Here is a 60,948-nt window from a genome sequence, read left to right as displayed (position 1 = left end):
AGTTGGGCTGTTAGGGTTAGGGCTGAGAGAGCTTAATGGAAGTCACTGGGGTAGGCTGCTGGAGCTGGGGTGTTGGAAGGCTATTAGGGGTAGGGCTTCTGAGGAGCTGGAAGTTTGGCTCGCTAGTGCTGGGGTAGGGCTTCTGAAGACCATGTTTTCGTTAGGGCTGGTTGCAAAGGTTGTTGCGCTTAGTTTTTTCGAAGAGATTTGAAGTGTTTTTTATAAAAGATTTGTTGGTGTTTTGCTAGTCTGTAGATACTGGTAAATTTGAAAGATTTTTGCACTTACTTTGTTAAGGGAATGTATTTTGAAGCGTGTAAGAATAGTCGTAACAATTTCCGAGCTCCTCTCTAGACGGAAAAAAATCTCATTTGCGATTTTCTGCGATTTTCAATTTTATGAGCATTACGCATGTAAGAAATGGTTGCAATGATTTCGCAGCATATCTGCGGCCCTCTGAAGGTAAAAAAAAAAACGCATTTGCAATTTTCCTGCGATTTAGATTTTGTTGTTGCATTGCGCATGTAAGCAAAGATCAGAATGATTTCCCTGCTGATCTGCTGCCTTCTACAGGTACAAAAAAAGCGTATTTGCGATTTTCCTGCGATTTCCAATTTTTTTAGCATTACGCATGTAAGAAATGGTTGTAATGATTTCGCAGCATGTCTGCGGCCCTCTGAAGGTAAAAAAAAAAACGCATTTGCAATTTTCCTGCGATTTAATTTTTGTTGTTGCATTGCGCATGTAAGCAAAGATCGGAATGATTTCCCTGCTGATCTGCTGCCCTCTACAGGTACAAAAAAAGCGTATTTGCGATTTTCCTGAGATTTCCAATTTTTTTAGCATTACGCATGTAAGAAATGGTTGTAAAGATTTCGCAGCATGTCTGCGGCCCTCTGAAGGTAAAAAAAAAAACGCATTTGCAATTTTCCTGCGATTTAATTTTTGTTGTTGCATTACGCATGTAAGTAAAGATCGGAATGATTTCCCTGCTGATCTGCTGCCCTCTACAGGTACAAAAAAAGCGTATTTGCGATTTTCCTGCGATTTCCAATTTTTTTAGCATTACGCATGTAAGAAATGGTTGTAATAATTTCGCAGCTTGTCTGCGGCCCTCGGAAGGTAAAAAAAAACGCATTTGCAATTTTCCTGCGATTAAATTTTTGTTGTTGCATTGCGCATGTAAGCAATGATTGGAGTGATTTACCTGCTGATCTGTTGCCCTCTACAGGTATAAAAAAAACGCATTTGCGATTTTTCTTGCGATTTAATTTTTTTTGCACTAAGCATGTAAAGCAAGGGTCGGTAAGATTTCCCAGCTGATGTGCTGCCCTCTACAGGTAAAAAAAACGCATTTGCGTTTTTTCCTGCAATTTTCAATTCTTTTAGCATTACGCATGTACGAAATGGTTGTAGTGATTTTGCAGCTTGTCTGCGGCCCTCTGAAGGTAGAAAAAAGCGCAGATTCAATTTTTCTGCGATTTAATTATTTTTGTTGCATTGCGCATGTAAGCAATGATCGGAATGATTCCCCTGCTGATCTGCTGCCCTCTACAAGTACAAAAAAAGCGTATTTGCGATTTTACTGCGATTTTTTAATTTCAAGCATGAAGCATGTAAGAAATTGTCGTAATGATATCCCAGCTTGTTTGCTGCCCTCTGGAGGTAAAAAAAAACCGCATTTGCGATTTTCCTGCGATTTAAACTTTTTGTTGTATATACATGTGCGAGTATTTGCGATTTTACAAATTTGTGTATGCAATTCCGATGTTGATTTGCGTGTGTACTTTTGCGTATGTATGCATTTGGTTTTTGCGAATATTTTTGTTCTCGAAAATTTGCACAATTAAGCAAAATACAATCTTTCTTTTTTCATTTTATAAATTGTTTATTTATTATGCAAAACAACCATAATTAACAACTTAATAAATTGAAGACATTATTATTCATTACGCTTTTTGAAATACACCTCTAAATGAAAACTCCCCTCAATCATCAGAAAGCTCATGATTACCCATAACTTACTGTTAATTACTTTATAAGTATTACTCTTTTTAAGAAAGAGTTGAACAGCTATATGACTAAGCCAGGTGCTAACCCTAACCCCTGTTCCTAACCATAACCCCAATAATCCTCATAACCCTAACTCTGTCCCTAGCCCTAAAGCAATAACCCTAAAACTAAAACCATGATAACCCAATAACCTTGTCCCTAAAACCATAAAACCTTATGTTTAACGACTATGGGCCAAAAGCCAGGCACTCCACCAATGATCTCACAGTACTGATAATTGTTGTAAACTGTAAACATACAATAATAGTCATTATATACCATAGCATCCTCTAATCTGATTGGTTAAACATGGAGTCATGAAAATAGCTATGCCCCCTTTTTCTACCAAGATGACGTCATAGTGACTATGCCCGGGCCATAGTCAATTTGCCCGCTCTGAAAATAACGCAACTATGCTAGTATTATGTACGACTAGCGTTCCGTATCTTTCTTCGCAGACGACCTTTCACCGTACAGTCAGTTGTTGATTGTAAGAAACTTTATTCAGTATACAAAAGAAATATTGACTGCTTAATAATTGGGGAACAGTTTAAAATTATAGGCCCTCGGTGATGTCCAAACCATGGCTATGCCCGAAGTGAAGCTTTGCTTCGGGCATAGCCATGGTTTTGACATCACCTTTTGCCTATAATTTTAACTGTGCCCCTAATAGCAGTCAATATTTCCATACTAATCACACACAATAAAAGGTACTGGGCACGTTTTTGTAACTGTCAACCTACAGTATCTCATTTCATGTATCCCAACATATAAATAACAAACCTGTGAAAATCTGGGCTTAATTGGTCATCGAAGTTGCAAGAAAATAATGAAAGAAGAAACACCCTTTTTGCACAAATTTGTGTGTTGTCAGATAGCTGAGAAAGGTTTCAGGTCTGAACTTTTTCTCAGATTCAAAATAGTAAAAAATTAGCTCTTTTTTCAAAAACTACATTACTTCAGAGTGAGTCATTAATCACTTTATACACCAATAGCTCTCTGTTTCTTAATAACAAGTAAGTTTTTATGCAAACTTATATGTTCGACTTATTACCAACTGTGTTCAGTGCCTTTAAGCAATTTATTATACTTTGATTAAGACATAAGGGCTAAAGAAAACAAATACCACCACTGCAGTGGTTATAAAGTTATCGTAATGGTGAGTTTTCTTGACAATAGGATTATGTAAACTGGCAACATGAAAGATTTATTTACATTGATGCACAAAGTGCCAGGAGCCGATTTCACAAAGCGATAAAATTCATCGCTAGACAAATTGTCAATATTACCATAGTGATTTGCATTGTGACATCACACTTTTTTGAGCAACTACGATTGATTGCAGTTACGATCAATCTTAGCTCTTTGTGAAAGCGGCCCCTGGTTTACCTCATATTGAACCAACAGTATATCACTACAATTTTCAACAGCGCCCTCTATATAAATTGACGACATGACTTTTACTGTATGACCTTTTTGGTATATACGTAAACAATTGGATTTTAAGAACAGGCATTTTCTGGCAAGACTGAAGGTATTTCTTCATTGATTACAAAAATGCCAAGCAAGGACCTCTTTGGCATGGTGCGTGGTGTAGGGATGGCTTGGTGATGGCCACTTGAATCCGCAGGTATAAGAAAAACCAAAATATTGTGCATGATATACTCTTGGTTAAAGGGCCCTCTGTACACTATTGGTAACTGTCACAGACCAGTGTATTCTCACTGGGTGTATCCCAACATATGCATAAAATAACAACCCTGTGAAGATTTTTACTCAATTGGCAATCCAAGTTGCATGAGAAGAATGATGGAAAAAACGTCTTTATAAATTTGTCTGCTTTCAGATGCTTGAAAAGCTTCAGGCCTAGAGAATTTTAATATTTGAGTGAGATAACATCTTTCAAAAAAACTACATTACACTACAAAAAACTACTTCAGAGGGAGTTTTTTCTCACATTGTTTTATACTAACAACAGCGCTCCATTGCTCATTTCCAAGTATTTTTTATGCTACGTTTATTTTGAGTAGTTACCAATAGTGTCCAGTGCCTTTAAATGTTATAACTTCATGCGAGAAACTTAAGAGAAGAAAAGCTCACGTCAAACTATGATGTCTTCTTTATGGGGGAACCTTCTTGACAGCTTTTGGTCGATCAAAAATATCAACGTGTAGATCCTGTGAGGTAAAAGAACACATCAAAATGGTAAAAGTATGCTAAAGAAGGAAGGGAGAATTAGAAAAAGTGTTCTCATTGATAACTAATTGGAATGTATTTTGGGTGGGGAAAAGCAGCATCCACACGATTAATTTGACAAATACAGTCGGGTTCAGCCTTTATGAGGTTGTGTCTGTCTCCCAATACTGCGGAAAGAGATGCGGTTGGTACCCGCCATGTCCTTGCTGAATTATGATGATTCAACATTCTTGTGAAAAAAATTTGAATTTTTTATTTTTTTTTCCCTACAAGTAGACATTGTTTTCTGAAGTTGTATCTCTTGTGATAGTCTTGCCTTTAAAATCAGCATTGCATTGACAAAACCACATATTGTTAAACCCACGTGGAGAGTCTTATTTTTTGTCAAATTATTGGTCTTGTTTTTAGAACGTGTCTAGTAGAAAGAAGTACATGTATACTGATATGGGAAGTTGTAAATTTACGTCATACTATGACCTTTTTGAGTCGGTAAAACATGAGGCGTTTGAAGCCAGTATGGGCTTGTTGGGCCTCGCTGATCACTGCTCAGGGTCCAATTTCATGACTCAACTTACCGTAAGCAAAGAATCCACGCTTACGGAAGCAGGGAATTCTGTGCTTAGGTCAAGGGTATTTCACGGGTTAGCAGGGAAATTTGGATTGTGTTTGTACTACACGTTACTGTATAGGCATTCTACCCTTACACAGCTAGCGCAGAAATTTGCGCTTGTCGGCGCAAGCGGAGAATGGTGATCAGAAGCACAGAATTCGGCGGTAGGCAGAGCCATGAAAATTGGGCCGTGATTATGTTCTTTATAAAGGATTAAACATTCTCATGTGAGAAATAAAGGGGTTTATACAGATCACTATTGTCTTATAACTAACATACCTCAATCAGCAGACAGTTTTCTGATGTTTCCAGGCATAACAGACGATAGAAACCCGTGAAATCTAGCCTTTCACGAGACACCACGGCAATGACCAGGGGCATAGAGACAATTGCTTCCATTACCTGCATGAAATTAAACCAAAGATGAAACCATTGAATGGTTATGCAGGGTTTAAATAAGTCTGAAATGGAAGGGTGGAATGTCAGAAAAAAATTATGTAGTTGCAGCCCACATGTGTTTGATGCCCTGCATGTTTTCCTAGGTCAGTATTTGGGTAACCATAATTTCTTCTCTTCACACGGGAGTGAATCAGCATGCATACTTCAACAAGAGATGAACCGGACATTACTCTTGCCAAATAAAAGTGTATATAACTAAGAGTCCGGCATGATGGCTGCACCTTATGGCAAATGCAAATGCTTTATTTTATATTTTGTTTATATTTGATAAAGTAACTTCTTACAGCAACTACATACCTCAGAATGCTGAGCCAAAACTTGAAAGATGTCCAAACACAGCAAAGGAGTAAATCATCATAACACCGAGAGGTACTTGATCTGTAATACATTAAAAAGACAATACATTGTACGTTTAACATTTCAGATATTAAACATTGTGTGTGTTTTATTTAGGACTCATGACACACGGTACATGGTATGACAAGGGCGCCACCTCTTGGCGGTTGCTATACATAAGAAAGTACTGGTTATGTTATAGACTTGTCCCCTGTCTTTATCCGCAAGAATAAAGACAGGTACTTGTCTTTTAGAACCATTGATTTAATGGGATACAATCATTTCATCGGATAAAAGTGCAGTGACATAAGCTTTCTATATCTGTGTTTTGGTTGGTCCGAGGTGACGTTTGGCAGACACAATAACTTGGCTAGTTTTCAAATCTTGGCTAGTTTTAAAACCATTAATTAAAAATTCAACAATAGTTTCAAATGGGTAAATTCTTTACAGGTAAATCATGTTATCATCTCTATAGTAAAGGTGTTGGCTGTCTTCAAAGCCAATAATTTCTCATTACTTCATTCTGAGAACAAGTCTTAAAAAGATTCCATTCATCATCAGAAGACTTTCTATATAACAACAATAGTACCTTTGTAATCTTGAATCTCCATCTGGTCCTGTGTGTACCATCCTGTTTACAATCTTGGAACAAGTCCAAGGTATTAATCACCCTCAAAAATAAAAAGATAAAAGAGAGACACACACCATCAGAAAAGTTTGAATCAGTTTGGTTAATACAGTTACAATAGTATGAAAAGACTGGATGTAAGGAAATGTGGTGTTACAAACAGATGCTGAGGATTACATGAATTGAAAATACTTAAACATTGGATACGGTAGGTGTAATGTATTAGCTTTAATAAAGCATCACTCATGATACTGGCAAGTAATGTCACCTCATGTTTCACTTTATTTAGTGTCCAGAACATTGGAGTACGAATCTGGTAAAACAACCAGAAAACAACCACCAATTCTTGTTGGGCATGTTTTCTGGAAGAAGGTTGGGAAGACTTGTCATTGAAAGCTGATTTGAGGGTATCAGACCATCGGGCTATGAAGATTGAGGTTCATGGAATAATACGTCCGGCACTACGGACGTTCAATCTACTGTAAGGCACATGGGCATTAAGCGCAGAATTCTGTGGTAAGCAGAACCATGAAAGAGGGCCCTGCACACAGTCTGTACAAAGGATACTCTTTCAAGAAAGTTAGCAACATGAATATTCAGATGTTATTAACAAATCAACAAACATAGAAACAAGCGTCTGCATACCTGAAATGCATCCAACTAATTGCATGTCTTCATCTGGTCCCAGCACGGGTAGCTCAACTGCAAACTTAAAGAAGTATACACAAGAAAGTTTTTGAAAATAGCATGACATTTACACTGCCAACACTGTCGATTTTAGATAAATTATCCTCAGCACTAGATATGCATATCAAAGACTATGATTTCCTGGGGTTATTTCCCCACTATACAGGCAGTTATACGAGTCAAATTATGAAATTCCTCCTCGATTGATCTTTGGTAAATCTGATTAGCAAGACTTGAAGAAAGAAACTGAAACCATTCAAATATAAGTATACTTGTGTTGATGACTTACCTGTTGCACACTGAATGCAGAATCAAACTTTAAAATAAAAAGCACTTTACCTTTACATCATGATTGGAGTGCAAGTACAGGTGCCTTTAAGTTCTGCAGCAGAAGACATACATAGGTGATAGGAAAAGATTGAAGCGTCGAACTCGTGCAGCAGTCAACCAGATTCAAGTTTATAAAGACATAGTTATTGGGTAAGGATTCAAACCACAGACGTGCAGCAACCAAGAAGACCTTTGGTGGGACTTGAACAACAGCTGCATACGTGGCTCTTGATGAGTTGGATCAAACCACTGCTATTGATGGAGGCAGCCAACCCTTAAAGCTGGCAAAGAGATGAATCCGATGACACCTCAGGCAGGACTCAAACAGAGACTCTCAATGCAGCAGCCAGGAAGGTATTGGGTAGGACTGGGACCACAGCTGCAGCTACAAAGCCTTTGATGAGGTGGGTCAAGATGGAGGCAGCCAACCCTTAAAGCTGGCAAAGAGATGAATCCAAGGACAACTCAGGCAGGACTCAAACAGAGACTCTCACTGCAGCAGCCAGTTGGGTAGGACTGGAACAACAGCTGCAGCTACAAAATCTTTGATGAGGTGGGTCAAACCACTGCTAGTATTGATGGAGGCAAAGAGATGAATCCAAGGGCACCTCAGGCAGGACACAAACCACAGACTCTCAATGTAGCAGCCATGAAGGTATTGGGTAGGACTGGAACCACAGCTGCAGCTACAAAGCCCTTGATGAGGTGGGTCAAACCACTGCTATTGATAGAGGCAGCCAACCCTTAAAGCTGGCAAAGAGATGAATCCAATGACACCTCAGGCAGGACTCAAACAGAGACTCTCAATGCAGCAGCCAGGAAGGTATTGGGTAGGACTGGGACCACAGCTGCAGCTACAAAGCCTTTGATGAGGTGGGTCAAGATGGAGGCAGCCAACCCTTAATGCTGGCAAAGAGATGAATCCAAGGACACCTCAGGCAGGACTCAAACCACCGACTCTCAATGCAGTAGCCATGCCAGAAGATTTCGGGTGTGACTGGAACCAAAGCTGCAGCTACATGGCTCTTGATGAATTGGCTCTAGCAACTGCTATCGATGGAGACAGCCAACTCTTAATGCTGGCAAAGAGAAGACTCCAAGGATACCTTTGACAGAAGTCGAACCACAGTCACAATTGTTTTCAGTACGCAAGCATTTAAAACATTTCAGATTGTTTTGTATTAATGCAGGCTTGAAACTCTAAAGAAGCTCAAAACTTAATAACTAACCAAAGGATAAAAACAAGCCTTGTTTTAAAAATATCACGCCCACTAAGGGACCATTTTAATAAGATTTTCAGTAAAACGCCAACCGAGAAACATAAGGCTACCGCACCTCCAGAATGGCACTACTATTTACACAATGTACATTTACAATCAAACTATTACATTTCATCAAGTCATTTAGACAACCAGTACTTACTTCAGTCAAATGCCAAGCAAGAAATGACCGAAGAGCGACGTGGCTCATGTCAATTTGGTTTCTGTTCTCAAATGTGGACGTCACAAATTGCTTTAGTTATGCATTTGCATTGTTAGCCCTTCTACCGATAGTTTTATAAAACAAAAACACATAGCAAGACAGTTCTCTAAAAAACAAACTCCACCTGTCAAGTAGATACACACATGGTGTTACGCAAACCAAATATATAATACAAAAACGGTTGTTTTGTTGTTTGTTCTAAAGAAACATGAAATAAGACACAAATTTGAATATGGAAGGAATGCCATAAATGAAAGAAATGGAACAAAAACACTGACTGGAACCGAAAAACGTGTTTTCAACCTGCTGTTTGTGTACAAGGTTTGTTTATATATTTACATATTTTTTTTTAAACCTGATACCCAGAAGAAAAGGAAGAAAAGTAGAATTAAACAGAAAACCACCAAATGCAACAACTACAACAAATTGCAATCTTCCAAAACATTTTTCCCATGCATAAGTGTGCTTATTTTTTCAGTTAAAAACCCTCTTGATATTAAATTTTTGAGCAAGATACGCTCTTTCGAAAGAGAATAAATTATAGTAATGTGCAGAGTGAAAAAAACAGTCTTCTTTTTCTTTAATAATCTTAAATAACAAGAACTTTGATCCAAAGTGTCCATTGATTTAAGCAACATGACTATTAGTTAATCAATTGAAAAACATTGAGAGAGTGTGCATGTACCCTCATCATGCCCAGCTTGTACATCCTTCCCTCAACTAAACTGAGGGAAATGGCTGCTACTGGGTATAAAGGGCTAGAAGCTACGCTACTCCCCCCCCCCCCCCAATATCCATTGGGTTAAGGGCATAATCTACCCTCTAACCCCATGTCTTTGGGTAGAGACTGGGGTCTGTTAAATACTTCAATATACTTCACTTAAATGGTAACACATCATCTGAATGTTAGAGCTTGGATAATATTGGCATACCTTGGGGTTTCCAATTCTCTGCAAACACCCTGCATGAAATTCAGTTCTAACTCTTGAAGCTTAAAATCATTTTGATCAAAGCTTGGGTAAACTTAAACATGACTAACAGTATAAGGTCATTACAGGTGGAATAAAAAGTTGCTCTAAACAAATCAGTTCAACTTCAGACTGGTATCCTTCAGACTGGTATAACTTCTCTGGCCCACTCATGACATCACCAAGCAACTAGGCCTACAGCATGCTTAGCAAGATTAAGGGACCAGTCACAGGGTAATGTACATTGCATAATATTTGGCTGTTGATGTTGTTTTTTTAAGCAGTTTTTTAAAGCTAATAAGCAAACTTGTAGGAAGTAGCTGTAATTAAATTCGGAGCTGATGAGCTGTGCATGTTTATGTGGTTCTGTAGATTTAAAAAACAAAACCTCTTGGATTTGGAAACAAAATGTACAAAATAAATTTTATATTTAAATGAAATTCAGGAAGGAAAATTGTTACTATTTAAACAATTAATAAATAGACTTGCCATAGAGTAGTTAATATTTAATAAATAGGCAAAAGTTCAATGCTAGATAAATAACACATTAATAAATAATTCTGTGATGTATTATGCAATAAGAGTTTTTGCCACCAAAAACAAAAACAAAATTTGGGTTTGCATAATTTAATTATTAATGATATTCTCTCAATTTCGGGACTTGACACTCTAGGTGGGTGCAGAGATACATGTAGCATGTAACTTTCCATGTTTTACATGATTAATAAGCATTTGCACAATCTTGAGAATGGAGGATTTACAAAAAGAAGAAGTGCCCTGAAAAGTTTCCCATTCCCATTCCTGGATAAATTATATTAAATTAATTTTTTGTAATTTTGTTTAAACATCAATATGTTTTCCTTCAAACATATAAATTAAAAAGGCCGGGGCAACCCAAAAAAATTTTGGCTAGGTTATCAAACTGAACAACTTATTAATATAGCAACTGATTAAAAATAACCTCTTTATGTTGGTCTTTGTTTTTGTACACTGTCAAATTTACAGAGCGGCAAAAAGTCGCAGCAGAATTAGTGATCATTTTATTTAGCAAAAGTCTTTCATAAAAACATGAGCACCAATTGTAAAAAAAAAAAATATTTGGAATTCGGAGACTCAAGGTTGTAGGTAAATTAAAAAACAAATTCTTTAACCCAAAACTTGTTTTCAAAGATTCCTTCCATGTTTCATTAAGCAAGCAAAAAAGAGCTCAACCTACTTTATAATCATCAACAAGATAAAATCCAATTTAGAAATAAACATTTCTCAAGATGGTTAGTACTTGAACAAACACCAAAGTGATAAGTATAACTTTAAAATCACACTCTCGTTAAAGGGGACAGTACATTGTAAGAGTAACTGAATTCCCTTCCCCTAGTTTGCAAAAAAAAACACCAGAGTACTAAATGTGAGAATCTCATCTAAATAGTGGTCATGTGTCTGTGGAAACGACACAAATATCGCAAAAGATTGTCAGATTTTGTACTCCCTCGCTCATGTTAGCTTTTGCTGATATTGAAATGAGCAATGGTGAATCTGCATCTTTGAAAGTCAGATGGCTTCGTTCCTTTTCTTTCGAGGATTGTGACCGAAATTTACTTTGTATTCAATGGACTTTCAGATTCAAACTGATTTTTTATTTGTTTCCCCTTTTTTGTGGGGGGTGATAATTACCAATTCTGTACTCTGTCTATCAACGATGTACCGTCCCTTTACAGAGCTAACATTGTAAAGCAATAAACTTGGCCCATTTTCATGGCTTTGCTTACCGAGTAAATCTACACTTAGTCACAGTTCTCCATATTCAAAATTAATACCACAGTTTTACAGTAGCCGCTTAAATATGTTAAACATGCTAAGCAACATGGGCAACTGAGAGTCCCTTGTTTATTTGTGATGTCAGCCTATGCTTAACATTCATGTGGATTTTTTTCTTCAATCGTACCAGCCAATTTATGTGTTTACGGTAAGCAGAGCCTGAAATTGGGCACTGATTTTACATTGTCCTGCGTACTCTCAGAGTCAACATGTTATTATTAGGCAACTGATTATAAATCAGCCTGTCTCAATCCTACACCATGATTACCGAATTAAAGAGAATTATAATTATTTCAATATCTTACAACTTTGCTCCTCTTATTGCATAGAAATTTTCTGTGTTTCAAACAATTTCTTTCTTTAAATGCGTACATGTATGCTCTCTAAAAAACAACAGTAATAATAATTAAATTGAGAAGGAGCAAAAAAATGTTGTAGTTGAAATGCAGCACTCAAAATAAGCTTATTTAACAAAAAAGGGCCGATAGTGGAAACTATTTTATTTACACTAATAAAACGATAGCAGGATTTATGCATCTTTATCAGCAGCCATTTTGTTCATCTTCCACTGAAATGAATGTGACCAAAGTGAGACTGGAAGGGTATAGATAGACTGGTGCATTTCCTTTTTTGAGAAAAGGCTGCTCAAAATCATATGCAAACAGGGAACAATACAACAAGATAAACTATTTTGGTCTTTCAAGCTGACAGAAAAAGTAAAGAGCGCCCTCTTGTGATCATTATGTTTGTACTTTTATACAGTTCTGTACTAAGAAGACTTTTTTGGCCAAACAAGTACAACTCACTTAATCAAATTGAAACTAAGATAAAAAATAAAATTGGAAAAATTAAAAGGAGTCAATAAAGTGTTTGCACAAATAATTTTTGTGAACTCTTGGAGGAAATTAAAAGCTGAAAAGTTGAAAATTAAGTTATGGTTGACAAAAATTATTAACGTTAAAAAAGTTCAAACCAAGAACAACCAAAAAATAAACAATATTTTAAAACAACAAAAGAAAACACAAACATGTTGTAAAAACATTCGATCGTCACAACAATTCGTCAAAAACTAAAACCCAATGTTGACGATTGTGTTGATAAAAAATGTGGCCTTTGATACAACTTTTTTAACAGAAACTCACACCCAAATATGGTGCAGACAAAAAGATCATCAAAATTTACTTGGTTTCCTTTTGGCAGTTTCTTCTTTCTTGAACTGGAAGACAATTGATATGCTGTTAGGCTAGCAACTGGAGTTACAAGCCATTTCTGTTGTCTGAAGTTTCTCTTTGGCAAAATTGTTGAAATCAGGGCGGTCCAAGGTTGCATTCCATGTTACTGCAAATGAAGAAAAAAAGTACATCTTCGTTATTTCAAATTATAGTAGGACTTAAAAGAGGTAATATGAGTAAAGTCTAGTTCATAATTCCTGCGAATGCAAGAGTTCAGGTATACTCAACTGCTGCGAAACATTCACAGCGAAAAAAAGAGCTGCGACGTCAAGATTGCTTCGTACGAAGCATTTGCAGGAAGTAAGAACCAGGCTTAAGGTTTGCAGTGCACTATATGTGACTCTTGAGTATAAATATTGACTCTGAGAAGAGCATGTGTTACCTTTTTATATTGTTGGTTTCCCCCTACACTTATGTGACAAGAACTTTCCCAAGTGCTTTCCCAAGTCCTATGGAAACAAATCAAAAGGTATGCTACTTGGATCGGAACGAACCAGCAGTCTCCGGTCCCATCCTATACCAGGTGTATCACAACTAAGAGCTAGTTGTAACTATACGTTTTGACCAGTGTACTCTGATTGCCTTCTGGAAAGGATATTGGGAGCTCTCTAACCAAATCTATGTTTGAAAACTGTAACTTCAAAAACTTGTGAAAAACCACTTCAACTGGGTCATGGATTGTAAACACCTTGGGAATGGGTTGACAGGTTTAGTGGCACTAAATATCTATCGGAGGAACTTTCTAGATTTCACCTCGACTCATCATGATCTATTATATTTCCCGTAAACCAAACTCCCACCTGCGTGCCAAAGAAAAAACAAACAACACATACCAGTGAATAAAACTGACAAAACACCCTACTAGATACAACCTTCTTTCACACCCATTTGGTAAAATGAGACAAATTGAGCAACAGGTGGAACTAAACTACGGAACTGCCAGACTGTTGAGAACCGTTCGAGCATAGAGAAAGTGGAGTTCGAAGGAGAAAAGGGGGGGCTTAATCATGCCAAACCCATTGTCGCAACCCAAGCAAAATCAGTCATTTCCGTAAACAATATGGAGTGCATTCCTGTGCTAGCTTTAGCATTATGAATGAGTCCCCCCTGGTGTGATATCTGGATGCATGTTCCACCACAAGGGCATCCTATCTAGATTTTCCTATATATTAAATTGATACATTATAGGTAACGATCAATATAGTTTTAAAATTATGAAACACACGAATAAGGTTTCCGTGAACACCACAAACATGGATCTCTCAAAATTTGTTGTAGCTAGCTCTGTAAGAACCCATGGAGTGTTTTCTTTTTCAAAACCACTACAACTCATAATATGAGATTAATAGAGCTCTGGTCGCCCAAATTGCACCTTGTGGTACTACACAATCTTTGCTCTATTAGCATTTACCCTTTTAGAAGATCATGCACTACAGTTTTGTTACATCATTTGTCTTCGGAAGAAGAAATTACTTAATAATACTACAATTTACAGAAAACACCATCAAACCAAGGACTGAGGACCTTAGTCTTTCCTTTATGATCCAACCAAGCTGTGAAAATGTCCTCAAATTGCTCATGGTCGGGTGCTTTTAAACTAAGTCATAGAAAAGCAAACTTCAAACAATAAAAGGCTGTAGCTTTGGCTCCATTCCTCAATAAAATGTCTTTCCTGTCTCGGATAATCTGAGAACTGACTTGCCCACAGAGCATACTGAAAAAGGTGGGAACAGTTTTGTTTGATTATTTATCCATTCTTCTCAATGAAATCTTAGAAATGAGCACAGGAAGTATTTACTCAACCACAAGAAAACAGATCCACTTCCCACACAATTGAGACGTTGGAATGCGTGCTCCACGCTGCATCACCCGTTTTGTTCAGGAGTCTTCCGTTGGATTGATGGAGAACAATGACCAGTCTACTCATCCTGATAAACTAGCTCTAAGGTCATCCAAACATATCAAACACACAGTCATTTAGGGCTTCCTGCAACAACAAAAAACACCTATTCAAGAGGAACCTGGATCTCCCAGATCTGTAGAATGAGCTCCTCTTCTCAAAGCACAAAAGCTCCTCCAAAATCTACTGGATCTCGATCTGGATAAATATTCTCAATGTCTAATCAGAGCCCAATGAGAAGAGAAGATGATAAAGAAATTGCAGTTTTAGAGATGTATTCCAGGGAAAACCCACCCAGTCAAGTAGGGACTGAAAACCCAATCCACATAGTACCCCTGGTGGGATTCGAACCAGGGTCCCAGTGGAAGGCGAGTCAAGACATCACTACACCAACCTGATCAGTCTCATTTGTTTCATTCTTTTTCTTTCTAGTGACTCATTGACTCTTCAGACGTAGATTTTATGACTCAAGACTTGGACTTGACAATGAAGATTCTGCCCCAGCAGGTTTTAATTTCACAAACACAACGTTTGCCACTTGGGTAATCACCCTTTACTCTATGGCGTTGTACTCTATGAACAATACGCATGCGACACAACACATGCGTCTGAAGTATGTCTGATCTACACATCTGTTTTGACTTTAGCTTCATGATGCTGCATTCACCAGACAGACTGACACACAAAGCTCTAGGAGTACACTCTAGATGATCGACTAGCATGATGTGATGGTCATCCACACTCTGTTGGGATTTTGTGTAAAACAGACATCCGGGACATTGTTCTTGTAAAGACATTTAAATTCATGTCCCAACAGTAATTTGTTCTCCACAACGTCTATTGCACATGAGTCAACATGGCACATCAACTGTGGGGGCTATCAGCCAAAGCAAAGGATTTTTCAAAACAAATCGGGACACTATTCTTGAGGGGAAACTTCTCTGTTGCAACCACAGTAATTTGTGTCCCCTTGCAAGGTCATGTTTACAACAAACTGTCTACAAAAAAAAAAGACAGATGAGATAAATCTTCTCTTAGACGTCTTATATTTTATAGTGCAATTACTATAAAAAGTAAAACAGTTAAATTCCTGTTGTCAGGACTCAGAATTTATTTTTTCATTCAGATTTCAATCTTGTACAAAAGTGCCTGGTCCAGCAGACATCAGCAGCCGATTTTACGAAACTTTACGCAACTGCACCAAAAACGTTGCGCAAGTGGACTAACGCAGTTGCGTAAAGTTTCGTGAAATCGGCTGCAGAGCTGCAAGCCCTTCTTTCCTGTGAATTTATCTCCCGAATTCGAGCCAAGAATTTAGTACACAAACTAGTGAAATACATGTGTCCCTGTTCGATGCTTTTACTCCTGACACATCTTCAAAATTGATGCAGCATTGAACAGGTGAAGGGGGGCACTGGACTCAACTAACAGCTACCAAAGTAATTCTGACAGTTATTGCACATGCAGGTCCCAAACAATGTAAAAGAACACACAAAATGCAGAAAGCTGTTTTTTATTAAGGAAACTGGGTTCCCCTACTTCAGGTGCAGTTAAATTTCCAAAGGAAGTGTAAGTATTTGTGAATGTGTTTACCTGTTGACAACAAGGACTTAACCAAAATTGACTCCAGTGGCTTCAGAGACTATAAGGATGTGCTCAGTTTGATTTGATTTTGTGTATAAAACCAATTGGAACGTCAATAAAAAAGTCAAAATAATTTGAGATTAAAGACTAGTCCTGATTTATGGGAGGTCGATAAACATGTGGACATACGTGTATGTGCATGGGTAGGGTGGTGGTTACTCTTAAAATAGGAACAATACTAGTCCACATGAGAAAGAACAAAGCAGCGGCACAAATGGGGATGAGGTACCCTACTGTCATCAATGTTAAAGGCGTGTTTGTTTTTGCTTTTAAGTATTTATTTCCTAATTTTTTTAAGGGGGTGGAGGGCCAGGGGGGTTTTGGGCTCAGGAAAGCAAGGGTTTTATTGAGACTTTTGAAAATGCTACATTCCTGACTTTTTTTTGCATCTCGATGGGCCCTGCCCCCCCTGTTCAATATTGGCTCTCATTGCGCGGTCTGTGCCCTAGCTGAGGTTTCTGTTCGATGAGCGGGCTGGAAAGGGTGGCCCAAGCATTTTGGCCAGGATTTCAGTAGCAGCTTTACTTTCCATTTTTATAAGGAATGAGCTTAAAACTTTGTGGGCTATTCACAGACCAAATTAACGCAGTTGCATGAGCCAAGTTCACGCATGGATCATTTGTCAACTTGAGGCAGATATTGCCTGATACCAACACATGTTTCTCAGCACAGCCACTAGTGTTACTTGGCTGTAGGTTTAAGCAGACAATGATAGCATTGAGTTAATTACATTGTACTACATCATCCTTCACTCTTGACTGTCTGACAAATTACCCCCAATGTAGCTTTGCATGTTTCCGCTACTAGCTCAATTAATACTGGTAAATCTCGAACACTTTCAAGGTCCATATAAGAGTTGCTGCCAAGAAGACAGTGGGTGTAAGAAAGCTGCTGATCTGCTCATTGTGAGTCATAAATTAAGGAGGATTCTAGTTTCATTGTCTCATGTCGGCCTCATTCATCTCATGGCAGACTATAAAAAGAGATGGATATGTCAGGGGTAGGGGAGGAGGGAAAAGAAAAAGAGAATTGTGCAATAAGCAATGGGACTCGGGTTAGGGGGCGGGGGTGGAGTTTCCGGGATACATGCTGCAGGGATAGAAACAAGTTCAAAGAGTTTGCATAACTGTCCCTGTGGGTAACAAATGACAACCATGAGCAAATCGAGTGTGCACCATAACTAAAGGTTGACTAATTTGACTCAAACCAAGGCTGGTGGACGATTGGGTTGACTAAGTATACTGTGGTCGACCATTTGGAACTAGCCTCGAGATCGCAGTTCCTTCTGTGGTCCCGATAGCCTGTTCCATTCCAACAGTGTAAAGCGCAGAAGGGAACGTCGTTTCAGTGAGTGCGTCACTGTGCATAATCGTTGCTGGTCAGTGGTGGTCAATCACAGGTCGTCTAAATGTGGGCACTTAAACCTGATCCATATTTCAGGAACACTAGCCTATTACCCATAATGGCTACCTTACAACCCACTCATACACAACGTGCTCCGCTATGTTTCCATTCATTCACATACATCTGGGAAGGTGTTGTAACATAAGGTGTTGGAAGACAACCAAGGGACTACAATTAAGAGTCTATGAAGAAAAAAAGAAGAAGAGATGTAGTGCATAAATGGTGCTTACCTACCTAAGGATGTCGTACTCTTGCTTCAGCATAGCAATGCTATCTTCCATGGTGCTGTTTTTAGACTTGAGGGTCTCAATGTCTTCCATACACTGTAAAATCAAACAAGGAATGATTGTATGTCAACCCTACAATTATCCTCATTAGTAAAATTACTGTATCTTACTAAAAAAAAATCTATACAGGCAACAAGTTTATCAATAAAATTATACTGTCACAGAAAAATGAAAATGCTTGGAGGTTTATGAATATTCATCCTTTCCTTCAAAAATATTGCCTAAATTTATTCAAGTTCTTTTTAACTTTGTGTAAATATTCATGAAGGGCTTGGTGCCAGGACCCAATTGGCCATGGTTGTGTGGGGTCAATATTAATTATTCATTATGCGCACTTTTGACCCAGAGGGGATACCCCAACATGAGGAGCAGTGAACCTCAAGTTTAACCTTACAGCTTATTTGCATAATCTTGGGGGTAAGTGTATCATAACAAAGGATCAGGGTGTCGGCTGATAGATTGTACATAGAAGTGTGTGTGAAGTATATGAGAAAGGATAGTGGGAAGAATTCAGTTGAGTCTCCAGTGGTGAAGAGTGCATGCCATTTGTTCTGCTGCTCTGCTGCTAAATTATTTGTACAGATACAGGTAGAAGCTGTTCCTTAGAACCAATAAATTTGAGAGAACATTTTCTGCAAGCCACCATCGTGGAAGCAGGATTCGATGGATGGGCAAGTTTGGAGTATACAGCACAAGAGTGGGTGGGAAAAGTTTCCGTATGGCGCCACCACTTTTTCATTCAAAATAAAATAATATAGTATCTAATTTACCTGATTGATATATCCCTTTTTGTAAAAATGAGTGAAAAAGTGGTGGCGCCATACGGAAAGTTATCCCAAGAGTGAACTGTGAACAATATTAATATAATTCCCCTCGGCCAAGTATTTTATTGTGAGTTAAGTGGAGTGCATCCCAAGGTGGGGACAGACGACGAAAGGAAGTCAACGAGAAGTAACTTTAGTTTTGGGAAGTGACGAAAAACATGTATTGAAGAACAGTGGTGGGGGACATTAATCCTCAGTTTGTAATTTATTTAACTTTCTAAAGTTTGAGAATACTGCTGTGTAACCCATTTCCCTATTTTGCCGTTATTTGTAGAGCCTAAGTGGGGCTAAGGATATTCATTTGGTTTTACTCGAACTCGAGGGAGATTTGGGGGTTAGAATGAGTAAATACGCAGGTGTACATATAGATTGATTGGTGCTGGAGTTGTTTTGTGTTATTATAAAGTAGTACCAATGCAAGAAGTTGTCTGTCACGTATTATTTATTGTAGTTTGAATTCGGGAGGCGAATCAGTTACCCTTTGTTCTGACATATACCAACATCACCAGTGATGTACTTTATCTTTGTTCAAAGAGACTACACAAGAGAAGCTTAACTTTTGCCAACATTCACAAACCTACCACAGTTGTGCCTACTTGTGCATATAGTTTGACTCAAAATGTACTCCCGAAATGGCACAGAATGTGCGCGTATAGGTGCATTGCGCAATGGTTCTGTACCTAATGTTTTACCGCATATTGATGCATAGAGAGAAATGCGCATCAGATGCTGCTCTCTATGCATCAAATAAAAATGCTGTGCCTTTTCTTGATTCACAAAGAAAAAAATACCAGAGGTTGCTTCTTTGAAACAACTGATGCTTTACAATGTTTTCAAAGTTAAATTGCTCCAAACACAAGATGTTGTTGGTGTTTTTTTGGTTCATGAAACATTAGCATCAACAGACTCCATTGTGATCACCCAATGTATCAATCATACTTCACATAGGACTAGAGTTTAATTGGTTTAGACATGGGTGGTTGTGTACAGATGTTTTGCAGCAACATCAGATACCAGCAGGCATATGGGGCTTTTAATTATATTCACAGGCATTGGTGTAACTAACAGCAGCTTTGTTGAACCTGAAACGTTTTCTCCCCACCCAAAAATGATAAACATTGCTAAAAACAACTTATCTGCCATTGTATCAGTCCTGAGCAATACACTGTATATGCTTTTCAGTTGGATTTAAAGAGGTTTACAAAATGTTAACAGGCCTTTTATTTGTAAAGATAGACAAGTTGTAAAATGTTTGTCGCTATGATAGCGTTCCGACTCTCTCTGCGATTCTCGCAACACTGACGATTTTTTTGCGAGACTACTGGCCACTGCGAGACTACTGCTCTCAGGACAATGGTCTTATTTAATAAGCGAATAAAAGTGTGGCGACAAGTTCTTAAATGTTTAAAAACCGGCAGGGTCATGGCCAGCTAGCAGTAAAGTCCCCAGCTGGAGGCGAGTGCCTTTTTCGCACGGCCATGACACACCACAAATCTCATTTTTGAAGTTGAAATTTCTGAACTTTTAGGAGGAGTTTTGGAATTAAAAAGCTTATTTTTTTCAGGGGAGGGGTACACACAGTGCATGACTTGTTCACTTGTGGGGTTACTGGCCCTCTAGCCAGTGGTTTTGGTGGTTATTTCGAGCCATGCAGAGTGATTCGGTTTTTGACAGTTACAGGAAATTATACCATGTAAGTATGTCACAACTTATTTGTAAAAAAGTCACCGAGCCTGGGCTTCCTGCAGCCACAATTGGTATTGATCCCACTAGAACAACGTTGACCGCACTTACACACACCTATCCTGTCCGTCAATTTGGGAGTCAAAAAGTGCAACAAATTGACTCCTAAAATGGTGAAAATGGCAGGCGTGCAATCTGCTCTATGTTATGAGTCATGATACTGCTCGGTGGAAGAAACCATGAAATCCTAGAGAACAGTTATATTTCAAATGTTTTGCACACCGTTTCATAATCGATGCAATCCAAAATCATGTGAGTGAATCAATGTAGAGTATTTTTTCTTTCCAATTGTGATTGGTATAGCACTGGGCCCTTTCCCAAAATGGCCCCATCTCCAAAGATTTTCACCATTTTTTTGGTATGCAAATTAGCACTCATGCAGGATGTTCATTTATGATGGACACAGTTCAAAGTGCCTACGAGCAAAACAATATTTATCAAAAATTTCACATCATTATTTTTTTGTTTGAGAGAGAGAGAGTATTTTTTAACATACAATAAGTGTTAAAACACTTTAACATGTGTTACTAGCGGACTTATATTTAGAAGGGTTGCACCCTCTTGTGTACCCAGCTCTAGTCATGGTTCATTATCACAGTTTCACAGTTGGCCTAGCGGTGTGCATAACACATTTGTAAAGTATCCATGCATTGGGTCGCCACTAACTTCATCCATGAACGACGCATTAGATCCAGTTGCACATGAAATGATACTGGGATATTCTCTTAGGCTAAAGTCAAGGAGAAATATCTCACGTTTCCTGCTATTCACACTCACGTTGCCTCAAACCTGTTCATCTTCATTAACAAATTATTTGATAAAATGACACGCTGCTATTTAATACCAAGCTAGAGAATTAGCTTTCATACAAAAAGAAAGAAGAATCAAGTTCGGTGAAGGTGAGGGTAACTTTTTAATTGGAATGTGCACAAATAATTTGTAGGCCGTAAATATTTGTCTTGTTTATAGTATTGATACAATATAATTTGCTTGAACTCTTGACTCAAAGAACATCATTGGACACTGTAAATAAATGCCTTTCTTTAGGGATCAGGGCCCAATTTCAAAGCTCTCCTGGTGTTCATCATTCTCCGCTTTCCAAGCTTCAATAGTTCATGAAGTTATTTAGTTTTCTCTAATCTTGCCCACAGAATTTGTTACTAGTTTTTGCACATCAGGCTGGTGGCACACAGTACTTCCAAAGTTCTATTTCTATGTACTGTATGTAAGTGTTGTTACACCAGGACTGACTCTTTGCAAGCCATGCTTTGCCAAAGTATGTTTTTGAAAGTCATGCACCAACTTGAAGCCCCACAGAACTTTGCAAACAGGCTGTCCCACAGAACTTTTTAAATAGTTTTTGTGGGGCGGGCGAGCCAATTTGCTAGCTCTATAATGACACATAATTGTTGCCAAACAAAATTAACATTTGAAGGCAGAAAAACATATTTTCCTAAATAAACAGACAGAAAGACAATCATAGCATCTATGAAGATCAACACAGACATGAGCCCAAGTGTAGCATGCACTGCAGGTATGGGGACTCAATCAACTTAGGAGAGGGGGAAGCAAGTGCGCTGTGAAAACAATCAATATAATATCTGGTTGACTGCGGCTGTCAGTCCAACCGGTCACCTCCCTGCTCCGTGGATAAAGTACTCAAGGGTTCTCACATGAGAAATATCAATAGAGACCTTAATCACGCCGCAATCATCATCTGATTCCCGATGCACAACTTGGATTACACAGATGAGCTGCGCACAAGGGACCTGACTATTTCAGCTTGAAGCATCGGAGTGGTCCCTAATGAATTCGCAGGGTGAAAAACCTACAGCTACAAGTGATTGTTGATCAGAGTTGTTGAAATTTAATGGTTTTTCCAATGGGCATTGGTAGCCGTGAACTATTTTTTACACACTTTTAGCCATTTATACTAATTTTTATTTGTATGTGTTTTGAATTATGCAAAGAGAAGTTATTGACCTGACTTTTTGAACCCAGTAGAATCTTTCTCAGAGAGTGTCGAAACATCTGGCCATTAACAATTGTTTGCATTTGTACCATAAGTAATATGCACATGAAAAGGTCTGTAGTTAAACATCTCAACAAACTAATTTTATCAAGGAGAATTCATGTATCCATTTGATCACTTACTGTTTTATTTCTTTGTTGTTTTCCAAGCATGTCCTTAATGTAGTTCTGGGCTGTAGAAAAGGAGAAAAGAAATAAAACATAAATATGTTGCTAAAGTCATAGAGCCTATACACAGTTTCTTTTCACAGAGAAAAAAAGAAGTAAGCAATAAAGCGTTCCGCTCAAGGACACTGACCAAGCAAGGGTACCCACTTTTTGACCAGAAGTTTTTTTTTTTACATGAAAAAAGTTGAAAGAAACAGTTTTGATGAAAGGCTTAAGTTATACAAGACATTGTAGTGGAAAGTTTAAACACGATAATGTTTTGTATAAGTGTTTTACTTTATGAAATACATGTAACCAACCACAAGGGAAACTGATGGGTTAATTTTTGAATGATGTGGGGTTGAACAGACAAATTTACTAGAGTGGGTTTGAACCGCCGACCTCCGGATTGACATGCCGGTGCTCTACCAACTGAGCTATCTAGCCCTACGTTGACAGTCTACCTATTTTGTCAGTGTCTTATTTTGCATCCAAACTAATTCTCTGTTGGTTTCTCCAGAGGCTCAATGGGTCATCCAGTATGTTACAAGAAACTTCACACATGTGAAGTGTTAAAACTTCATAATTTTCTTAGACTTCCAAATTCAATCTAGTAGAGAAAAACAACTCAAACTTAAACAAAAAGAAGTACATTGCCAAAGTTGAACTCCTCTCCTAAAACCAGTGCAAAACGTTTATTAATAAAACAGTTTCCAGCACAGACTAAAGTAATAAAAGCATCCGATAACAAGGAAAAAGTTTCAGGCTAAAGTTACATTGAAAGCAAGCGTTGACTGGCGAATGTCAATGGGTAATATTTTTTTTATTTGTATTATTAAAAGCAATTGAATTCTGCTGCCTGGGCTGGCTAGCTAGGCAACAGTAGTGTGGGCTCATATCGGCAGCGAGAATGAAATGAGAATGTCAGTGCCTGGGCGGATAGCCTAGAGAGCCAATAAATGCAATCAGATAGGCAGCATCACCATGTTACCTGTCACGACTATAAATTAATCCTGAAACACTAGATAAATTGGTAGCGTAAATGACAGGTTCGAGACTTGCATTGAGGGAATATCGGGCGAGCAATATTCCATTTCTCATTCCATATATATCTAGAGAGAGAGAGAGAAGAGGGGGTTGAACACTACACATAGAGAGCCACATACCGGCCAATTTAAAAGAAAAAAATGAATTGCAATTGAATGTAATATGAATCGTTGGTTTTTCCTGCCCGTCTGAAATTCAAGTTCGTCAAAACCTATAGAGAGTGATCAATTACTGATGAGGTCCTTTTCGGGGCCACAGTTGCAGAAATGGACCAGCAATCATGGTCAAGCCTCTTCCCATGACTTTAAAGGGAAGTTAGACTCTGGAGAACTTAACAAAGCTATAAACTGTTTATAATGTATTAAAAGGCACAAAAATACCTTTGGTTCTTGGAGTTGTTGGGTTGCTTTAACCCTATTAAAGGTGTACCTAACCTTTCAATTAATTTTAGTTTTCAAATAGTAATTCCTTTTCAATCCTCTAGTTTACAAATACACACTAAACAAACCAACCTACGAAAACAATGAAAAACAGTAGTTTGCTTATTCAGAAGGTGTTTATTATGATTGAAATAAGTAATGCTGATTTAGGAGGACTTCAAATTCTATTTTCTATAACAAACTATTTTCCATAACTTTGCCGTTGAGCAAATCATATAATAAAGGGAGGGTACAATGTATCTGTTTAGTAATCACCTGCAAAATGTTTCTAAGACTGTGAGTTCCTATTGGGTATTATACTTCCTGCGTGGACATAACAGCTCCTGGTTTTCTGCAATATCTCAAAAACCTGACAACCTATGCCATGAAATTTTGACAAGCTACTTTCATTGTATACATCTACATTCAAATAGGATTAACACAATAACTGTTCCAAATATCAAAGGTATACTTATCCTTTTAAGAAATATCTAACCATAGAAACATTGCTCAAGACCAACATGAAAAACAGCCATTACAACCCACGTGGCCATCACTTCCAATTCCAAGCCCCACATCCCCCAAACAGAAAAACAGACTCCGCCATAAAAAACATGTTCGCATTTAACCTAATTGGTGGAGCAGCTCAGGGGAAATTAGCGCCAATGCTTGTCAATTGCACTTTCCTGAGACACCAAGCTCTGTTTCCCGCCCATGAAGGGGCTCTCCAAATCAGTGCCAGGTCCCCCATAAGCGCGGGGGCCAAATCGGTCCTGACACCCCCCTCTTGGCATTGATTATCCTCCTCTCTTTCTTCTCGGCTCCCAAACTCTCAGGGGAGGAAATACTGTTGTTGTTTTTAGTGGTGTCCGTGGGGATAAGCAGAAATAGTTTGAGCTTAATGTTCACTGACCACTTGAACGGATCCTAATCAGCGTAACTAGCATCAGGCCGAGACGCTAATGTGGGAGAGCTGCTTTGGAGCAAACAAATATATGCTGAACACAGCAACGAACTGCTTAAAGACGAAACACTGCATTGGTACTTATCAAAAAAGGGACAATTAGTTTTAATCTGGGAGCTTACTGACTCAAAAGATGAGGCTTTTTCAACTACAATATCAACCTTTACCCTCGCAGGTACCCATCTATACACATGGGTGAAGCAATCTTGCTCAAGGACACAAGTGTCATGACCGGGATTCGAACCCTCACTCATAAACCACCAGAACTTGAATTTGACGCTAAACTGCCTCGCAATGAGACCCCATGGTTTCAATCAAACAACCACAACCTTACAGCTAAATTCCTCTAAAAATACTATTGAAGTTAACAAAAGAAAATAACAGCTATGACAAGTTGGCAGGTTGTTAATATTCTAAACAAAAAAACTGGGTCAAAATCGAAACTTTGCCCATCATCAATCTCTCCTGATGTGCATAGCAAATTTCACAACTTTGTCAAAAACACAACTGAAATCCGTGCCGGATTCAGGTGAAATTCCAGCCACAAACATAAACAGATCTCCAAAATGAATAATTACGGGTACATAAACACTGCCATCCGTTATCAACAAAGCTTGGGTTTGTTTTTAACTCTGTACTCCCTTGGTGAAGGGCTACAGAATGCTTGAAAGTTTTAAACAAGGTCAGATTTTCGATGTAGAACTAAGAACATTACCTCATTTTTAGTCTCCATGTTTTCTTGACACATATTATTCAGTTCTTCAATGGAGTTGACAACAAACACCATTTAAAAATACTGTCGCAGAGATTTTAGAATGTGTTTCTCGAGTTAAATGGGGTGTTTTTTGTGGCCATGGTTTGTGTGATGTTTCATTGTGCTTTATTTTCTGGGGGTTTGGTTTTTTTCCCCAACAGCCATTTTGATTGGAATTGGGTGGCGGTTTTTGGGGGGGTTTTTTTTTTTTTTTACAAGAACATAGTCTCTTGGTTTATTAGAATTTTGTCCCCACCTCAGGCTTGCCCTCTACATGTCTGGACATTTTTCCTGTATTTTTCTTATTGTATTATGTATTTTTTATTTCGTATATTATACTAGAGTGAATATCAAAACTCCTGCACTCCTATACGCAACTCAGCCTTTTATGTAGAATTTTTTTATATTCCAGTCACGCTTGTATATGATAACTAAAATGATTGAGCAACCTACTAACTTGAAATCTATATTTTACACAAACCAGGTCAAGGTGCTGACACGCTTACCCTAAAAAATCTGCTGCGAGAAAAGTGCAATTTTTTACACATCATTTTAAATTTGTTGTATCATTTTCCCTCCCGGGGAGTCTCTGAAATTCCCTGGTGGAGTTCCCGGGTGATGCAGCCAGGAGTCCATGGGTCTGGCAAGTGTCATACCCCCATTACCCAAGGGACTTCGCTGCTCCTTTAATTTCAGATTACCAAGATCAAATTTCACTTAGATTCGCACATCCTGCTTCAGGAGTTTAAAGGGAAGGTTTTGTGGGCCTTGAGTAAACCCATGGCATCATGGTTTACTTCTTCAGTAACTAACCAACAAGACCATGATTGGTTTAAGGGATTGTATAATATGTTTAGTAATTGGAACCCACTGTGTGTTTCAATACTACAGTAGTGTACACAATTGTATATATTTGTAGATTTATACCATAAAACTAACCATTACCAAACATATCAAACCTCTACAACTGGCAGGGATAAAGAATACCACTTTGGTTTTAACATCACACATGACACAAAATGTGCGATGTGAGCCCTATCAAACCCCCCAAAATATCAAGTAATAAACCAAGGCAAACTGTCTGGGAAAAGTTATATAATTTGAGGGAATGAACAAAAACAAATTGACTACAAAATCCAAATAACTGGACTTGAACTGTTTTTTTCATCATTGGGCACTTTCAGTAGCATAGAGAAAGGTCTTTCCTCTATGGTAGTAGTAGCACCTAAAGACTTTTTTTTTTTAACTGCATGGTGACAACTACTTTATCAGAAGCAGTTTGCTGGTATGAAGGTCTAGAATGCAGGGTTGAATCGTGGGTTCGAATCCACATCAGTAGCCGTGGTGTTTTTTGACATAGGACTCAGAAAGCAGTGTAGGTGCAAAATGTATCTTGATTTTGCAAAAACAGCGTATCACGCACAAAAATGTCGGTATGTGCACAATCATCACATAGTATTTTGATTTTATGCCAGACTTAAATCGTAAGTGCTAATAACGTAAGCGTAATGTAAGTGCTATTTTAGGAGAATGCTTTAACACTGACACTGATAAATTGATACTACATCATGCACAACCATAAATCACTATGGCATTATTCAGTTTTTTTTATTTCAGTGGTAACACTGAAATCTATAAACAGGGTGTTGTTGGTCTGGGGCCTGTTGGTGATTTGTGAGGGTGAGGTTTGCATTTTGCAGAATCGGAAAATCATTATCCCTAACAAAAGGAAATGAACATTCAACCATGATTCATCACAATGAGTGGCTTGTTGTGGAAGCTGTACCCCCCCCCCCACCCTCTCCTCTACTGCGATATAAACTTCAATATTTAATATTAAACTTTAAGCAGCAGCCGGTACAACTCTTTCAATTTGACTTAGTCATAATTTTCTTAGTAACAAGAACAATGGGAGGTATAAGCCACAAGGTGGCAGCAGACGTCAGGTAGTCTTAATCCTGTAAGTATTCAAAGCATGCGTACATTTATGCGAAAAAGAAAGAAAAAAAGAAAGTCTCAGATGTGGCATTACTTGAAGTTTATCTAGAAGATTAAAAATGTGCCCAAATGAACAATTTTGTCTTTTTTTCTCCCGCTTAAAACACCCCTCCACCCCACCCTACCCACCCCAAATGAAAGTATCTGGTTATAAGCCTAAACCTACGAAGCAGTACCATGAAACGGCGCCCAGGAGTCCATTGAACCAAATGGCTCGGGCCATGACGAAGGCTTCTCGATGACACCTATATCACAACCTTCTGGATTTGTTGAAGGACTTTCCCTTTAATCTTTGAAGGAGGAGAGGGGGGGGGGGGGTCTGTTACTAATCTGCTCCTTTTTTTAAATGCAATTGAAGTAGGGTAAGAAATTACTGATAAGGAACTTAGGAAAGGATTGCATTAAACTTTATAGTGTAACCTATGCGTAATGTTTGCATTCTGGATGACACATGCCCTCACAACCTATGAATTATAAACGCACTAAGTACACAATCCAGGGCAACGATCTATAGGCCCTAATTTCATAAAGATGTTAAATAGTGCAAACATTAAGGAGGGGAACTGTGACTGTGATCTGTGATTGTGCAAAATGAAAATGTTTGTTCCATCTTGTAAGATTTATATCAGAACTACACTTAACAAAAAATATGCTCAAAAGAGCCTGTAAATGCTGTTACTGCAAACCAAAGACCGTATATTAGCCACTTGACAATTGGAGCGTCAATTGTTGTTAGGAAGGTAGTCTGGCATGGGTGCCATTTCAATAAGCAAATACTTTGTTATCTCATCGATAGCAATGGTCTTTTTGCTTACTGAAATGGCATCCAGTTGCCCATCTTGCGCCTGCTGCGCTATGCAATCTTGGTCGCAAACCCACATCTTAAACTGCTACCAAATTCAGGAAAAATTTTGGTTAAAGTTTCCTTAATAATCATTAAGTCTATTCAATAAAATTCTTCAATTAACAACAAGAGCAAGTATAATGGTTTAGCACAAAAAACTTTTAAGAAGAAAATACTTTTAAAATATTTCCAACTTCCAAAATAAAACCAAAAGGCAACATGACTTGGACATAAACATTTATGTAGTGTTTTTCAGCTTTCTAAGCCACTCAAACCCCCCCCCCCCCCCGCCAAAATAAAGGACACGAAATCAGCTGATCAGCTAAGAACTTGCATGACTGTACTCTAATACTCCTAATCGTATTAAATCAACAATTGTACTTCTATGCGACTGAGAGCTGTTAGGACTTATGGTGAACCCATCATAGCGTGAGCATGACAGGGCATGTGCCGGCAGTTCACACAGGTAGAGAGGGTGGAAAGGGTAGCGCAGTTTGCCCTGAAGTCATTGAGTCAGCCCTGGCCTACAAGCAGGACAACCCCAACTCTAACAAACGCTCCCAAGGCCTTCCAAGGATTCATTCCAAATTGGACATAGACCTCATTTTCCTTCCTGAATTACTCACGGCACATCCGATAAGACGTGGCGAATGTGAACCCTGCAAAAAATGACACTGAGAAGGGGGGGGGGATAAAAAATTTGCTGTAGTTACATTCCTTTGGCTTAGGGATGAAACAAGGGTAAAATTTTAGGAAGAACAAGGGGTGTACTATTTTTTTCTCATGGGCACTTCTAGCCAATTAGAACTGTAGTTTCTGCGTGAGTTCTTTTCCTAGGCATGACACTGGTGTCCGTATGCAATTGAGCAAGGTACTTAACCATAATTGCTTCTCTAAACCCATGTGTATAAATGAGAACCAGAGAGGTGATATTGTGTAGGATTTACCCTTTAGTGCTAATTGAAGCAGCTTAGGGTTGTATACTCCCAGGGAGTTGAGAAAAAAGGAGGAATGATCGAAGTATGCCTGATGAACAGGGATAATAATGTTGTGAAGCGCTTTGATCTTGCTACTAGGATACAAACGCTTTATAGAACCAAGTGTTGTTATTATCATAATAAAATAAGAATAATATTGGGCCCGACAATCTACTTGTAATTATATAACAACTTGCAAACATTTATTTATTAGTAATGAAATGCTTTTAAAATAGTCTGGGCGACTAGGTTAATCGTGCAGCCACGACTACCATAAAAATAGTCGCAACTACCTGCTTGGTGAACCAATTGTATCGCTCACAACTATTCACAACAACATAATTTACTTACAAAACACAGTCAGACATTAGTGACACAATCCTTCAATCCTTTCAGCACAATTTGTTATTATATTGCGTCTGCGGTGAACAATATGCCGTAATGCATCTTGGGAATTAAAAGTTAGTTGCGACTAGTGTCGAAGTCACAACTATTTGAGGCGTGACTAGTCATGCAGTAGATTTCACTAGTTGCCCAGGCTTATTTAAAAGTTAGTACACTTACATGACACCCCCCTCCCCACCTCACGTCCCCCACCTTTACAACCTCTTGACCCCCCTCCAACTTGATTGTCAGTGAGGGAGAGAAGTTGGGTTATCTCACCAACCATCTCCTCCTCACAACCGTGAGTAATCCCTTTACATTATTAGTGCAAATCCTCAATTGACCAAACTCTCAGGTCACGTAAAAGTCACAGTGTACTTCGTGCCACCGTGACGGACACAAATTATCAACTTCTAACCTTTCAGAGATTTCCAGACAACTTTCCGGTATCATTCTTGATATTGCCAGGGAACAATTATGAACAGATTTTTCAAATGTGAAGTTTGATGAAGTATCCTTTTACCAAGATCGGTGGTAATATCAACAAAATATTTACCTGAAACTTTAAAGTCAGTTAGATATTTGATACTCATTTTAACAAGTTACTTGTTATTTACTACCTTTTGTATGTACTGTGGCGCTAGGAAACCTTGTACTTTGATCTTGTTTTCTACCAATGTACAACAATCTATATACAAACTTGGAGACAAATCCACAGGTAGCTTGAGTGGAATTTGAACTTTCAAACTTCTCCATTCTAGTAAGACTTGAATTACACCGAGGCCTCAGAGGCCTCCATTGCCCTGAATGGTCTTCGCCTTGGTGCCCCCTTCAAAAAGTTTAACATAGACTTCTCTAATAACAAACAAAGCCGATTTGCAGAATGCCCTCTCAAAGATGAAAGTCCTGGAGCAAAGAAGTCAAGCCCTGGGTCCAATTTTGGCTGGCAACTTTTATTCTGGTATGCAAAAAAATGTTATGCGTAGTAACTTTTTGTACTTTTCGCTACTCTCTAGAATTGGGTCCTGACCAATAAGTTTGCCTGGTGACATAACAAGAGGTAACTTCCAATACCTGACCCTCGCCCATTTATTATCCTCAAACTTAAAAATAAAAATGGAAACTGCTGTCAAACTGTGATATGGCTGTCACTCTCTATAGTTTAGTCAAACTTGACACAGTTAAAATGAAAAGGTTACAATCTCTGCAAGATCTTCAGAAGTTTTATTTTCAGACAAAAGTTTATATTTCTTAGGTGAATGATCTGCAGGACTATAACCAAAGGGAAAACAAAAGGGGTCACTAAAAATGTTGAGGTGGGGGGAAGGGGGTCAATCACTTTTTACAAGTCCTTCTTAATTTACTGTTGTTTTTATCGCTGATTTTTCTGCAAAACAAGGAGCCCAGATCAAAGGGCCGGTATAGAAGGAAATTAATGCACAACATGGCCAGACTCAGACAACGACCCAGCCCTCCTCAACGTAATTACCATTTCTCTTTCTCGGGTCACAAGGGGGCGAGAGAGATCTGCTCAGCGGAGAAACAAAAACCCCGCAATAAAAAAAGAGAAGGAATTGGGTCTCAATTTCCTTAGAACTGTGATATCTTTAGAGTGATTAGATCACCCAATTGTAAGCTGTCTCCTCTAGCTTGGAGTCAGAGCTTTTGAGGAGTCCTGGCGTTTCCTTGAGTGGGGCTGTCTGGCCCGGAAAGCCATCGTTGTCCTAAGGGATAACACGCCTGAGGTATATACACCGCCATCAGAAATCTCTAAATCAGGTATACAGCTCATGGACTTCTACATACTTCAAGCTCTCTCAGAAAACTTTTGGCACAATATTATTTTCTCTTTCCTGTGAAACAGAATACTACTCACACCATTCCAAGGCCCCGTTAACCTTACATTAAAAGTCACAGAGTAGTTTGAAACTTTTTGTGTTAATATAAAGGGACTGTGTTTCCTCAACCAGTTGCGCAGTAACACACAATGTTTTTACTTGCCTCTGAACAATCTCTGGTTTTACACGTCAGATTTCTATTGAACTAAATTGCAAGCCACCCATGAAAGCCAAGTTCACACACTACCAATGTCAGTGAAAGACATTCCAAAGAAAATTAGACGATTTAATGTAATCTGGGTTGTCCCATATTTTCCACTGCATTTACTCTTTGGTTAAAATCACCCCAAGAAAGAAAGCAGTTGTTTCTGGTACATTGTATGTCCCCGAAATTGAAAGGTCAGTGTAAAATGATAGACAGACCAGAGAAATTGCAATGGAATAGGCCTATATTGTATAAATTGTGGGACGATTACTCCCAAGGAATTTGTTTAAAAAGTGAACAAACATAAGGCAAGTTCACGGATCCCTTCGCTCTGAGGGTAACTGCAGTTTTCCTATGCTGGCTTAGCTGTATGGATTAGTTTTCCACTTGCTCTTGGTCCTCAAGCCTCATCAGCCAGTTCTTCTTTCAAAAAATCACTCAAAAACCTTTTGTTCACACTTTAAAGCCATTGGACCCTTTCGGTAAACAGTGTTGTCCAAGGCCCACACTTTGTGTACCACAACTTCTATATCAAATAACAAACCTGTGAAAATTTAGGCTCAATCGGTCATCGGAGTCGGGAGAAAACAACGGCAAATCCCACCCTTGTTTCCGCGCGTTTCGCCGTGTCATGACATGTGTTTAAAATAGATCCATAATTCTCGTTAACGAGAATTTATATTGTTTTGCTGTTTTCTCAAAAAGTAAAGCATTTCATGGAATAATATTTCAAGAGAAGTCTTTCACAATTGCCTTCTGTAAACCCTGTAAGTTATTTGTAAATCTGTGTTTTTTGTTTGTGTTTTTTTCGGAACCGAAAGGGTCCAATGGCTTTAAACCAAATTAAAGTAAAGAAGTCTCCTGAATTCCAAAAATCTACTCCGCGGCAGTAGAATATCTATAGCAACAGACATTAACAACGCCATGAAAAGTATGAAAGTTTGAATGAGACTGAAGACTCTTAAAAGAAGAGCTCTGAAGGGCTAATCAAATGGCTCACTGTAACTCAGAGTTGCCAAACAAGCATAAACGTAAACAAAAACACTTTGCTGGTTTAGGTATGAAGAAGGTTTATGCCCGCAGTCGAAGGACTGAATCCCTTTTTCATCAGCGACAATGCCAACAACAGAGACTGCAAGAATGAGGCGCACACCTTTATAGTTTAGCCTTTCCAAGACAAACATACTATTAAACTGCAGTCAAACCTACATGTAAAGGATCCTTTTGCCCAGCCACTAACAAACCAACCGCACAAAGTTTACAGTGCTTCGGGCATTATTCCATTTTGTCAAAAAAATGACCTCTCCGGGAAAGCAAATGGGGAACAAAAAATCTTGCTCATGGACTACTTTTACGTTGTATTCGCCAGGAGGGGTTATGTTAGGAATAACACCAGAGTTAAACAAAAACAAACACAGGAACCTTTTAGGTTTGTTTGTACAGTCGGGGTCAAGGGCACGGGGACCATACCAGCCAATAGTTTACCAGCGTTACGCCAGTGGTTTGAAAACCCTGAACCTTGAGAGCTCTTATGTTTGTCTTGTGTTTTCACACAAATGGGTTTTAAAAAACTCTTCCTAAAAACATTTGTTCCTGGCCATCTCACAACTTCATAAACACACTTACAAAACACGCAAGCAATTCTTACCCTGTTCCTCAAAAGGATATCAAGTAGAACTTTGAAACATTCCAGATAATGTTTACAGCTTTCTTGTTTTGGAACTAAATCGGTACATATATGCATTGAGAAACAAAACTACCTGTTCTGATAGGTCATAAGTTCGTGGGGCTTGCACTCCATTTTGACTGGAGTACAAATTGGTCCCACATGGTCCCCGCTGTCCAACCCATCTGACTACAATTATTTCATGAGCAGCCCCAAGGCATATGATATATTTAACATCCCAATCTACACTTGGGGTATTTTTCCTGCAGGACCTTTTTTGCCATGTACTCCCGGTTTTTCCAGAGAAAAGGTCACTCAAAATCTCTGCTCGGATATGGGCAGTTAAACCTTATTTAAAACCTCATTTTCATTCAAAAACATGTGTACGTACAAATATGTTTAATAATTTCTGACAGTGAAGGCGATGATGATGCGATGATAGTGTGGAAAAGTAATATAAATTACAATATTTGTACAGTACTTTCCAACACATGTGTTCCAGAAGCAAGTTTAATTTGAATTAGGTCTGGTACAATGACTTGCTTTATCACAAGTCATCATTCAAATTTGAATTCCTCAGGCTATAATGGACAGTTGCTATGGGGAGGAATGGTCCTTGGCCAGGCACCAGACCAATAAGTTGGGGTAAATGTATCCTCCCGCCCCAAAGCATGAAGTTAACAGCCATGTGTCACATCATAGTGAGGCAAATGTGACCAAACCTAAGTTGTCATCCAACATAAAAAAAAAGTTTACCCATGGGTTAGGATTGGAGAGAGCCCAAAACCAAAAATAATTCAATAAAATGAACAGGCGAACAGCGAATACGTAGGTGGTAAAGTCTTACAAGGCTGTTTATAAAAACTGGCAGGGTCGTGGCCGTGTGATAAGGGACCAAGCCAAAGGCGAGGTCCTTTATCACACGGCCACGACCCTACAAGGTTATAAAAAATCATTTAATAACCATAATGTAGGAAAATCTGCTAAACTTTTTTGGTTTGTAGGCCTAAATTTTAAATTCCTGTTCCACCCCCAGGCTCCATTTCACTCAGGTTTACATTGCATGTGACTCTCATTGGTTGTGTATGTGCACATGCTGATAGACTTCATATTGAATACCGTTGTGTATAGATTGCTTTACAGTTAATTAGCACCAGCGTAATGCATAGCGCGCCAATATGCATATGGCTATGGGCCCACCTTCACAATCAAATTTAAAACTAATAAATACGAGTAAATTGTCACACTTTCTTGAAAAAGTATAGACAATAATGTCCTTAATTGACATACCTTAATTATGTAGAACATACAAAAAACTGACTAACTTATTTTGTTAGCATGATAATCTCTGATTTAATAATGTGTTGGGAGGGTGGTGAGGGCGTTTTGAAGTCTGTCAAGATCCGTCATTGCCCCCCTCCACTTCCCTTCTGCTCCCCTCTCCAATCATAGCACTTTACTCAACAACTAACACCTGCCTGCTCAACTGGGGAGAATATTACACTAATCTAAACCATGGGGGAATATTACAGACTTGACATGCCTATAAGAAATTTAATAATAGGAAACAGTGAGGGGAAGAGTGGAGTCAATGGTGCCAACAGGTCCAACCAAGCGAGCTCCCCATGAGGTGCTATGGAGAGGATGCATAAGGTGTGGCAAGGGTGTTAAAAGGTCAATGGGAAACACACCAAAACCTGGGGGTTCTGCTAACAAGGGGGAACATTGGTGCGAGGTATATTGGTCAGAGCACCCATCGGGGAGTTTTTTAAATTTTTTATAATGGGTTGGAAAGTTGTGGTTTGTGGGATCTCCCATCAGGGCATCCAATTATACAGAGGTTTTGACTTTGATAGGACAGGGATGTGGTGGTGGGAGGGACAGTAGTTAGATCACCAACAGATGTGTAATAGCAAACAAGAGGAAATGGCTAACCAAACATTACTTTGTAACATTTTTTCCAGTTTTCTATGATACTATTAATATAATTAACCACTTCACGTTGGATGACCAAGGTAGACATACAATTTGGGTGGACAGACAGACAGAAGTTTTTTTTTAAACCCTGAATCGCTTCATTTATTGACATGTGGACGGCTTAAGTCTTTAGCAGTGGACTTTCCAATGTGAAGCTGATTTTGACAGGCACTATCGTGATACGCTTTATTTCTCCCATTCAAAGAAGGACAACAGTTCTGGAAAACATGCCTTGTAAACTCCCTTTTCAGGTTTTTTGTATGCCCGATTCCAGTCCCTTGTTATGTTGTTGTACAAAAGGGCATACAAGAATGGATAGGCAATGGGAGATTTTTTGCTGAGGCTCACGGCAAAAGTTCTGCGAATCACGCCTCCTACATTTTCTCAATTTTCTCACACGACAACATCCAATTGTGTATTATGTATGAGGGCCACAGCAGCACAGGGCTGTATACTCCGCAGGGAGCTGATAATGTTACTGAGAATGTTACTGGCCCTATGAAATGCCCTATAAAAAAAACTAGTTACTATAAATGGCGAAAGTTCACTGGAATGGATGCATCACTGCTATGGGCAGGTGTCCAAACCCATGGTTGGCTATTCTGAGAGACATGGCGCTTGTGGTGGAGACGTCTCTACACAGGAACCCAAACAGGGGCAAGAACTCATTTTGAAATAGGAAGCTCTATTGCAGTGATTCATAGAAAAGGGGCTGGTTGGGTTAACACCAAACCCATGGGTTCGGCCGGGAAGGGAGACACGATGGTGGGGGATCCGGCTAAGGGAACTCAGAAGGGTTCAATATCAAATTGGAAGGGGAAATTCTATGGGCATTGATTCGTAGATAAAGGGCTGTTTCAGGTTTAGCCTCAGGCCTTTTACAGGACCCGACTCTGCATGTCAATGTCATGCACGCAACCTTTAAAAACAAATCTAGTTTTTGTTGTAAACAAAATAATAATCATAATAATTGTATTTATTTATTTATGTAATACTCATTTATTTATGTAATACAAGACAATTCAGAGGAGACAAGACACAAAACAGAAGACAGAGGGGAAATTCTGACTATGGGTTACCAAAAGCAAACTTAAATAATAACTATCTAAAAGAGCAGTCCTACTACTTTGGTAACATTTTCATATTAAGCCAGAATATTATTTCTGAAAGAACAGTGAGAAACTTAAGTATTTTCCATCCCTCCCTCCCGCTTGCAGCGTACAATTTCCCTTGGTGAGCAGAGCAAAATCCTACACAAAATGTTACAGATACAACTCAAAAATCATTATTTGCTACTCAATAATGGCATTCAGTAAGTAAAAAAAGGTTCAGTCCATTTTTGTTTTGGCTTTGCAAAACTGCTGAATGAAATCGTCCCACCACCCGAAACGACTTTGTTTCTTCGCTTTGAAGTTGAACACCCCACGCAACGCTGAACTGAAAAAGGAGGTTATTGGTCATTAGGCAGCAACCATAGGGGACGCAGCACAAATATCACTAGGGTGCTGATCAAAGGAAGCGGAAAAGGGGACTTTAGATGGAATCAGAAGACACTGTTTGATGGGAAATGATTCATTTGAATAAATGGGAGGACATGTGTTGAGTGCAGGTGGCAATGGTTACAAATCTTCATATTATTAAGTGTAGTACAAGTACGAACTTTGGGTTTAACTTGGCTGCAGTTCACTTCGACTCATGTTGTCTTGACTTCAGTTCTGGGGCCCAATTAATTTTTACATTTTCTGCTCAGCGAACGGCACATTAAAGCCATTGGACACTTTCGGTACAGAAAAAAATATAAAAGTTCACAGATTTACAAATAATTTACAGGGTTTACAGAATTTTAAACACATGTCATGACACGGCTGAACGTGCAGAAACAAGAGTAGGTTTTCCCTAAATTTTGCCTAAATTTTCACAGGTTTATTATTTTATATATAAGTTGTGATACACGAAGTGTGGGACTTTGACAACACTGTTTACCGAAAGTGTCCATTGGCTTTAAATGTTTCACAAATTATACTGCTTACTTCATGCATGAAACATTTTCACACTGTGTATTCCAAATCTAGATTAAATCTGGATTACAAGGATACAACTGCTCCAGATTTTCAGCGACATCTCAGAAATGCTACCACCGTTTGAAACAAAGTTTTTGTTGTAAAATAACTAAACTTATGAAGGATTAAAACAATCAAACAGTTAAAAAACCAAATGTATACTTTGCCTTTAAGCAGCTCTATGTCATTGGGCTTTGTTCCAAGAGATAAATTTGTCTAATTAATAGAAAACCTGATTCACAAAAAGCTCCATGCGGATGGGGAAGGGTAATTACTTGATTGAGAAGGTCAGTTAATTTTTGTTTATTATTTTTCTAATTTGTCTTCCTGTTTCATTTTTGATTTTTGTTGTTTCCATCAATTAAATTATATGACATGACTTAAATAAAACGAAAGTTAAAATCGTTGTGGTTTAATACATTTTAAACATGTTGACAAGTGAACAGAGAATACCATTTTTATGAGAACATGAAATATTGCCTCCCCAAAAAAAAAAACTTGGCCTATTAAAGGGATTGTACCATAGGTTTTTGGATTCATTCGATTGTTTGTAATCCTATATAAATGTAGACATAAGCAATAAATCTAACCTGTAAAAATTTAATTTCATGATACTAATAGTGTTTTGGGATATGGCCAAAAATCTTGGGCGTTGTGGCCTATGAATAATTCAAGGCCTGCTGACAACCAGTTCTTGAATGATCAACATACACTTTTGAAAATGTCCAACCACCCCTAAAAGGGTAACCTACCTTTTAATAGTACACTCTGCTGAGTCTGGTCTGTCAGGTTACGGCCATCAGGAAGGGCATTCTTCAGATTATCTATGGAGTTCTTCAAGGAATCCCGTCTCTTCTGCTCCAAAAGTTTGTTCTGGGTGCGTCGGTCAAATTGGTTTATGTCCGGTTGCTGACCTGTCAAAACGAAAGTATAAAACATGACTGAGATTGTCTGTGTAATAATATAAATAATGGACACAATAACATTTGAAGAGCATTTAATGCATTTCTAAGTTCTTAAACCAGACGTAACAAAAGGGGTGAACGTTAAATAGAGATTTTAATTGGTCACAGAGGTATCTTTCACAATTTCGAAAATCATGTTGAAACTTTAAAAAAAAAAAAATGAGTGATTTACTGTAAGATCAAGCCATGGCCTCTATTGCCCAGGATCTTGGTCTCGGTTCCCCTAAATGAAAATCCCCCTTGCCCTCTCAAAGATGAAAGTCCAGTACTACGAGGGTGAATAACGCCAACACCAAAACTCTTGTATGCATGATCTCATAAGCATTAATCAGCTTACGAGTACAGAATCAAACCGAACTTTGGAAATTTGGAAATGCCAGAATTAAATATGGTTACAAATATGATTCGTTTCAGCAAGCTTCCATCATAAAAATTCCCTTTATATTATATCAATGGAAATTCACAGAAAAACCCCAAAAAGGTTGTGAGATGATTTATTTTCCTAATTTGTTCAACCCAAAATTATTTAAAATGTACCCAGTCAGGTTCCCTTGTGGATTATCCCTTGATAGATTGAATAATCATGAGACAAAATAATTGGAGACTGCGTCATCCAATATTGCCAGAGTTAAATATGGTTAGATGATCTGTTTCAGGAAGCTTCCATCATAAGACTTCCATTATAAGAACTTCCCTTTATTAATATATCCATGGGAATTCACAGGAAAACCACACAAAGGTTGAACGGTGAAACAACGATTTTTATATATTTTTGCGATTGTTATCATTTCTTCACGGGTTTATATCTTGAGACGTTAGGCCAAACAGCTGCTTGGATGATTTTAGACTTTACAAAAACAGAGTGGTTTGTTTTTCCGCGTACTTTCATTCTCAACGTCTTGTATTGTAAACCGATCTAAAATCCATGCGCCGTTTCTTGTATCCGAAACTTTGGTAAAAAGGGTTCAAGTTAAATGTTGTCTTAAACAGGAACTCTGCAATCACGTCTTTGGGTTACGGTTTCATGCCGAACACCAACCAGGGATCGATTGTACACAAGAGAGTACGGTTGTGTTTTGTTCCACGATTCTTTGGACCAAGGCCAAATCGAGAATTGGGATATCACAGTTGAATGACTGCATTTTTACAGATACAATGACAGCCCACCTGTAATTTACCAAAACGTTCTTTGGGTGCAGTGTGGCCTGAAATTTTTATCTAACTGGGACTTATGTCACAAGGCAGAAATACGGCTTATTGTTGAACACACAATTTATTTGTAAAGGAAACATTTTAGGGGAACCTCGGAAAATAAACAAGATAAACATATTTTTTTTTCATGAGCATACTTGTGTGCTGCAGGTGAAATGGGCCAATAATTTGATTAAAATATTGCGACAGCTTTTGGCTGTTTTCTCAAAAAAGAACACACTGCAATTATCAGCTGAAACACACGGCTACACCTGTTCATTTGTGTACTCATATTTCACCAACAACAAAAAATGCCTAAAAATGCAAATATGAAACAGAAATTGTGCATTGTTTTACAAAGTAAATAGTATGTCATCATGGGAAATAATGCAAATTTTCAAATCTGGACATGACTTTCACTAAGATCTCTTTCTGTGAACGGAAGTAGATCAAATCCTGTGGCTATTTGAGGCTGCTACGGCCATTTTGGTACAAGCCTCTTTGGCCTGTAAAGGGTTATCGTTTAAAGAGCTTTACACCAATTAAACACTGTACAGTCGAGCTACCACAATGATTTGTATTTACTTTCTTCTCGTACTAGTAGTTCACATTTCCATCAGAAACTAACTTTTGCAGACTTCATTCAAAGACACTCCTCCTACAAAAGTCACTCATTGCAATTTGTATTGAATTATTGTTGGCCTATGGGTACAGGGCTACATTTATAATACACACAAAAGCCCATTGAGTATGCCTGTATTAAATTGGCCTATTTCGGGTCCATAGAAAACTTTTTTTCAAAGAAAAATCAGGGGGGTCACCGTTAAAGGGGCAGCAGAACATGATTTTGTATGGCTATTCTTTTAAAAATCAGTAATGTTAAATAACCTGTGAAAGTTTCATTCAAATGTTTGTGGATGTTCTTCAGAAAATACTTTAAAGGTCACCTAAAGGTCCCAACATTCTCACAGTCCTACAAATAATAAGATGAGATTTTATATGTCACTTAATATAATTAAATTGTGGTCTGGATGCCCGGTGTACTTAGTCCAAAGTTGGCAAACTGGGTTTTACCAGTTTCCACAGGTTTCAACTGGTTTCCACTAACATCATACAGGAATGAATGGAAACGCCAACAGTCAAATTGGTTTCCATCCAAAGAAAATGTCTTTGCTAATCCTATTCATCAGCCAAAATGGAGTGAAACGGTCTATGAATGATGTTCCCTGCCAACATTCACTTTAAAAACTGGCGAGTATAAATATTTTCAAGCAGGATTTGAAATTTTGCATAGTGGAAGTATAACTTAGAGAGGTATGTGGTAACACAATGTGTTGTTAACCATCGGTTCTGAAAAGAACCAACACTCCTCAAGAGATACTCACATGGTGTTACCGCAAACCTCTCCTGATATTTTCAAAGCTACTTGACGAAACGGGGTCCAGATTGTTCTCTGCGTGGTATTTTCCCTTGAACATCATTGCACACTGTGCACTTTTACTCCTCAACAACATAACTTCCCCCTGAAAAATTAGAAAAACCCTGAGCTTGATAAAAACTGTGACCTTAATTCTGGACAGGGTGCCAGACACCAGAAGCCATTTGTATTTTAACCACTTTGGTAATTAATCTTCCACACCCCCCTGCAGGGTAATAAAACGACCCATTGTGACAGTACAATCCCAGCCACAACAGTTAAATGCTATTAGGTGGCCCATTAAAGTTGAAGAGGGGGAGGGGGTAGTAATTCTGTCACTCTGGGTTACAACAGAGGGTGGAATTAGGAGAACCGTGTTCAGAATGAATGAAGGCAAGGGGAATTGGAATTGACACTTGATATTATGGCTCCTGTACATTTATGTATTCATTGTGTGTCATGGTTGGGTTGTAGTATAGGAAAGCACCATTCTGGAATCTTACACAATGACAATACTGATGAGAGATTACATTTGATTTGAAGGGACGGACTGTAACACAATTTATTCAATATTATTTCATGAGTCTGGGTGTACAAATTGGTGTTATTTTGTTGAGATGGCACACAACTAATTCCTATTCTTATGACTCGTTTAAGTTTTTAGTAGTTTCATGTTCTACAGGTTTAATGAAATTCCTGTTTCATATTAATCAGCATGTTTATTGGCTTCTTTTCATATTCAATATGTAAAGTGCCTCGCAATTAAAAGGAGTATTTCGGAAGAATATGGAGTTAGGGACGTTGCCTCGCTTGGACACAAACTAGCAAGGACTTATTATTTTGGTAACAATGCTGAGTAGTGTCCTATAATAATCCGTATAGGACTCCTATATATGTTCATTGATTTATCATTTACAAACCCAATAGCACAATCTATGGTGAATAGGAAACACAAAGAAATGTTCAGTTAGGCCTATCTTAGAGACGTACAAGAAAAAAACCAAAATTGGGAAAACCTTCACAATCATGTAGGAACTGAAAGCTCAATCCACATACAAGGCTCCAGTATGAGGTGGGATTCGAACCGGGGTCAACAGAGGTGAAGGGCAGGGAAAGAGACCACTGAGCCAACGTGATGCCCATAAACAGTGTACATTGTAGACTGTAGGCCTACATATCCGTTATTTTATTTTTTTTTAGTCTGGCTGGAAACAGAAAGAGGTGAGTACTATTGCCCTGGGCTCCCTAATATTGTGGGTTGCAACTTGACCTCTGTGCAGGTTACATAGCAATTGACTAGCGCTGGGGAAAAAAGGGGTTATTGTACCTGAAAAGACAATGGTCTTTATACTGGGATGTATTGTTATGCTGAAATGGTAGGTCAATGAACTAGATTATAACTCAGGCAGTCACGTTTTAACGGAGAACGGTGAACAAACTCAACTTGAGGGAGAGATTTGTGGTTGAAAAAAAAACTCCCCCAAATTTTATTTTCCAATTGTTCTCCCAAAAGCCTAAACCTTAAAACTTGGCATAAGCCCATCTTGCTCCCCTACCCTACCCCCCCCCCCAGCTTATTAATTTATGCCACTGAACAAATGCAAATTGAAAAGTTAAACCGTTTTAAGAAAGGCTCTGCTGCGCACAATTACACGTTGGTACATGTAGGCAGTTTGCAACCGCTAACTACCTTTTTACATAATGAAAGTTTATTTTCAATCGTTTCATTAGCAGCTGTAGAAAGTTTCATACATTAAGACCTCTGGAAGCTTAGTTCCTAAATGGTAAAATAGCTTCTAAATCTGAGTTGTCACAGCGCCAGCTCTTTCCGACCCCGATACAATGATAAATATTTAACTGGTGCTACCACAAAACCGCCCTCAAATCTACTTCCATTATTCAACGATTTCTCAATTGATGACCAAGAATAAAAATATTTTGCCTCAAGGCATGAGGCCAACATTTCTAAGGGTTGAACTTTTGTTTACCCCTGCCTAAAGCATTTCCATGAGTTTGATAAATGTCAAAAAATTGTTATTCTTTAAAAAGTTTCCATTCAGGAGAGGAATAGTTACAATGGGTGAACCACTTTTCAAACTTGGATACCCCTTGTCTGTTCTCCCACTGCATTGTGGGTCTAAGCATGGAGGAATTACTCCATGGTCTAAGTGACAAATTTGTTGTGTTTTGAAGTTTCATGAACTCACAGGATGAGCAATGACATGTCATTGGTCGCGAAATACCCCATGAACAAGGCCTACCACAAAAGTTTAGGTGTCATCCTGGAGTTAAACCAGGGGAATGACCCCCATTAAGCTTTGCCTTTGATGACTTTCCTCTGCCCCCCTCCCCACCATCATTACAGGCAGTGGACACTATTGGTAATTACTCAAAATAATTATCAGCATAAAACCTTACTTGGTAACGAGTAATGGGGAGAGGGTGATAGTAAAAAACATTGTGAGAAACGGCTCCCTCTGAAGTGACGTAGTTCTCGAGAAAGAAGTAATTTTCCACGAATTTTATTTCAAGACCTCAGATTTAGAATTTGAGGTCTCGAAATCAGGCATCTGAAAGCACACAACTTCATGTGGGACAAGGGTGTTTTTTTCTTTCATAGTTCGACAATCAATTGAACTGAAATTTTCACAGGTTGGTTATTTTGTGCATATGTTGAGATACACCAAGTGAAAAGACACTGCTGGTCTTTGACAATTACCAATAGTGTCCAGTGTCTTTAACAACAACATCAGATCAAACAGAAACTCTCAACTTTACCACAATTTTAAGGTCATAAGGGCCTGAAAGGCTGTATATGTTTAGCAACAACTCTGAAAATAATGGCAGTAAAAACTTGCTTGGGTAGAAGTACAGTATACACTTTGAAAACAAAACCGGAGGATTCTTGACTTCGAAATTAACCTTCGGCAGACCATCCCTTTACGTTTATATAGAATTGAACCAACCGAACAATTCCAAAACCAATGGTCTAGTTCGCCTTGAAAACGAAGGACTATTTATAAACAGAATGTTTTTAGTTCATGGCCCACTTTCTCTTCATAATCTTAAAATTAAAAACTGTAAACAGATTTTTTTTTTTTTCATGGCCTCCTCTTAAAAAGAAGGATTGTAAACAGAATATTTTGAGGTCATTGCCTACTCTCTTCATATTTTCAAAATGAAAAACTGTAAACAGATTCTTTTTTGTTCATGGCCTACTCTTAAAATGAAGGATTGTACACAGAATGTTTTTAGTTCATGGCCTGCCTTATAGTTTGTCTTCTTATAGATGCTGAATTCCTCTAAATGAATCCTTCCAAACCTTGAGTTCATCTGACAAGTAGAATGACAGATAAGATGTTGGTATCTTCTCCCAAAATGCTCTGCCTTGCATCTTAGGAACTCTTGGAATGTACTTAGCTAAGGAGGATGAATACAGTGCCCTAAGATGCCATGATGATGGGAGGGATTTATCAATAAAGAGAGCATTCATGGGAATTATTTCAGTATGGTGCCAACCAACGTTTTAAAGGGAAAAGTGCAGTACCAAAAAAGAAGGGTGGAAATTCATACACGGGTCCCCAAACTAATGATGTATTTTCGAGAAGAAAAAATAGCATGAGTTTGTTTTAAATAGCTTTATGGTTACGATACCAACAGAAAGTTACAGGATTTAAACTGGGCTCTCATCACACTTGGCTGTCTTGTGGTTAGACACATGGGGTTCTGGGTTCTTATCCCACTTGAGTAGTATGCCTGTGGATTGTTTTCCTAAAGGACTCAGAAAGACAGTGGCTAGGCCTGCTGTCACCTGGCTATAGTGGCTAGACCACTGTTAAGACATGCTTTTAAATCGAGGGGTTTGGGTTCGAATCCCACTCGAGCAGTACCATTTGATAGTATTGCCTATGGTATGCGGATGACCTATGCACATTAGTAGTACAAATGTCCTGCTCAGATAGTGATACACAAATTGCGTACAGTGTACGGTACAAGAAGTCAATGTGTGGGTTTCCGCATCTTTTGCAGATTGAAAACTACGACTGCCTTGAGCAAGGCTAATATACAGCAAAGACAAACAAACTCCAATGTTAAACTGCCAATTATATCATTATCAAGAACAACACTGGTCTAATACCATCTAAACATACTTTAAGACAACCTTCTCTCAAGTTCCATTTCCTTTTGTTTACAAACAAAGACCAAAAGGAGGTTAGTTCAACAGAGTTGGTTTACTTATAATTATTCACAATTCAACTATCCTTGGCGACCCAATTAGGCCAGTGCTTTGATGACCACAGGTCAAATAAATGTGATTGTGTGGGAGCTTGAGGGATGGTTATGCAGGGGCCCCATACATCAATATCATCAAGTATTTATGTAGGAACATGTTGCACTGCCCTTCTTGTCAACAGCAAATAGCTTAATAAAAAGCATTAGAGGAACACTCCAGCATCATGGCAAAAGAATGTCAAGGGTAATAAGGTAGATTAAAGGGCATGTGGCTACAGAGTGTGTGAGTAAAACTCACTTAAAATTTGTTCTCAGATGGGCTTGTTACTGGTTGACATGGACCAGTATAATTTAATGACCCAATTAAATGTTGAGATTGTAGACTACGCAACCTTTGTTTTTATAAAGAGTTACCATGTAAGCCTAAATGTACATTTCATGGCCTTTCTGGCAGGCAAGAATCTTTACTGGTCATTAAATTTACATTTTGTCTCATAATTTCCACATAATTGAGTGTATGAAAGTAACAGCTGAACAACTTTTGATCAAAGGTTAATCAAAATCATCCTCCATAAAATAAAAACACTGAGGCTGCATTAAGTCCGGGCTCTTTGCTGTTTTGTAAACATATGATGTCCTATGTAGCATGGTCATTACAGTACATCATTTAGAAGATTTTACCCAAAATTGTATCAAAGTAGGGCCAGCTATGAGCTATATATCACTCAATTAAAGGAATTTCTCAAAGATAAGCATCTAGACTAGACCATTATTGCATGGCCGAATATATCTGCAAATGAGAATATGGGGTTACGAAGCTCAATCACTTGGCTGTGTTATAGTTAAGGGACTGAAGGTCCTTTATAGCAAGGCCACACCCTGTAAGGTTTTAATTAAACGGCAGTTTAAAAAAAAGACCTTGCATGCCATTACTCCTTTTCCAATCCATCATGCAAAAAGTGTGATGATGTAGGAAAATCTGTAAAACTGTTGTTTTGGCAGTTCTTTTTATGTCCACAGGCTCCGTTCTGCAAAGGTGTCAAATTGCAGGAGCCTTTTCAGAGGTAAGCGTGCTATTAGATTTAACATTGAGTACCGATATGTATGATACATTGACTGCTCTGTGACAGAGCGCCCTCGCCACTAGTGGTAGTGCGCAACTACACGCATACAACTTTAAGCGCCAAACAATCCAGTTAGGCCCTATGTCTTTATCAGTCATGTTTCAAACCGGTCTTAAATGGTCACGTGACAACCTTTCAACCATAATACAGGACTGCATAAACTAACTTGGGACAGTTATGAATGTTGAATCAACATCAGTGAAAACCAATTCCGCAATACAATCTGCTTCCATTCAAACACATTTTTTGTTAAACCCTTCCAGAAATAGAACAGCCAATAAGTCAAATTGGGAGGTCACCCTAAGGTCAGGGCAGACTAGCATGTTCAGAATCAAATTACATGGCAAGGGGGCATAAGGGCTGATGGTGTAATAAATCTATTAGCGCCCCCAGCATACCCAGGTGGGTTCACTCTGGATAGGGTTAGGCTCCATGACCAGCCACTGAACCACAGAACAGGGTGTACAAGTTTTGTAACTTAGCTGAAACCATGAAACCCAGTATGGATGGATAACATGTACACAAAGCATGGCATGAAGAAGCACTGTGATAGAAGCAGGAGCCTCCTGGGGACAGAGACTACTAGTTTTGGGTTTAGTGTCTGAAGCAGTGATTACATTGGATTAATAATTAACAAGTTTTAAGAACTTTTGTAACTTTAGCTGATACCATGAAACCTAGTATGGAGCCTCCTGTGGGCAGAGACTACCGGTACTAGTTTTGGGTTAGTCTTTAACTTTAAAGCCATTGGACCCTTTCGGTAAACAGTGTTGTCCAAGGCCCACACTTTGTGTACCACAACTTCTATATCAAATAACAAACCTGTGAAAATTTAGGCTCAATCGGTCATCGGAGTCGGGAGAAAACAACGGAAAAACCCACCCTTGTTTCCGCGCGTTTCGCCGTGTCATGACATGTGTTTAAAATAAATCCGTAATTCTCGTTAACGAGAATTTATATTGTTTTGCTGTTTTCTCAAAAAGTAAAGCATTTCATGGAATAATATTTCAAGAGAAAGTCTTTCACCATTGCCTTCTGTAAACCCGGTGAGTTATTTGTAAATCTGTGAACTTTTTTTTTTCTTTTCTGAACCGAAAGGGTCCAATGGCTTTAAGCCATGTTCAATTAGCTTTATACTATTAAAGGTAACATTTTGATGTGTAAATCCTAATGGTGTCCACACTTCATAGATTATTGATTTAGGTAAAACCATGGTAAAACCGTAGAGTAAAACTAACCGAGAAGATGGGGTTAAACAAATCAACTAAAGCCCGGTTCATACTTCCTGCGAATGCGATACAAATGTTGACGTCACATATTCCAAACGAATAATTCGCAGCAGTTGAGTTGTCACGTCAAATTCGCATGGCAATCGCATTTGCATTCGCAGGAAGTATGAACCAGGCTTGACTTATAGGATTCAAACCCACACTCTGATGACTAGGCCACCAGAACTTGAGTTTGATGCAATAGACCGCCACAACACTGGTAACTAAAACTATGAAAAACAGCTCTAGACTACAGTGTATTATGTTATAGATTGTTAAAGAAGCAATAGAATTTGAATTCTTATTGAGGGCCTATTACTACAGCCTATTTCCTTCATGAACAATGATGCATTTTGAACCAAGAGTAGAATCCCATACCACTCACATGAATGTGATTCACCACAAACAAAACTTCACCTTAACAAAACCACGCCATTCAAGATGGAAAAGACCCACTCCAACCATTCTCCTTTAAATTGCAAAATCCACATCAATTTGGATTCCCTCTCAGAAACCCGGACTCCATAATTCTTGACATAACTCACAAATCCATCAAAGAAAAGAAACAGAGAGTAGAATGAAGTAGGGAGGCTTGAAATCAATAGCGTCTTGGTAAACTTGGGCTCCAGAAGCCGGAGAAAATCAAGTGTTTGACATGCTGTTAAACCTCCATAAACTGGAACAGGCTTTTTCACATCCTCTGTGGCTTTGTACACATACATGTAGACTTGTAAACAAGTCGTTCAATGTCTGCGCGGTGCCAGGGTTCCCAACTTTCTCCGCGATTCCTGCAACACTGGCGATATTCGCGCGAGACTTCTATAGCCCCCTGCGAGACTACTGCTCTCAAGCTGTGCAGGTAGTCGGCAGCCAGCAGTTTCGCGCCAAAGCGCGAGAGCAGTGATCTCGCGAGAGCAGTATTCGATCGCAGCGACCTGAATCATAACACCACCACCACGACTCGACTATCAACGCACAAAACCATGAACGACTTGTCCACAAGTCTATGTACACATTGGATTGACATCAACTGCTCCTCGTACCCTCCAAACAGCAGTACGAGTGATGGCACAAGACTGTGTATGCATAGCTAACCCCTCCAACAAGACTTGTCTGAGTTGCATATAAACACAGCATTACTTGCAAGTATTTGGGCTGGTTAAACACTGCTGGCATTTAGCCAGACGCTGATGTATGTAAATAAGAACACAAATGTACAGAAAGAATGCAAGACTCTGGGGTTACTTTGCCTGTTCAAGTTGGAGAGCTCTCAGAGAGTATTTTTAAAAGACGGAACAACACTGGATTACACATAACTTATCGCATTAGAGGTTAACCAAGTTTGCACAAAGTTGGGTGAGGTAGCTCAATGATGGATCATCAGAAACACAAAAGAAACGACTGAAGCTAAAATCCTCATCTTTCTATTATTTTGGGGGTGGATTTCTCAAAAGCACACATTTTTACAATGAGCATCCTCATCCAATGGTTGCACATCTTAGCACTGTGAGAAAAACCAAGATCCAAAATTCACAGACACCCATGATGTAGGGTATGATGTGGTCGTGCAGCAAAAGTTCTCAGAAGCGCACTGTTGTACAAATACTACAACCTCATTATTCACAGCCAACCATAAGAATCTCTAGCTGGTGATAGCACTATCCAAGGGGAGCACTCTAGTTTACCACAATCCAAAACTCACAGACACCCATGATGTATGTGCTCCATTATGTCACGTAGTTAGTTCAGTCATAGAGGAAGGACAGAGATTCAGTTGGTAAGAATCTTCTACAGTACAAAACTCCTTCTAACCATGCAAAGCCCCCAAATCAATTACCAGTGTAGAATAACAACAATTTTCACCATTGCGCAAACACTGCGCACACCAGGAGAAAAAACAGCCAACTATCCAGCTGGTGATATCGCACTATCCAATGGGAGAACTAGCGTAGTTTACCACAATCCAAAACTCACAACACCCATGATATATAGTGCTCCATCATGTCATGTTGTCCTGCAGGAACTAGAATCGGCTCACCAGTACATGAGATTTGAGAACTCCTTCGGTAAACCATGCAAAGCCCCTAATCAATTACCAAAATAGAAATCACAACAATTTCCACATTAATTGAGCAAACACTACGCACACCAGAGACTTGAAAGCACAAGGAGAAAAACCCCAGCAAGGCCAGATATCCTTGGCCTTTCAGCAGGGCGATAATCCATACCATCCCCAGTCTGAACTTGAGCTGATTGGATTGCCATTAAAGCCAAGGAGAGCCACAGGTGATTCTGTAGGGATGTTGTTTTAGCAGGTGCTGGGTCTCCCCTGGTTAGAAGGGAGGTGTGTCATTCACCATGAGCTACACTGGGTACACACTGCACACCTTATTAGTAAGCATAATAACCTATGTTGTGTTTATGACATATGATAAAGGTCTGTGGCTTATGGGGGAGCTTGTTCGGAGATGCAAGCAGATGAGGGAGTTGAATCTATCATAATAAATAATGTTGTGTTAATGACATACGATTAAGGTTGGTAGCTGGGGGGGGGGGGACATGACAGCGATATTCAAGTAGACTGTCTTTGTTTTATATAGGCCTGACCTAGCTGAGACTCTAATAATAACAAGGGAAATTCTGCTAATGATATGTATGTATTGAAGGGGTCTTTACAGACATGAACGAAAGACAAACATTTCAAAATGTGTTGGTTTATAAAGTTACCATTGCTGTTGAGTGTCTGAGCTATGAATACAAACTATAGAGGGCACTGTCCATGCTATTGCTGATAAATAGATGGAGACCACTTCAAAAACCAAACCTCAGTCAAGTAATAGCATGTATAACTGTAATACATACACTGGCCTTTCTCCACAGTTGGCGTTATTTTTCTGTGAGTGACATTGAGTGACGTTTGAAACTTTGCATGGTGCGGGTAACATTTCGTTGTTCTAAAATGGTGCAACCATTCCGATGGCTCTTTTCAGAGCCAACACTCTTTCCAAAAGAGACTTACAATACAAATGAACCTGCAAGCTTTATGTGTCATAGTTACTTCTTGCCTGATTTACTTATAGAATATTATACACATAATGAATGTTTATGAGTGCAATGGTGCGAATATGTTCATGAGTTGAAAGATGGAATGTTCTATTCAACGAGGCGGAGCCGAGTTGAATGGAACATTCCAGCTTTCAACGAATGAACATATTCGCACCATTGCACGAATGAAAAACATTCATTATTTGTTTTATATAACATCCAAGTAGATCTTTGTCATTTTGATTGAAAGATACAACTTTCAAAACAAACAATTTCAACTGTAGAAGCCGAATGCTAGTAATTTTACTATGCCTTCTTGCAGTAACACCTGCTGCGTTACCAAAGACACGCGCACGCAGTGATGTTTTTACTCAGCTTTTTCGTTCCATCCGAAAAGTACCATTGCACGCTGCCAGCGTGCAATGGTACTTTTCGGATGGAACGAAAAAGCACGGTGAGTGACTCAGCGTGCAATGGTACTTTTATTTGCTATCACGTGACGGACAATCCTCCAATCAAATGGCAAGGATCTGCTTGGGTGTTATATAAAGTTACATATTGCCAAATAGTTTTTGTAAGACGTCGGTAGTCAATCGATTTCTGAGCTTTTCGACCTCATTCCTGTTCGATGATCTTCAGCCATGTATTGGTCTATGATGGGGCAGGGATAGGACGTTTTTGTGTACCAATCAAACCTAGCAAACTCATTAACATATTAAAAACAATTCATTTCTTTATACTATCACCACAATTCACCCAGACATGGCTAATCAGATTTTTTGGCAATGAGAAAATAGAGTTAGATGTTGCCAACTGCGAATACAAACCAAAAGGACCTATGGCACGAATGCAAAGAATAGTTAATGCTACGACATTTTGACCTCAGCTGTGTTTTTTTTTAGGCTAAAAGATAACTTAACAAACATAAAGAGGTATACTAGTGTAACAGAAACAGTCAAGTTGCAAAGAGAGAGAACGAGAGAGAGAGAGGCAGACAGCACACAAATTCTTTTGGGTCAAAATGTCTGGGGGAAAAAACAGAATTTTGAATTTCTTTTAGATTATACAGATAGACCTAGTGTTAACAAGGGAATCGTTTAAAATTGTCACTTCAGGACTTGACCTTTACTTTGACCTTTGACTTTGGGTGAGTGGAAGTAGGTCAAATCTTACCGCCGTTTGGGGCCGCTATGGGCATTTTGGTACAAGCCGCTTGTGGCCACTAGTCTCTGAAGAGTTAAAATATCTCCTCGCAGTGAATGCCAACTGGATTAGGACTTTGGATCTCCACTTGAAAAATTGAGCTATTGCAACCAAGTGTATTGATTCTACCGTGGCCTGTTTGCTCACTGCAATGAAGTCACCGTTCCAGTTGCAAGTGACTCTAATACCCTATATTTATATCAAAGTTCTAAAATTCTGCTTAAGTGTTTGAGCAGTACTATCCAAAATAGTCATTGAAAGTAGCAAAGTAATGAAGTTGTTATTTTTGCGGAAGTTGACACACAAAAAGAAACAAGCATGACATTTGAAGTACTCAGGAAAACTCGGTTTACGTTTGCTATTCACTTGAGTGAATGGAAACTTATTAATAAGCAGCTGGCTAGGTTGAAACACAGTATCAAAAAAGTGACAGATGAACACACTTTTATATTCAGGAAAATTAAAACCAGAGTTTGTTTTTTTCGTTCTCACTAAACACAGCCACAGAAGTACGGTAGTTTATAAGCTGTTTTGTCTCAAGTTATGTAGTAATGATTCCCATGCAGGTTTATTTCAGAGAGAGCCGTTTCTCGAAATGTTTTATACTATCAACAGCTCTCCATCGCTTGTTGCGCAGAAATGTTTTGTGCCGACAATTATTTTGAGTAATTACCAATAGTGTCCAGTGCCTTTAAGTCTACGAGGAATGTTTGAAGGGGCCAGGAGCAACAGAGACCATTCATGGCCTACGTGATCTCCGTGTATCTCCATGCATGATTATAACCAAATTATTCAACACTGAATCGTTCCTCAATTTTGTTTTATACCCGAAGTGTGCAAGCAATTGTTTTCTTAAAAGTCTATAGCGAAGTGGCACCAAGGCCAAGACCAGGGACGACAGAGGGCGATGGCGTATGTAACCAAAGTAATCACCGCAGACCTGTTCCTCGTTGTAACTTCAATTTTGTTTTTTGTGTCGCAACAACAACAAAAATCGTACTGTGCAATCAAACATTTTCCTAAAAGTCTATAGCAAAGGGGCACCAAGGCCAAGAGCAGGGACGACAGAGGGCCGTGGTCCCCATGTAATTCCACGCCTGATTATAACCAAAGTTTTCACCACAGACCTGTTCCTCTTTGTAACTTTAATTTTGGTGCATACAGTATCCCCATTCTATTGTGTATCACGAATCAACAAAAGAAATCGTACTGTGCAAGCAAATGTTTTCCCCCTACGCGATAATCAAAATTTGCATCTTGATAATTTGAAGATTAGGACCACAGTAGGTGGGAACTATTGACAGACTCCATTTGGTTTGGCCGATAGCCCCGAAGATAGGGTCAAACTAAACAATAACGAGCGGAAAAGTGTGAAGAAAAACGCAGGGGATATCTCTCCGCTGCGATTACGGGATATTTGTTTGTTCACATGCTACGCAACTAACAATTAGGGGAGTAGATATTGTTGGAAATTTGTGGCTCATTTGACGACCAAAAAATTAGTCTGGCAATGCAGACTGGGGCCATTTTCAGTCTATTCAGATAGCACCTATCCTACCTTTTGAAGGTATTTTTTAGTTTTCAATTTCCCTTTAAAGGGAAGATACTTTATTATTTGAGAACTCATAAAGTATTTTTGCCGAAACTTGGCAAAATCTGGCGAGGAATGTTTAATTAACAGAAAGGTTCTGAAAAAACAGATGTTGCACCACAAGACAACACATTCAGGACCAAGAAAATTTCTTTTCGCAAAGATGAAAACAACTTTTCCCCCGAATAATCAGACTTTAACTTTTCCTCAAGTACGCCAGTCTCTTTCTGATAATTGCCTACACATGTATAATGTCTTCTTACTTCCCTTAAAGGCAACATTTGTGACAAACCCATGCTCCGAGGAAACACACTGACGAAGATGTCAATAACAATTTCCCACAACATTATGTTCATCTCCCGTGCATCTGTACACGGACATACGTTTCTGCTGTACACGAGTTCCACTTCTCAGTCAGTGTGTGTGCGTACCACGGATGTCGTAGATTCGTAATTGGTAAATCTGCTGCACGGAGACGATTGATTTTACCTGTTTGCCACATCTGTACCTTCGCCTTGAGCCATGAGAAGTAGACATTGCTTTTCCCTTGCCATGTGTACTGTAATACAACGTCGTCAGTGCTGACATACAACCACCTGTACAAACTCTGCACATGTTAGCCCATGTGTGCAATCTGATTTGAGGAAATTCAACAACGATTCCCATCCAGCATAAATCAAATCAACATTCTATTGCATCCTGAATTGTGCATGGGATGTGCACAACAAACCGATGACATTTAAATACTAAAAATATTCCAAGGTTCCCATTGATGGAGATGTACTGCAGTATTTGAATTTGAATATAAATAGTCTGCACGGCATCCAAATGGAAAAATCACAACAACTTCTGAACGACACTGAAGAAATTTGAGTTTTAGGCATAGGAGGAACAGGCCTTAAACAGGTGACAGCAATTTTCCCTTTTGGTAAGGGGCACTTCTATGATGGAACTTTCCAAAGAGCACCACAGCAAAGCACAGTGCAAACAGCAATCACTGTGGGTGCCGTGGGTTATTCTGAAGCCTGGGGGAAAAACAGTCGGGTACGGACCAAAACCCAATCCACACGCAAGGGTCTGGTCGGGGTATCGAACCGGAGTCCACAGAGTTGAAAGGCAGGGACTTAAACCACTGAGACAATCTGAGTCTGACTGTACATGTACAGTGTTCCTTACTGTCTAACATAACCATCATCATTCCCTTTCCCTATATGGCTGAGGAATTGATTACTCTGAGAGTCTGGTAGCAATTAGATCATGGTCAAACAAAAATGATTGTAAATTATGTTTAAGGCTAAGAGAAAAGAGATTCTTCTGATGGGTGCTCTATAAGTATAACATATGAAATCAAGGTATTGATAAGATTTTAATTTTGTTTTCCCTTTCCTTGTTACAAGTCAAGATACTTTTGTTATGATCACCCAGATACCCGCTAATGTATTTAAAGGAGATATGGTTTCTGCATTGATTCTGTTTTGTAAACATGAACCTACTGTAGCTGCCAAGGACATATCGAACCTGACCTATATTTTTTACCGTCCGGGAATTTAACTCTCAGACATATTTATTCTCTGGAGATTTTTAAGGTAAACAAACTATAAGTTCTAATTAGGGAATAACAGTGTTCGGACCCGGTCTTCACCGCGTGGTAATGACCGGGTTGGTGGCTGGTGCTGTTAATGGACCGAGCCGGAGGTGAGGTCCGTTAACAGCGCGGGCCACCAAACAAGGTCATTACCACGCGATGAAGACCGGGTCCGAACACTGTTATTCCCATTGTTAAATACCTTTTTAACGAAATAAACGGCTAAAACTGTGTGACTTTTCTCTCGGCGATACTTCCAGACATGTTCAGTGGCCATATTTTAGCTTTTGATGGTTCTGTTAAGGAGGGGGGTCTGTTAAGGAGGGGGGTCAAAGAAGGCCAATGATTGGATGATAGCTGTTCTTTGTGCGTTAAAACGCACCCATGAGCCAATCATCTCCATACAAAACTGAGGCTGGAAGGAAAATATAGGCTGGTCCCTTTAATATATGGAATGATATATTTTCACTGTGTGAGCAGGGAACCCAAAAAAGATGGTCGCACAAAGTTAAATTACACAGCACAGTAGTTTAAAATGGAAGAATTATTGGCTACTTGAATCTAATCGGAAGTCAGGCTGACTGAATATAAAGCAATAAAGGGAAAGACCACCATTAGTGTCAATATTGGTGCGATCAATCCACTCCCAATCCAAATCAATTTTACAGCAACAATACCATGTCACCTCAGTCACTGCCTACATATGTAACCAGACAAGACAGTGCAAACACATAATCAGGCCGATTGGAGACCATTCACAGGAATAACAATTGTCTGGGGCCATTTCACTTTTTTTTCTAGGTTTTTTTTAAAGAGAGTTCGACTCAATTGCAAATAAGGAGTAGTTGTATTAGCGGTGATAAATCATGGGGGGGGGGGTATATGTCCAGAGTGATCTATAGAATCAATAAGTGAAGTGCTGTGTAACTGACAAGATCGCTTGGTTACTTAATAGATTTGGGGGAGGGAAAACCGATGGGGACTCCCTTGACTTTCTGACGGCCACGGTCTAGCGTGTATATCATGTATACCCAAGCAGTTAGTGGTTAGCATGATGCATGGAGCACATGATGGCAGTAGGCTCAGGGGCTAGCAGGGCAGGGAGCCAGGCAGGACACCATTGGTACCTGCTGAGCAAGCCTTGCAATCAACACACCAGTCAGTAATCGCACCATTCAGCCCATGGCATTGTGAAAACACTCCACAGCTGTCAGGTACCCTGAGTGACAGGCCCAATCAATTGCACTGTTTACAAGCCAGAGGTAAACTATATTTCCCTATTCAGGGGTCCAAAGCTAAAACCCAGGTATTTCTGCCCTCTCTCCTCCACAACCAGTAGCTTTTTTTAATACCCGAACAGCCCACAAAATACCTTTGTTGAGCTTGGTTGCTGCCCCAATATATCCAGGTATATAAGCAAAGGGGATTTTTTTCTGAAGGGGAGTATTGTTCACAGGTAGTTTCTATGTTATGGGTTGTGTAGCAGAGCTCATTAGGCACATTCACTTTTTACACCTCGTGTGTCAATGAATTCCCTGACTGCTTCACACCAGACCTTAATCAGACAAGGCATAGAACATGTCTGGGTATGGATTAAAGGTATTTTAAAGGAATGGGTCAACATTGGTTTTTCATATTTCCAAATCCTTAAAGGCAAAGGACACATTTGGTAGTTGTCAAAGACCAGTGTTCTCACTTGCCATCTTTCTCAAAACTCAAATAATAATTTGAGTGAGAAATTACCTTTCTCAAAAACTATACGATACTTCAGAGGGAGTCGTTTCTCACAATAATTTATGTCAGTGATAAGCCTATTTTGAGTTATTACCAAACCAGTGCCTTTTAGCCCAAGCAGTCACTAGTGTAACAATGTTTGGGAGTACATGGACAGTTTTTAACTTGTTTGTATAAATTAACAAGTCAAGTAGGTTTTCAAAATTCTGAAACAAGTCATAAGTCACCGAAATTAATCCTTGGCACTACACATAATGTAATACAGAGTATTATGTAATAATCGCGTAAAAACACGTAATGTAATACAGAGTATTATGTAATAATCGCGTAAAAACACGGCCAGGCGCGCTTTTATAAAATGGTCTCACATCTAAGTCGCACGGTTAATGACTCACTCAGCGATCTCCGGGTTCTACTTCTATGATTGAGACCTGTACCTATTTATTTCTAGACAGTGCATGTTTCTGTTCTGTGAGTCAGAGTAAATTGAAGGTAGCATGACCCTCCAGTTAATGTCCCAATTCCATGCCCTGAGGCTACACCAATGTACTGGACAATGTAATAGCAGTCAAAGAAGTACATAAGGGTTAGAAAGGAGTTCAAGTGAAAGACACTATTAGATAGATTTAAGGAGTCATTCAGAATTATCAATATTTCATTTTTTTTGTTCCCCCAAATATGAGTGGTGATTCGAAGAAAAAAGAAAAAAAAAAACCAACATTTTCAAATTGAAGATTGGGGTGGGTGAGTGGATAAAATTAAAGAGAAAACATAGAGAAGATAATTGTGAATGATGGCATTTTCCTGCACTTTTTGCTTTAAAATGGTAGGACAATAACAAGCCTGACGCTTGAGAGGCACGGACTTTTTTGTTTAGCAAATGACAATTCCAATTAATCTTAAACATTATGGGAAAGTTATGTGAGGGGGGATGGGGCACCTAGGTCAAGACAGGGGCAACAGAGGCCAAGACAGAGGCCAAGACAGATGGCAACAGGGGTCATTGCCTCTAACCTGGCACTACATGTAACTCAAGGGTGTGGCCATCTTGATTTTACTCCATTCCAACTCATTGCAACCAAACTGAGACTGGACGAAACAATAGTCTGGTGCCATGTTTGCGCAATTAATGTTAGCATTCATTACTGGTATTGGAAACAGAGAACATGACCAAGATGGTGACAGCATGATAAAGCTCTATACTCAGTAAGCTTCAAACTTTTAGAAATCAATGATTCAGGTGAAGCGGTGAGGTGAAGCATTTGTACAGTGATTTGGGCACAGCAATTTCCCTCTAGTAAGGGGCACTTCTGTTATGGCACTTCTTAAATTTGTATTTTTGCAAAGGGCACCACAGCAAAACCATGAGGCACCACGGCAATCACTGTGGGTGCGGTTGGTTATTTCAAGGCCTGGTATTAGGGTCCAGTAGCAGGTGGGTCATAGGAGGGGAAATCCCAACTGACAAGGAGGGCTGAAAATATGAGTGAAGGGGGTGTGTGTTTCGAGGTAACAGGAAGGGGTGAGGGTGAGGGACGACTGCATAACAGGAGAGGGGTCATTAGGGGTTCCGATGATGGGCTACAGCAGGAGGTTTCTTTTGGGTTTTGTTACACTGCATCACAGTGACGTTTACAAATGAGCCACAGAGCCTGGACTTCCTCCAGGCACGATTTGTACACAGATAAATTGAAGACACATTAAATTTTATATTTTATGGAGATTACGCTGAATGTTATCAATTTCTGAAGTGAAAAAATCGTTTTAGCTTTTGTAATTCTTGACTTTATGTGGAAATTGTAACACAAAGTGTAAAATTGTCCATGCAACCAGCGTAGTATTTTTAAAAAAAGAAAAGACCTTGCCCTCTGAAAAAAAAACATTCCAGTCCTGATTGAAATTGAAGCCTTACTTTTGAATCATTCATATTTAAGGCGACTTCATGTAACAGTATCTCAATCATATCATGTTCAAGTGTGATTGTTGGGCACAGGTGTCTTATGATTTTGATGTACAATTGGCAAACTCACGGCCTATCGTGCAATGTTAACCTATATTTGTGCATACGGGTATGCCCCTTAAAGGGGTCAATTGCTACCAGCCAAATAGCCCAGAGACCAGTTTTAAAGAGGTGCTGCTTACTATTCAGGTTTGGTAGATAAGTGGGATAGCTGGGAAGGGTATCACAGACTTACAACTCCAGTTTGTCTAGAAGGAAGAACCAGACATTGAGCTTTGTTTCACAAGATCAATGACACAGATGAGAAATCAAAAATGGGGAAATCAGCTGATCGCTTGAAATTTCAAGCATGAGAACCATAAATGATGAAACAGAACTGTTCCCTTTGAAATGCTGAAAATGAGGTTGGGTTCAATATATAATCTGTTTTTTTATATTTTTTTATCATAGTTTATGATTATCTCTAGGTGGAACAGTGCAAAATTTCATGACTCTGTTCACTGTGGAAATCTGCGCTTACAGCTCATAGATTAACGTGATTTAAAGGGTGTCAAATTGGACTCGTGTTGGCGGAGCGGTTTCTTTCCCCGCCCTTTACTATACCTCTAGCTGTGGACCCACTTCTGACCAGAGCCTGTTTGTATGTGGATTGGGTTTTCAGTCCACACGTGATTACGTAGTTTTTCTCAAAGACTGAGATTACTTCAACATCTTTTTGGGGGTTCATTAATTAATTACCACAAGTAACGAAGAAGAAAACCCCCTTCACATTCCCCAACTACAGTCCCAAGAATTCAAATAAGGATTTGTTGAGGTAAACAGGGAAATGTTATTGCGTGGTCTCTTGGTACTTTGCACTCAGAGAAACTCAAATAACATAAACTCAAGGAAACTCAAATATTATAATTCTTAAATATACCTAAATGTCAAAAAGGTCATATCATTACACATTTCTTGTTACTACAGCGAACGTTAACGACACCACTCACAAAGCAATGTATTCCCACCCTTCCAACTCTCAAAAACCACCAAGTCAACAACCGATTCCATAGACAAACAAACTCCAAACCCTGCTTCAACATTTTCCCACAAAGAAAAGGAAGAAAAAACGCTACAGTCAAAAGTGCAACCTTTGCACGTTGTACCGCAAAGTGATGTAACGTATACGAGGGATGGTACCTTCACAACAGACAAAAGTACAGTACGTCAGACAACCCCTTCATGCACCTGAAAATACACACTGTATCCGGGACACATGTTAGCATCTGCAAGTAAACAAGCCTGCAGATTCCTGGGTTTTTCTGGAGGTTTTTTTTTTCCACCCAGCACAGTTTGAAAAGTAGAAATGCAGGATTTGTTTGTCCCTGGTTACTGGGATACCGTGGCTAGTTAAAGGGGAACCCCACTGAGCAGTCACTAGTGAACGTTGATACTTCTAATAAAAGATAACCGTTTTTTTCTCATTGAAGCGTTTTCCCTGTGCAGAAGGGCTTAAATTACCCCATTGACCACTGGGCTTGACATACCTACTGGACCACTGGCCAGGGTCCAGTAGTTTTATCAATAATGGCCGGAAGCCTCAAAGTCAAACAAGTCCTTCGAGTGTAGGCCTAATTTTTAAATACCTAACGCATATATTCTGAAGGGTTTCAAAACAGATCCTCCTCCTAACAGTTCAGTACATATTTTCAGAAGAATTATCTCTGTTTCTTATTTTGATCGCC

General features: G+C 39.0%; 1 protein-coding gene and 1 long non-coding RNA gene across 2 annotated transcripts; both read right to left on the bottom strand.

The window, feature by feature from the left end:
- Nucleotides 1–4,011: 4,011 nt before the first annotated feature.
- On the bottom strand, nucleotides 4,012–6,340 carry LOC117290917. Its single transcript, XR_004519100.1, has 4 exons — nucleotides 6,243–6,340; nucleotides 5,615–5,695; nucleotides 5,138–5,260; nucleotides 4,012–4,229 (listed from the first exon to the last, which is right to left on the bottom strand). It is a non-coding gene; the product is annotated as an uncharacterized LOC117290917 (long non-coding RNA).
- Nucleotides 6,341–9,582: 3,242 nt separating this feature from the next.
- LOC117290482 lies at nucleotides 9,583–54,499 on the bottom strand. The gene is made up of 6 exons (XM_033771900.1): nucleotides 54,435–54,499; nucleotides 50,969–51,000; nucleotides 38,661–38,822; nucleotides 22,752–22,801; nucleotides 17,978–18,066; nucleotides 9,583–12,901 (listed from the first exon to the last, which is right to left on the bottom strand). Exons 1-6 carry the CDS (start codon nucleotides 54,497–54,499, stop codon nucleotides 12,871–12,873), a joined length of 429 nt encoding a protein of 142 aa, XP_033627791.1. The 3' UTR covers nucleotides 9,583–12,870.
- Nucleotides 54,500–60,948: the final 6,449 nt, after the last annotated feature.

This window comes from Asterias rubens, chromosome 5 (genome assembly GCF_902459465.1).
Source record: "Asterias rubens chromosome 5, eAstRub1.3, whole genome shotgun sequence".
In the NCBI taxonomy this organism is placed as follows: domain Eukaryota; kingdom Metazoa; phylum Echinodermata; class Asteroidea; order Forcipulatida; family Asteriidae; genus Asterias; species Asterias rubens.
Note: the sequence above shows the minus strand (reverse complement) of the source record. Positions and strands in the feature narration are given on the sequence as shown.

Bases quoted from the DNA above. Each gene is read 5' to 3' on its own strand.
- LOC117290482 (XM_033771900.1), bottom strand. From the start codon at position 54,499: ATGGCAAGGGAAAAGCAATGTCTACTTCTCATGGCTCAAGGCGAAGGT. The intron at 38,823-50,968 runs GTATGTATTACA...TCGTTTTGACAG, and splicing joins AACTGTGGAGAAAGGCCAGT to GTCAGCAACCGGACATAAAC. The intron at 22,802-38,660 runs GTAGGTTACCCT...CCTTTTCTACAG, and splicing joins GCAGAGTGTACTATTAAAAG to CCCAGAACTACATTAAGGAC.